The 72089-nt window shown below is 37.7% G+C and overlaps 5 protein-coding genes across 6 annotated transcripts; 4 read left to right on the forward strand and 1 right to left on the reverse strand.

The window, feature by feature from the left end:
* Positions 1 to 5893: 5893 nt before the first annotated feature.
* LOC145787299 (F-box only protein 15-like) lies at positions 5894 to 8206 on the forward strand. Its single transcript, XM_082599023.1, has one exon. The coding sequence runs from the start codon at positions 5930 to 5932 to the stop codon at positions 7304 to 7306; it is 1377 nt and encodes a 458-aa protein (XP_082455149.1). The 5' UTR covers positions 5894 to 5929; the 3' UTR covers positions 7307 to 8206.
* Positions 8207 to 8211: 5 nt separating this feature from the next.
* Positions 8212 to 12676, forward strand: LOC145787309 (proteasome subunit beta type-6-like). The gene is made up of 6 exons (XM_082599032.1): positions 8212 to 8340; positions 8547 to 8614; positions 8856 to 8987; positions 9717 to 9846; positions 10442 to 10586; positions 12166 to 12676. The coding sequence occupies exons 1-6, from the start codon at positions 8281 to 8283 to the stop codon at positions 12291 to 12293; spliced, it is 663 nt and encodes a 220-aa protein (XP_082455158.1). The 5' UTR covers positions 8212 to 8280; the 3' UTR covers positions 12294 to 12676.
* A 5512-nt stretch (positions 12677 to 18188) lies between these two features.
* Positions 18189 to 31721, forward strand: LOC145765383 (DNA-3-methyladenine glycosylase-like). Its single transcript, XM_082577200.1, has 3 exons — positions 18189 to 18695; positions 19064 to 19206; positions 29624 to 31721. Exons 1-3 carry the CDS (start codon positions 18314 to 18316, stop codon positions 29852 to 29854), a joined length of 756 nt encoding a protein of 251 aa, XP_082433326.1. The 5' UTR covers positions 18189 to 18313; the 3' UTR covers positions 29855 to 31721.
* Positions 31722 to 31727: 6 nt separating this feature from the next.
* LOC145765382 (hydroxyacid-oxoacid transhydrogenase, mitochondrial-like) lies at positions 31728 to 40719 on the forward strand. 2 transcript variants are annotated; one of them, XM_082577198.1, is made up of 12 exons: positions 31728 to 31832; positions 32270 to 32313; positions 32824 to 32852; positions 34156 to 34260; positions 34444 to 34547; positions 35528 to 35724; positions 36236 to 36419; positions 36687 to 36788; positions 37994 to 38143; positions 38662 to 38740; positions 39039 to 39218; positions 39736 to 40719. In XM_082577198.1, exons 1-12 carry the CDS (start codon positions 31780 to 31782, stop codon positions 39892 to 39894), a joined length of 1386 nt encoding a protein of 461 aa, XP_082433324.1. In that variant the 5' UTR covers positions 31728 to 31779; the 3' UTR covers positions 39895 to 40719. The 2 variants fall into 2 exon arrangements, with proteins under 2 accessions (XP_082433324.1, XP_082433325.1); XM_082577199.1 differs by lacking the exon at positions 34156 to 34260.
* A 6929-nt stretch (positions 40720 to 47648) lies between these two features.
* On the reverse strand, positions 47649 to 48431 carry LOC145765362 (protein CWC15 homolog B-like). Its single transcript, XM_082577171.1, has one exon. It carries the CDS (start codon positions 48429 to 48431, stop codon positions 47772 to 47774), a length of 660 nt encoding a protein of 219 aa, XP_082433297.1. The 3' UTR covers positions 47649 to 47771.
* Between the last annotated feature and the right edge of the window lie 23658 nt (positions 48432 to 72089).

Genomic DNA, 72089 nt, shown 5'->3' on the forward strand with positions numbered 1-72089 from the left:
GTCAATAGTAAACCAGTGCTTGTTTGTTAAATGACTTTCAAAATGTTTAAAAGCGCACAACTTTGATTAATTAATGCTATAATGTGTACAAACTTGAGATGTCCAAAGCGGTTAAGCTATAGCCTGAAAAACTGTAGCCTACATTAAAAACTATTAGATAGATTTTCCTATTAGTTTACATGTAATGTATTAGTTTACATGTAATAAAATTTTAACCACCCGCTTCAATATAGGCCACGGTATGATATTTTTTTTACTGATGTTTAGTGTAGTTATTATTTGACTCTTTCGCAACCACCGAGGTCAAGACGTTTAATCTAAATAGTACCAGACATTTTTCACACAAATCTATTGTATTTACTCCGTAAAAACATCTCATGTGATCGACATAGACGCACAATCTTGACATCAAATGAAAGCATACATCTTCAGCTATCCGAAGATGCAAAGCTTTGCAATAAAATTTAAAACATTCAATGTACAACTAGCAACTTTCCACACGGTATTTTTTCTAATTTCTAAAAAAATTAAAAATTGGCAGAAAAGTGTAGCCTACTTCATTAGAATCCTTACTACCCAAGCATGATACAATAATATGAAAATATATGTAGTTTAATCGAATGCCAAAACAATTCTGCACATGAGAAAAATTTCATTTGCCATCATTTACATTTTTTTTGCTTGAAATAGGCTACCTTTCAACCTTGGACGTAGGGATACTTGGGGATACTTCCTTGGTCATCATGGCAAAAAAATAGTTAACTAAAAATGAACTCAATAATGTTCGGAAGCTTGAATGATTTATTGATAAAGCTTTCACCAACGCAAACCTGGACTAACAACAAATAAAACAATAATAAATCAATAAAACAACAATACATATATTTTTCTGTTCAATATAACATTTTGTGTGAAAAGCATTGCCGGTTTAAGCAGCTTCACTCACGGAAGTCAGGATATAATTTTCTGACAAGCTGATACAATCTACAGACTTTACTAGGAATAGCACCTAAATGACCGGGCGCCACAGTGCTCCGCACCTAAATATCCAGACGCCACAGTGTGCGCGCCAATTAGACCAGCGCCTAAAAGACTTGCTCCCGATTTATTTGCAAGCAATCTGCTCCAGTATACTTCAGGGTCAGTTAATTCGGAATGGCCCGTTTCGGTGAGTCGGATTTGGTGAGTCCGATCCCTTAACGCCAACGAGGTATTTTTTCAATTTTTTTTTAAATTATTGGGTACCGTAGCCTAATTATCATTGCCGTTTTAGGGTTAGAGGTTTGGGGTTAGGGTTAGAGGTTAGGAACTCACCGAATCGGACTCATCGAATAGTAGCAGACCCAGTTAATTAAGCCATCAACCATTGCAGAGTCATTCTGTTGTAGAAAATCTTCTACAAACACGACTACACAATACTGTAGTGTGATTTTGTGCAAAATCTACATGCAAAAAATATGTCCAGTTGAGATATTAAATGTCCGCTGAAAGGGCCAGTCCGGTAGGACATGCTTGACCGCCGGAAAAAAGTACAAATTTTGAGGCCTGGTTTTGTGAAAAAGGTTTTTATAATGTAAAATATATTTGAATTATCATATAAAATCAACAGATAGCTTATTTAGAAAATGAATGACATGACGAATGACATAAACATGATCGCAAAGTAGGTGGATGACATAAGATATATATATACATATCAATTTTATGTGAGCAAACATTTTAATTTAATAGATCAAACATTTTTCTCCGAATTTCATTTTAATTTATTTTTCTTTCTCGAAATGCAAAAGAACGGATATTGTGGAATAAAATACAAAGTTCTCTAAATAAACAGAAAGCGTCGTTGGATTTTCAAAAAATTGCCGAATAGGGAACTCGCCGAAAAAGGCTGTCGCCGAATCAAACTCACCGAAATGGTCATTTTGTCAAAATCAAGCCACTCCAGCTGTGTGAAGATTGAATCTTCATGGCGTGATGTCTTGTGCTCTTTTGTCCGCTTGTGGCTGTCTTGTGACTTTATTTCTATATATTACTTCAATTTTCATGTTGCAGACAATTATGAAAAAAAAAACTGGTAAAAGTTTGTCACATAACTTGTTTAATGTATTTTTGTTGTCAAATCAACACTGACGCTTTCGGATCAGTGTTATTGCAGCAGATACTGCTAGTTAGCAATAATGACAGGTGGACACAGACGATTACTGATGTCAAAATTAATGTGCTTTATTATATATATGACATGTAATGGAGTTGTTCATACCAAGCATTTATTTCCTTTTTCTGATAAGCTATTTTATGACACAACAATAATAATGTAATAAAAACAACATCATGTTTTTTTGCATTCACTATGAAAAACATACAGTACACTGCGATCATATACAGGGTGATCAAGCCAAGTGTAGACAAATATTTCTTGAAATAACAGTACATCCAAACAGGAAAAAAATTACACATGTGAAGAAAAATGCAAAGAAAAGTATAAATAAACAAAATGTACTCTTATTTTTCATTCGTACTCCCTTTGCTTTCACCAAACGCCTTTGTCTGTTGTGCACTTGACTGCATGAGGCATGCAGCCACCAGTTCTTTGGACTGACGAAAAGTTATTCATCGTCCAGGCTGTGCATAATCACCAGAATGACCGTATTTATGCAAAAAATGAAGAAGATATCCCACTGAATAAAAGGCTGATGTTCCGGAGACAGAAACCAGCCCCTGGGATGGTTTGGGGTGGGGTAACTTCAATTGGTGAAGAAAATCCCCTCTTCTTCATTGAAGAGGGAGTAAAAATTAATCAACATGTTTATTTAAAAATGTTGAGGGAGAAATTGATTCTTTGGATCAATGCAACATTTGGAGAAGACGGAATAACTCTGCAACAAGATCTAGGTCCCACACAGCAAATCTTGTCCAGGACTGGTGTAAGGAGAATATGGAAGAGTTTTGGCCAAAGGAATTATGGCCTCCATCCTCTCCTGATTTAAACCCAATGGACTTCTCAATATGAAGTATCTTGGAGAGTGAAGCCTGTTTTTCAAATCATTCAAGTGTTACAGCTCTGAAGGCAAAATTGCGCACTTGTTGGGAAAAAATATCATCAGACACCACACGCGCCTTATGCAGTCAAGTGCACAACAGACTAAGGCGTTTGGTGAAGGCAAAGGGAGGATATATTGAAAAATATATAAGAGTACATTTTGTTTATTTATACTTTTCTTTATATGCAGTCTTCGAAATTAGCCTCGGCAATCGGCAATTGCCGAGGTGATTGCCGAGGCAGATGCATGAATGGCACATTAGCCTCGGCAATAAAAATGCCGAGGCCACACGAGCGCTTGTAAGGACCACAAGATTACAAAAATAACCCTAATTTTCTTAGACCACACCAGACTAGGAGGTTGATTCAATCTTACTATTGCTTGATGTTTTTATTTGGGTTACTTTCTACTTCGCCGGCGCTTAGACACGTGCCCAGCTGGGAGAATTGAATCTTTTATAGAAATATCACCTTATTTGCATTGATTCAACGCCAGTAGACGTCAAATTATTGTAAGCGTTTACTCCTTATCGCGCTTCGCCTTCCGTTATCTCGTCCAGCTGTATCAGAAACGATCGCGCCACTTTCACAACGAACCACACAACATCAACAGACGTCGAATACATGTAAGTAATAGGTTAACGCGTTAACCTTTAGAATGAGCTTTGTTAATTGCGGTTTGTGATAGATGTCTGGTTGCGTAACAACAACAGGTGTAATTTTATGCGCTGACAATGCTCATGTGAATTATAAAAAAAGTTTGCAACCTTATAAATACTGGCTTAATTGTTACGCAAAAGTTATTCTTTCATTGAATGCTTGTTCTTCACCAGTGTCATTGCCAATATAAATCATGGTAAAGATACAGTTAAAAAGTGGAATTTACCTGCTATAGGTTATGACATGGTTATGAAACAGAGGGGACAGAAGGAAAAGTTAGTGTAGTATTTCGCAAACTTTGTAAAGAATTTTATGACGGAAATCAATCGGAATTAGAAAAGCTACGGGGCCCAGTTAAAAAAGTAGTACAAAACTGGATAAATGGTACTTCGGCAGTAAAGAAAAGTAATGCTTCCGATCATATGACATCGCTCGTTCATGAACGGGCAGTGTTGCGTCTTCAAGCTTAAGCTTCATTGAGTAACTTTAAAGTAACAATTAAGCTTGAAGCTCAAGCTTAATTGTTACATCACAACAAATCAAACAATGCGGTCTTGATAGACTACTCTATTATATTTGTCGCTTCTCGTTTTACATGTTGTGGTAGCCTACAATTTTTTCGTAATAAACGTTCACAGCAATTGCCGAGGCAATTTCAACTTTTGCCGTTTGGCCTCGGCAACGTTTTTGCCGAAGTAAAGATATGCTAATTTCGAAGACTGTATATGTGTAAATTTTTTCCTGTTTGGATGTATTGTTATTTCAATAAATATTTGTCTACACTTGGCTTGATCACCCTGTATATGACACAACAAGCAGCTCGAAGCAACAAAGTGCCTTGTAATCATTGAGTCATCTGCTCCTATTATTTTGACAATTTTGACATGTCATTAATCTTCCTGAGACATAGCTGGGTAAAGTGGTGTCAAGTCGATATTCTTTCAAGCATCACACACACTGTCTCACCACTTGCTCATACATACAACAAATGTTTCTTACTGTCTTAAGTCACTGATTTTGCAGTGATTTAGTGCCTTGATTGATGTCAATGTATTTGATGAAATGCAAAAAATATGATGAAAACCCTTTGCTTGCTTGATAAGTTGATGATGTTGTCACTGTCAACTTGGTAACTCTGTATTTGCAAAGTTTTTGATATTACATTTCAAATTAAGCTTTCCTTTAAAAGCGTTCACTAAACCCTTCAGATGAAACAAGCAAGCTAGAATTTTTTGGAACCTAGTTTGTTATTGTCACGTACCGTATTGATGTAAAATTCTTGTTGCTGTGGATTATTTTTTGCTGCCACGTTGACTTGCTGCAGTAACGTTGTTAGCTCATTAGTTATAATAATACCAGTCTACAGAGGCAAAGAAATAGCAAGGTCAAGCGATATATATATGGTTTGGTATATTATACTATATTATATAGGATATATACATATTTTTGGGATATTCTGGTATTTTAAATCAATGGCATAAAAAGTATCTCAAATTTGGAAAAGTATTTTTTAATAAACTTCATTATATATCACTCAGTTTTATTAATTGCATATCTCTTTTCAAGTCCTCGTCTTTTGTTCTTATGCTATATAATAATATAAATTGTTTATTGATACATCATATGTGTAAATGGTACATTAGCCTATCTTTGTTTTAAGCAAATTGTTGAAAATAACTAGAGAAAACTGCTACTACTGGTTAACGAGTGTTGGGTTGTTTTGTCTAAACAAAATTATGTATTTTTTTTTCAACGTTGTTCAACATTCGAAATTGAGGTGGTATAATATAAGTTGTTATCAAGAAAAACTGAAAATGTTAAAATAAAAGAAAAAGGTTTAACAGCAGTAAACAAGAACTGGAGATGAAAACAAACCTTATGAGCAAAGCTGATTGCAAAGCCAACAGTTCCTTACTTATTAGAACTGCTGTCAAGCCATACCACAAAACATTGATTTGTGACTGACCCTTACGGTATCTTACAAAAAATAGCCCTAGTCAATTATGGTCACACATTGTATTTTCAACTTTTTTAATTTACTGTGTTATGTTTAGTTCGTTGCTGTTACAACAGCAATTATTTAGCGCATGTATTTCTAAGCTATTTGGAAGAAAATGCAATGAATTTACTTACCACTTTTACTGAATTTAATCCTGACCTTTTTTGGGATTTTTAGATGATGTTTGTTTAACATTCAGTTGTTAATCACAGATTTTTAGTTTAATCCAAATGAATAAAGGTAAAAGGTCTTTGAAATGTGCTAAGTTCTACAAAAAGTACAACACACAGAGTGGAACATCAAGCCATCGCTTCTTTAGTACAAAAAACAATATTAATGATTTACCAAATGAGATATTACTAAAAGTTGTTTCGTTCCTTGATGTAAACAGTCTGCTCTCTGCCACGTGTATTTGTAAAAGATGGAGGCGCCTATGTGAAGATAATGTGTTGTGGGAGTGTATTTTTCAACGATATTGGGACAGGGGTTCAAAGCTGTATACTGGTTTGCAGAATCTGTCAATCTCTGCTGATAAAAAACAAACAACAGTAAATTGGAAAAAAGAGTTTTTCGGTCAAAGCCATTCTAGAATTCAACAGATATTACTCAAGTTGAAAAGAAATACATACACTGGTGTTACTGACAATGTAAATGAACTGTTGTCAAAATATGACATTAAATTTCAGTTAGGTTTGATGAATATTCAAGGGGATTACACTTGCTTTGTTACTGGTCCAAGTCGCAGTAATAAAATTTCTACCATTCTCCAGTGGAATAGTTTAGGTGGCTTTCCCCATCTTCATACGATTCGAAAGATAAGTGTTTTTGCTTTGGCTCCTCTTGTTTTTGGAAAAGACAGGCTTCCAGTTTCCAATGGTCCAATACAGAAGAGTTTAATAAAAACTGAGGACTTTCTAAAAGATAATCGTGGTTCTTTGGTTGAAGTTGGAAAATATAAAAAGGTTAGTTTTAAAGTGTCTCAGTCAGGCTACATTATAGCAGTGTGGAATGACACCAGTGAAATTGCATTTGTTGCTACAACTCTTCATCACCATGAGCTTATATCGAAATGTTTTCTTTCAACTGCTCAAAAATCTTATTCTTCCCTTCATCAGCCAGTTTTTGATGACATTGATCCTTTTTATGGACTTCATGGTTATCAGTGTCATTTGAATGTTCACACTTTGACTAAGTCTTTATGGGAGCATAAATTTTCTTATTTGAATTCTTCAAAAGTTCCAGAAAATGGATTGATTTTGATGCGACCAGACACACTCGCATTAGGTCGATTTTCATACTCAGACACAAAATGGAAAACTGAATTATTTTCTGGTTCTATTGCTGACTTTGCTATAATAGACATTACATTGTGTGACAGCAATAATTCAGTGATGTGGGCTGGATCTTACCCAGTCAAAGCCCACACTGTGGCACCTAGTGATGTGTATTTCAAGGATCCAGGTCAATTGCATGTTTTTGAATGTCACTGTGAATCAGGATTACTAAGTATAACTTTTAGCAAAAACTCTTTTGAGGTCACACCACAAGTGCTTATAGGAGTTGCTATTTCAAAGATCAATAAATGGTTTGCAAAGACCTACAAATAATTTATAATTATTTTCTTATTGTCTGTTTACGTCCTGTAGTCTATTTGTTATGATATAAGGTTTTTTTGACTAAGGATATATTCCAAGTCCAACAAGGAAAATCTTATTTGGCTGATGTAATTACAAAGCAGCATAGAATTGCTTGTTTTTTTACTGACACAGTTTTGACATTTGTAAACCTTTACAATCTGTGAACATTTTGATGAGAAAAGTTTCTTTGCAGATCTTACGCAATTTTTTGATTCTTGGAGTATATATAATAGTAAAGTACCCTTATGTGCTGCCGCTTTTCCACATTTCTTTTTTTTTTTTGAAACTCTAAAAATTGTTCCAAAATGCTGACATATTTAGTTATTTACTTTGCATTCTAGAAACTGTTTATGAATAACAACGGTATCGCTGTTTCGACAAAAAGTGGTAACTCTGCCAACATACAATGCCTGCACAGTGCACAATGTAGTCAATGGTGCTTTTACAAGTTCACTTGTGTAAATGTTGCTGTTATTAAATGAAGCCTTTGCACTTCTTTGGTTGTGTTTGTCAAGTACCCCTACCGGTATATTTTTAGTATCAGAATGCTTTTAGTTTAAAAATTTACAGAGTACGGTATATTGCAGAAAGCTTAATGTGTTTCTATAATTCCCTGCTTTTGATGCTTAGCTTGTTGTGCTTTTGAGTTTAAATGGAAGAAGTTGCTTTTATTTCAAAAAAGCTATTTTTATTATATATATATATACTTTATTGTGCTTCTACAATTTTTTCCACAACTGTGTTATAATTATTTATATGCTTCGGTCAGTTGAAATCTGCAATGCACGTTTTTGTCATTGCATTTCGAACATTGCCCATAGAAACTTTTGAGTCGCACTTCAGCAAACCTTTTTTATGTTTGTTTTCGGATATTTAGGATTATTTGTAGCTTTTCAATAACACAACAAAAAGATTTACTGCCAGCGAAGCAGGCCATTTGACCAATGACGGATCTTGATTATCAAAGCAATTATGGGTTGGCAGATGGTGAAGTCAGTACTGGGGTAAGCGAATCTATCATCAAATACACAGTTACACAGGTCGTTCTTCGTATGTGTATTTTTCGTTATTGAATCGGTGATCTATCAAGTGCCAACTTTCGGAGTGTTCTTCGTGATGTTCCAATCTTGTCTAGTTGGCTCACCTAGTTTAAATGAAATCTAAAAATTTGTGGTTTTGTTTGGTATGTGATAGAAATAATGTTTGACAGACTTCCATCATGGCGGTGCAGTTCAACGGAGGAGTCGTGATTGGTGCCGACTCGAGAACTACATCCGGGTAACTTGAGATTTACTTACGATTCTATAATTCTCCGTTTCACTCGGTAGTATCTGAGCGTTGTGTAAAAGGAGGCATTGCTCGATATTTTTGTTCAGTTGTTTCAGTTCAGTTTATTTTAGGGAGAAAACGCGTTACAGATACCGTGCTGATCACTCTTTTTGTAAATCTTAAACTTATTCACCTGTAAGTAGCAACATAAAGTTGTTTTTTTTTGGCATGTTGTTTTGTTTTTTGTCAGATCTTACATTGCGAACCGAGTGACTGACAAACTGACTCCAATCCATGACCGGATCTTCTGCTGTCGATCTGGGTCTGCTGCTGATACACAAGCTATAGCCGATATAGTTGCTGCTAACATGGAATTGGATAGGTATCTTCAATGTTCATGCAAGGCTTTCTTGTACTTATTCAAATTCATTGTTAAATAACATTCCACATTGTACTATTTTGCGTTTTCAAAGAGTTCAGAATGCTGCCGCTCCGCTAATTACTTTAACACGTAAACGTGAGCATATCACTCCTATACTAAAATCCCTGCATTGACTTCCAGTATTGTATCGTATGCGCTTTAAAATATGTCTATTAATTTATAAAGTTTTCCATGGTTTTGCTCCGAACGATCTGGACACTTTGCTTGTTCATTATAAACCTGCCAGAACTTTGCGTTTTCAACATCAATTGCTCTTGTGCAACCCTTCATGTAAGACACAATATGGAAATCGCACCTTCCCAGTTGTTGCTGGAACTGTTTGCCTATTTGTGGAAAGGAAGCTGAAAATTTAAATGAATTCAAAGCTCGCTTGAAAACGTTCTATTTCAATGAACATTATGACTGAAAGTACCGTATCAATTATCACCATTGTCATGTACAGCGCCCAGGAGCATAGTTTGACTGTGGATGTGGCGCTATACAAATATTGTTATTATTATAATAATAATTATTATTATTACATTGTCGTGCTGCGGTACATAGCGTAGGCAAAATATTTAATTTCATGTTGTGTAGGTTTTTGATGGAAAATAATATAAGTTTAAACTTAGATTATCCAATTCTAACCTGTTGCAACACCAGTTATTTCGATTACATTTAACTTTTCAGCATTATGATGGGGGAATTACCTCCGGTCAAAAAGGCTGCTGCAGTCTTTCGACAGTATTGCTACGACTACAGGGATCAGCTTTCTGCCGGCATCATCGTTGCGGGGTGGGATGCCAAGGAAGGCGGCCAGGTATATTAGAAATCTTTTTCTCACTGAATTTTAGCTTATCTGGTTGCAAATTATTGTGTAAGGTAAAGGTGAGTCCCATAGTTGATCCAAGCATCCGGGATGAGAAGATAAGGTTCTCTTTATACTAAGCCTTCGGCACTAACGAGAGTAGGGTTGCCACCCATCCAATTTATTGCACCCTGGGTAGAGGTGAGTCGTGTTTTTCAGCAACCAGCTTAAGCCGGAGTCGAACCAGGATTGCATGATTGGAAAGCGAGCGTCTTATCCGCTGCTCCATCCCACCGCATTATTGTGTACTTGGCGTTATTGAGGTGGTGTTTACGAACACTACTCTTTCAGGAAATATAAGCATGGTTTTGAATACTTGTGGTTCAAAATAGAGGTCCAGTTATAAGTTGTTTTGCTATCAGTGGCAGAACGCTTGCACAGATGCAAAGTTTGTTTGGTATAACTATAAACTATATGGATGCCGCTGTTATTTCTGCATACGTCGATCGAATAGATGTTAGCTCAAAGGAAACCAATTATTGCACTGCCGATCCGTCGGCATATTGAATTTCAGTGTTCTTTTGTTTTAGTGAACATTATTTGTTAGGTGTTCTCGATTCCGCTGGGTGGCATGCTTGTCCGACAGCCTTTCTCCATAGGTGGTTCCGGTAGTACTTATATTTACGGCCATGTTGATGCGACCTACAAGGAAAATATGACCAAGGAAGAATGCTTGCAATTTTGTGCTGACGGTAAGCAACGTAGTGTATTCATTTCCAATATTATTTTGTATTTTTACACACGTTTTATTAGCACTACAAACTTGGTTACCAAGTATGTTAAATTTTGTAGGTCACTTTACGTGACGATGAAGTTGCGTGACGATGAAGTTGCGTGATTGCCTTTCTATATTGAAAGGGAATTATGTCAAGAATCTTAATATTTCCTGGAAATATAGAAACTGCACAGTGAGCTAGAGGAAGACCAACTTCATATCAAATAACCTTTTTGTAATTTAGAAAGTCTTCCAAAATTTTATTTATAACCTTCAAGCCTTAAAGCAGCCGGCGGCCATCGCGGCCATGCGGAATGGCCCGTTTCGGTGAGTCCGATTCGGTGAGTCCGATTCGGTGAGTCCGATTCGGTGAGTCCGATTTGGTGAGTCCGATTCGGTGAGTCTGATTCGGTGAGTCCGATCCCTTAACGGGGGATTTTTTCAATTTTTTTTTTAAATTATCGGGTACCGTAGCCTAATTATCATTGCCGTTTTAGGGTTAGGGGTTTGGAGTTAAGGTTAGGGGTTAGAGGTTAGGAACTCACCGAATCGGACTCACCGAATAGTAGCAGACCCGCGGCCATGGCCGCTAAGTAGTGCTTGAATGACCGCCTGTGCTACCTCCTCCGTCGGCCAAGTTTGGCCGCCGGTTTCTTCTAGCCAATTATTTAATTTCACAATAGAATGATCGTGGATTAACTGTCAAAAATATGTAGTATCAAAGAGTGACGCAGAATTAGGTCAGCGCATCATAGTCACTACTGTTGTATTGAATGTATCCAGCTGCGCTCACCAGCGCTGTAAGTCTTGTTTGCAATTCCCGATGTTTATTTTAACAAAGTGTTAATCCGAAGTGCTAATTTACATCGGCTGGCAATATTGTCGTTTTTATATCGATTCAATGTTGTCGGACATTGAATCGTTGTTAAAAAGGAGAACTAGGTTAGTTGACATCCGTGGGTAAAACACGTGTCTTCATAGTTGAGAACGCTGTGGGTTAGTGATTTCACACCCTCAATGGTGACATCATAACGAAATAACTGGTCAAGTTTTATGAAAGGCGGTATGCAGTTGAAGCAATTTACCGAGCTGCGAGCAGTGAAAACAATTTAGGGTCGTTAGATGGTCCCGCAATACCGGATTACAATCCCGATAAAGCATTTAATGCGTGGTACAACGATTCTATTGCAGGACGTCGTCCAGACTTCAACAACGCTAAGTGATCATTTTAACATTGTTGCAAGTTTAATGCTATTTACATTACTTGTGCTATCGTTATTGTATTTTGGCCTCCAAGCACGCAGATTTGGCCGCCGAGAAGGAGCTCTCGGTAGGCCACGATGGTCGATGGCTGCCGGAAAAAAACACGAGTTTTAAGGCCTGACTTTGTATCGTATATACAGTTATACACTGTGTAATGTGTATGTATAGACTATAGTGTATAATTTATATACGATACAAGGTTAGATAAAATTTGTATATTATACAGTATAAGAAGGTTACCGTACCTTTATATAATTGTTTGAAGGAAAGTTTTTGTTAACGTTCTTTTTCAGCCCTCGCTCTTGCAATTAACCGTGACGGATCGAGTGGTGGTGTGATCCGATTGGCTGCTATCGATGAGAGCGGGATAGAAAGAAGAGTCATATTAGGAAATGAGCTACCGAGGTTTTATGAAGGTTGAGTCCCTGTGCAGAAAGATGTTACATGGATTTATCTTCGCTCGGCCAGAGACAATAGAAAATGCGTTTTAGTGTTGCGTTCGGACTTTTCTGTCCATTGAGTAGGTCAATAAGACTCTCAGACCTCTGTTTTGATTGGCCAAAGCCAAGTATAAAAACAATCTAAGAATATTAATTTTTTTTCAAGTTTTAACATATTTGGTATACAAATATCTACACAGGCAATTTAACCATAGTTTTCCCTAAAAACATGCTTTAATTCTTTGAGGTCTCTTCGCTAAAATGGAAAATTTTGCTTGTGGAATGAACTCGCTCCCCAGTCCCCATTGGTCGTTCTTTAATTGCTTTGGTTTCATTTAATCAATAAAATGTTGGAATGCTTAAATCTTGTTTAGAAACTGAGTGACTTGAAAGATTAATTCAGTTGTAACACAGTTGATAATAACTTGATGCAAGTTCAGTTTACTGTAAAGCTGAGTATATAGGCTTTTTCTCTTTGCTAGGGTATGATTGTGTACGATTTAACGAGTCCGGTGTATTGAACTTAAAATGTATTTTACAATAATCAAGGTTACAAGCTCCTACAATAGAAATTAAGAAATGCTCATCCTGTCTACTCACTTTACTTCATTGTGACGTGTGCCAGAAAAGCGATATTTTCCCGTCGTGAGGTTTACCTTCAATTTGAGCACTCAACTCCCGCCTGTTCGAGAGTCGCTTCTTTTCTTTTTGAAAATCCTTTCGGCTAATATACGTTACGAGTAGGGCTACTTTTCAATTTCCGGTCTTATTGTCTTATTTTATAATGTAGTGCTTTTTTAACAGTAACATCACGGTGGGATTTATGAAAACGGAAACGTTACACAGTCAAGTCGCTTCTAAAATACAGATGTGGTGGGCTAAATTCCGTGAGAGCAGAATTTAGGTTTTGAATTTGTACAGTTGCAATGCATTTCACGTGAGTGGCAGTTGTGAACAGGAAGCGTGACCTAAGAGAATGTTTTGAATTTGCATAGTTGCAATGCATTTGCAATTCTCATAGGGTTTGGCCAAATGTTCTAATAGCCTAAGTGGAATTTGTCAGTGAGACACATTTATTGATTGAATCTTTATTCTCCGACTGAGAAAGCTTAATCCCAGTAGTTTTGCATAGCCTACTGGTAGAGGCTTATTTGGACCACTGACGCATGCCCGGTCACCGAGATTAACAAATTGAAGTTTCCCATTGTTGAAGTGTCGTTGCCTGAGAATTATTCATAATAATAATAATCGTGTTTTTATTTGCGCCCATTGCGATAACATACAGTACACTGCGATCACAGATGCGATACAACAGACAACAGGAAGTAGCGAAGTGACATATAGTCTTCGAGTTAGCTGCTCCCCTTATATTGGTTTGCCATTAAGTGTCTTTGCCGAGACACAGCCGCGTGCTCTGGAGCGGTGTCGAACCCACGTCCCTTCAAACGTCGCGCAGACGTTCTTACCATTCGGCTACGCAGCCGAAATTTCCGTCGATTAGATGCCGCTGAGTCACACCCCTAGAGTCGAACCAGCCCCACTTCATCTTGAAGTTTCTTCGTTCACAAAGTCACGCGCTAATGGTACATGTTACAAGTGGGCTATTTGAGATTAACACATCAGCATGGCTGAAAGGCAGGTGTAAAATGATTAGCTTAAATAAGGTTGTAAAGAGCAGAAAAAGCTAATGAGTAGGCTACCAGTGCGGAGGTTCCTTTCGATAAGGTCCGCTAAAAAGTGAAGAGTAGGCCTACCGGTAGCCTACGTATTTTTTACATTGCACTTCACAATGCTGTTGCTGACTAACACGCAATCCCGAACTTACGCGAGCAACAAGTCCTGTGTAAGGCTTTTTAAACACTGACGCAGATCCGGCGACTCACTAAATTTCTGCTTGCCCGAACCGCATTCCAATTTTCATTGAAAAATTCAATTGTGTAGGTAGAAGGTAGGCCTACTTATAACCAAAGGTGGGCAAAGTTACTTTCAAAAGTAACTGAGTTACAGTTACTTGACCAAAATAGTAACTGAGTTACCGATTTTAAAAAGTAACTAGTTACAGTTAGCCTACAAGTTACTTTCAGTTACTCACAAATCTGAACATAAAATTCTGCACCTGGGCAGCTCTGCATGCAAGTCCAGTTTAACCGCAATGTTTGATATACAGTAGCCTATAGCCTAGTGGTAGAGCCATCTATGCTAACATAACAGCACAAGTACAGAACCAACAATGTTTCATTCAAAAAAACTTACTCAGTAGCCTATAGGCCTATGTTTATTTCCTTAATACCAGCATTTCAAAGTGCTCGTCAGTCGTCACTTAGGCCTGCCCTTTTGGGCTTTAAAATGTCCTTGCCCAATCGTCGTCGTCGTGTGAGCTTCTGGAGCCGATAGTCTATCCTTTTACCACCCCAGATTTACGATGTTCCCGGACTGCACTGGAAGGCTATTGGAGAGCAGCCAGTCTTTGGTTTCATCACCAATGACACGCAGACCTTCCACTCCGTTAGGTGGCTTGAAGATGGTACAGTCATTGCTGATGTGGTCTGCAGTCTGTTCCTCGGCACCACATTCACAGGAGGAGGAAGAGGCCATTCCCCATTGGTGCATGGTTGAGCGGAAAAGCCCGACGTCAGCAGGCTACGGAGACGGTTGAGGCGCACCCATGCCTGTCTTGGTGATGTCAGACTGATGGGGCGTGTGTCGGCGTCGATTTTGAACGAGTAAAGTCTGGTGATGAACAAGTGCTGCAATGTACAGGGGCTCCGGACACTTTCTGAGAGTGGGGGGGTAATTAAAGCAGGGGCGGGAACGATTTTGTGACATCGACAGGGGCTTATAGATTAACGCATCACATATAGCCTACTTCTGGAAGGTCGCTTCCCAGACCCTGTTCACATTATTGAAAGCTTCAGTTTCTTATACAGCGTCTTAGGCTGGATGTTTCGCGCCGAAGGCGCAAAGTTTTTGCCTTTCAGGACAATTTAAAATCGAAAAATTCTTTCAACGAATCTGAAATCACGAGCAAAAGTTTTTAACACTTGCCACATTTTTTTGAGATTTTGAGACAATTTTGACTGGAAGAGGGGACGAACGGTAAATCCCTCTCTGTATTCTTCCTTGGCTCAAGTCTTCCAAATTTTGCACTTCAGACGTTAAAAGGTTAGATTTAAAAGGCCAAAAGCGTTAAGGTCAAAGCTATAATCTATAAAACTAAATTTACAATTACATGAATACAGCACGACAACCTGTGCCATAAAATCCACAGTGAAATGAAACGTTTCAGCATCTAGGGTTAGGCCTACATTCAACTATACATAGGCCTACAACAGAAAAAAGAAGAAGCTAAAATGCATTAACTTTTGCAAGAACTGAAAATAAGGAGACATCTTGATCGATACTACAGGAAGGCCTACCATCTGCGCCGTATAAAAAATAACGCTAAACAAAAATGCCATAGCACCCAGGTAATGCCTTGTGCCGAAATCTCACAAAAACTACAAAGAAATAACATTATAAACGAACACCTTAACTCAAACAAAACACTGTGTGCACTCTGCCTCTATCTATGCAGAACAGTCAGAAGTCGTCAAAGACTTTAAATCTTTGTGCATTGTTAAAAAAAATTTCTTTGCAGATTTCATCTACACTTAATGGGCATGGTACATGGCAATGAAATTGAGTCTTGAAGCAGTCATTGTGCTTAGGAGCAATGTTTTTAAGTGGCGTAGCGATCTAAGCGATCTTTCAGCTTCTGCAGAAGAAGGGCCATTGACCAATAGCAATTTTACAAGTTTTTCCACACTGGCATAAAACCTATTGTTTCGAACATCGCACACATACTTGATCGGCCCAAATTTCTGATGGAAGTGGCTTAAATCTTGGCCCAAAATTTTCACGTCGAAGCCATATCGTTCCAACGCTGTAACAGCACTGTCGTTGACTGTGCCAGATACTAAAACTTCAAGCATTTGGTGAGTTTTAATTTCTTGTCCATTGAAGCGGTGGGTGAGGACATGCACTATGCTGTCAATAGATGCATAGAACTGCCTTCTGCAATGAGAAGCGAGGCCATGGGAAGCACTTTGCTCACAACACTTTCTTGAAATTTGGACTTTACCTAAGCCTAAGCTATCTACTTGCTGCTGAAATTCCTTGTATAACTGCATAAATTGTTCTTCATTTCTAAGACTCTGGTAATTAACTTTTGAGTTTTCAACCTGCACCATCATGCCCCTGATGGTATAGGCCAGGCTAAAACTTGATCTGCAACAGGCCAGTTTTTTTTCAAGTGGTTTGAATAAAACTTGGCAAAACTGCAATGCAAAGTATGTGTTGCCTTGCAATAATTGGGAATAAAGGCCTAATGATTTCGCATTGTTGAAATTTTGAAGTGTGTTTAGCAAGGCTTCGTAGTTTGACAACACTGAAGAAATGGCCGGTACACGTGTCAGCTATCTTGTTTGGCACAAAGTGTGCAAGTGCAAGCTATGGTGGGATTCTTCCTGCAGGGCGATTTTGAACTTGCCAGACTGATTTTGCAAACTACTTAGCTCCTGAACAATTCCCATAGCATTATGCAGGTCTCTATTGCATATTTGCGTTGTCTTGCGAGTCGGAGTTTCCAAGCAAACAACTAAAAAGTTGTGCAACAAAGTAAAAAAATGAAAATAAAACACAAAAGTAGAAAAAATATAAAAATTAAATTTTTATCTCTACATTAGTGGGGAGGGTAATTTTGCATTAGTTACCCCCCCCACTCCAATTGGTGGGGGGTAATCACCCCCGCGGCCCCCCTCTAACGGAGCCCATGTGCAATGAAAACAATATTTTCACTGCAGCACGTGACGGAATGGGAGTGTTATGTTTTAAAAACAGTGTTTTCATTGGTCCCCTTGTGAATCTGGATCCGCTTAACTTGGGCTCAAGGTCGGCTTCCAAATACTCCTGTACCGTAACAGATTCAACGCGCATTGCTTTTTTTTCTTGGATTTTGCGTAAAGTACCTAGTGCAAATAAGTCCTCTGTGGCTCTACCACCATCCACTTCAGAGTCGCTGCTACTCCCCTCTTCAGCAGAGTAGTTTACTTGTTCAGTTGCTTGAAGCATGCTCTCTTTTATTTTGGTCTTCAATTCAGCAGTGTCGCTTAATTGGAGATTTCGCTTTTTAAGTGCTTTTAAAAAGACGCTAAACAATTACTTGCGGTTTAGAAAGATTTTGAAGGAACTGTCCCTCTAATTCTATTCAAGATTCCCGAATTTTTTCGGATATTCTCTTTGCATCATTATCCAGTTCTCTATCTGATGTGGTAGCCACTTTAACAAGGAAAAATTCTGCCACTGCAATTGACTAGAATGCACCGCCAACCAATCATAAGCTATGTTTTCTATGACGTGAAAAAGAGCGAAAAGAAGATGATACAAAGCAAATCAAGTGATGGATTTTCTGTCAGCTGGTTGGCTTAGAGGTTAGGGTTAGGGCTAGAAAGTAGTTATTTCATTGACGCGGGTTCGATTCCCACCACTGCTATTGCTCTTTTTTCTTCTGTAATTACCAAATAAAGTTCAAAACAAGCATTAACTCTCTGGCTGAGTGCTAGAAAGGTCACAATCGGACGGTAGCCTCTTATAACATGTTCTGATTGGTTGGCGGTTTCATTCTAATCAATTTCAGTGGCAGAATTTTTACTTGTTAAAGTGGCTACCATCTGATCATAGACCTGATGTAGCCTGTGTTTCATTGAATGTTTTTCATGGTTGACTTAACTGGATTTCTATAGCCGACTCATGTTCTGCTTGAATGAGTGTAGCCTACATTGCACTTGCAGTTTGCAGCATTGCACCGATTGCACTTTGCAAGATTGAAGAGGGAGAGAATGGAAGATGCAGCACTGCACAGCTTTCTAGCTTAGTCTGCGAACTGCTGCTTCAGCATTGCTGTGAGTGCATTAGTGAATTAAATTTACTTAAAACTTGCAAATCAACTTCATGTGATTTCAATATGGCATCGCGGCTTCTGCAAAAAAAGCGAACTTTTCCTAAGTTTCAAGAAAACGAGTGTTTCACAAAGAGAGCAAAAACTTGTACCCTCAAAGCTGAAAGTAAAAAGTCATCTCAAAGACTTACAGATGATTTTTTTAATAAAAATTGTACTGAACTGGCCAAAGCTTTGCTTGGTCAAATACTTGTAAGAAAAAGCAAGGAAGGAAGAATTGCTTGCAAAATAGTGGAGGTTGAGTCATACATGGCTAAAGATGATAAAGCTTCACATTCCTACAACCACAAGCAAACCGAACGTAATAAGGCTATGTTCATGAAGCCTGGTACGGTGTATGTGTATATGACATACGGAATGTACTACTGCATGAATATATCCAGCCAAGGTACTGTACCATGTCATATAATTATATATTCTGTGTGTTGTCTATTAGTATTATATATCAGTAGAGTCCATACACGAATTTGCAATCATGCATAAGTGCGTCCATTTCACAAACATATTGCCACTAAAAATACTTTGACAGAAAAAAATTTAACAGGTTATTAATAATATTATCACAACTCATCTTTATAATCGCTTTATCATGAGTACGGTAATTATTGTCAACCACTAATTGTGATTTACCATATTAAAATATACTTGAGTTTCAAATGAAAAGCTATTGTGTGTTGTTCATAGATTCGTAGGCTAGCATTTGTATATCAATGAAGTTACTTTGTTTAAAGCACTAAATGTTTTGTTTGATTGTAGGATTAGGTGATGCAGTGCTTTTAAGAGCTGTTGAGCCTGCTGAAGGAGTCGAAGTAATGAAGAAGCGTAGAAAAGAAAATCAAAAGTCTGCAAAAAATTTGTTGGAAAAAAACATTTGTAATGGTCCATCAAAATTATGCCAGGTGTGTTTAGGGTTATTTAAATGGAAGTGGCTGCATTTACGGCGCCGTAAATACAGCCTTTCCATGCCTTTTTTTTAATTTTTACGTCGCTTTTACTGCGCATGCACGCTGTTGCTGGAAAAAAAGTGCATATATAACTTCTAAATTCAACTGTTTTTGCCAAGTGAATCAGTGGCGCGTGCGATCTTTGTCTGGCTCATACTTGCAAGGATATGAGTTCGATTCCACCGAAAGGTAATTTTTTTTTTGAACTCAATTCTAACCCGAAGTGACTCAATCGTTAGGCTATGTATTTTTGTGGCCGTTCAGTTTAGTGTGTTTTTAGTTCTGACCATCACAACAAAAAAACAGTATAATTATGACAAACATAACAGAGGTATAGAAAAAGGTAGAAGCGACAAAACGCGGACGTTATAGCGTGTATAGTAGGGTGGCTCTTATTTGGCAAAAAATGAAAATATTTTGAATTTTGCTTGGGACACCCTTTTAGATGGTGAGGTTGTCAGAAAAAATCTCCTACAAAAAATTTTAAATTGATTTAGGGGTGGCCCTCCCCCCTTAAAGTTTTTCGCCCTCCTCCAAAATACCAAATCTGCATATCTTAAAAACTGCTTGAGCTAGAGATACGGTTTTTGTGTCAAAAGATGCAGAAAGCATGATTTCCTATCTGCTTTCTGAACAGTGATTGCGTCTATATTGAGTAGAAAAGCAGTTATTTAGAAAAACCTGTTTTAGGTATTCTAGCACAAAACAGCGCTGAACAAGTATTGTGGCCCAAGCTATTCAAGAAACAAAGTTCATTAACTAACCTGTAAAACCGGTAAAGCAATAAACGAAATAAGTGTTCCTAAACTTTTATGTATTCATACATAGCTAAAATGCCCGTTTTTTGTCATATTCCTCGAGCGTGGAATCTGCTTTCAAGCTTCAGGTGCCATGCATCGCGCTCGTTGGATGGCGAAGGCAATTTTGCAAAAAGCTTGGTCTGCATTTATGGTATCTGTCTGAAGAAATGGTTGGACTAGCCTTGTTTGACTCTCTATTGTCTGTGGAAAGTAAAAAGCTAATGGTGGCAACCATGTTAGATGAAACAGCAGAACGTCCACCAAGGAGACCAAGCGTCAAAGTAGAGGCGTTTCTTGGTAATAAGGGTCTAGAACAGTATTGCACCTCTAATTCAAAATGGCTTCTTCAGCTGTTGGATGAAGATGAAGCAATACTTATACTTTCAAAGCATCTTGCTCATTGGACTGAAGATGGTGCATTTATTCAAGCTTTACACATGGCGAAGGGACTTTCAGCAGTCAATGACAGAGCAGAGAGAGGAGTTGCTCTAATCCAGGATTTTAACAAACTCTTAACTGAAGATGAGGACCAACTTCAGTTTCTTTTGCAAGTTGTTACTGAACACAGGAAACTGTTTCCAAATTGCAACAAGAACAATATTGTTGATTTTTCTTCTTCGTTTAAACCTTCTTCGTTGCTCCAGGGGTCGAGGGGCTCTGCCTTGTACCACCCTTGGGCAGCGGTGGCTATGTGGTTTAGATGCTTGCAGGTGTCGAGCAGCCATTGAATTGATTCATCATCCAGTTTAAGCAGAACCACGCACACCATTTGGCGCAGTTACAGATGGTGTGGTCTGTGGTTTGTTCCTCTTTGCCACGCACTCACAGATTGCGGATGGAGCCATCCCCCATTTGTGCATGTTGGAGCAGAATAGTCCAACGCCAGTAGCCCAGTACGCATGCGATTGAGCCGCACCCAGGCCTTCTTTGGCAAATGCATTCCGGTTGGATGGAGGCCGGTGTCGGAGATAAAACTTTTGAGTCTTGAGGAGTTCTTCTTCCACTCTGAGCTCCATTCGTGGTCTTCCCAGGTAGCCGCACTGATGGATGGGTTGGTCTTCAGCGGTTTTCATCAGGAGTTGTGCGGTTCGTACAAATGGGTGTCTCAATTTCAGTTGCCGAGGATGCTCGATTGCTTGCTCACAGACTCGTAGAGATTTGAGTGGATCAAGTGGTTGGGGTTCGTAGTGCGGCGAGAAAGAGACAGGTTGGCTTCTTCGCGACGAAACTCAGTTGGTTGGTTGCCTGCAAGGACAGGAAGATTGTCCGATGGTGTAGGTCGCAGACATCCTGTCACGATACGCAAGGCAATATGTAAAATATTGTCGATAATATCGCTTCTCGCAGTACTGACCAGAATTACATTTTGAAATGAATATCGTCACCAGTGTTCCCTCTAAGGTGCAAAAATTAAGAAAAAAAAACGAAATTCTGTAGACGTGGTCACAAAAAAGGTTGTGAAATCAAGATTTGGACAGATTTCACGAGTCCTAATTTCTTAGAGGGAACACTGATCGTCACATATTTTTTATAGAGCTAGTATCGTATCTTTTGTGTTAAAATGTGTTTTTTTTTGTAAATATTATATCATAACTGCTTTTCTCCTCAAGATAGATACATTTAATGTTCAGAATGCATATAGAAAACCATGTTTTCTGCATCTTTTAACACAAAAACCGTATCTCTAGCTCAAGTGGTTTTCGAGATACGCAGATTTGGTATTTTGAGGGAGGGCACAGAACTTTAGGGGGAAAGGGCCACCCCTAAATCAACTTCAAATTAAAAAAAATTTGCAGGAGTTATTTTTTCTGACAACCTCATCATTTGAAAGGGTGTCCCAAGCAAAATTCAAAAACTCAATTTTAAGAGCCACCCTAGTGTATAGTCAATCTGGGTAATGCGCAGCGCAGGAGAAACAGCGATAATAATGCGCAGCGGTGCGCTTTATAAGAAACAAACAAAGAAATTTGATATTTAAAAGTTGGTTATTTACAGCTAAACTACCCAGCTGTTCAGTGGAAACCAAGTCAAAAGAAGGATTGAACGGCATCCATCCTAAAATCTTTCTTTTCATACGTCACCTATTTTCTCTTCGTTTTAACTTTGGAAACCGGATTTCTAATTTTGCTGCTGCAAAGAAGAGAGCGCTTGTATCAAAACGGCTCCAACGTGTAGCGATCATGCACACACAAACCTTTATTTAAACTAAAAGATAATAGAGAAGTAACTTTGTTTCTTTAAAAAAATGGAAAAATACGCATTTGGCCACAGCAACAAGTCACGCGTTAAATGTGTGGTAACCACATGCTGCTATGAAATTAGGAGCCAGACAGTGATACAAAATGGCCGCTCGGTCTGTTGTGTTTGTACATCCCAGACAGCACATGAGCCATCACGTTGCTTCAACGTTTGCTGACGTTGAATCAATGTAAAAATCGAGTGATTTGCTGTCTGGTGCAGCAAAAGCACGCTTAACTAAGAATCTCGGCTTGGACAGTTACAGCACAGAATTAAAAGTTTACTGGTGTTATTAAAATGTTAAAGTTTTAGACAACAACAATTGCAGCAAAAATTAGTCGTAAATCAACCTGAAACAGTGATGCCGGCGACTCCACGGTGAGTGCAGCTTAATGTGAAGTATAGCGATACAATTCGCTTTCCCACTCCAAAAGATAAAAATGTGAAAGAAAACAAAAAAAAAGTTTAGTTAGATAAACTACGGATTACGGAAGGTGTAACTTCATATTTTCCAGACTATATATCTATTTCTTCCTACAATATCACATTGTTTGTGTTACGTTCACTGTTCTAGCATTAGCAAGCATAGGCGCCAACTCCGGGGGGGCGGCGCCCCTCCGTAAATTTAGCTCGGGGGGGCTGCCCCCTCGCAAATTATTAAAAAAAAATCCTAAATTAAATGTTTCTAAGTTCAGATTTGCGTTAGTTTGACCTTCATTGCGGATCGATCTCAATTAAAAAATGTACTTGTTGCAACAAGAGCGCTGCTCCTAAGATAACAAAAGAAACAGAAGTACGGTAGCTGATAAACGCCTGCATGGTGCCGTTGAAGCATAGTAACAATGAATGAAAAACGTTTTTCTTGATTTCTTATGCTTTGTTTTTTCTTGGGAGTGTCAATAACGAGGTGCGGTTTGCTGTTTGCTCAGTTTAGTATCGTGTATTCAGAGCTAAAGTTCAAAGTGACCAGCATATACTTTGAAGTAGCCCACAGGTCTCGAAATTCGTTTTTGTTGACGGCGGACAAACGTGTCCGGTCTGAGCAGCTATCTCGGCGGACAAATTAAGTCTCACGGGCACGGCTGACACACCAGTTTTAGCCGTCGATCGTCATGCTTAATCAATTTATCTTGATAATAATTCTTCGCCATTTCAGAATTCCTATAACTACGGTTTTAGAAGGCTTTTAAAAAAATCAGTAAAGTCACTCTGAAAGGCTTGATCATCAGACCAACGACTTGCGCTTGAAGAGTCAAAGCGCCGTGTAGCTGGTCAATACGTCACATAACTGATTAACTTCCACCGAACGAGGTCGTGTGGCTTATTGCGTCACAATGCTCTGGGCAGGAGTCAGAAAATTTCTACACTAACGCTACTATTTTCTGCTGTGCAAAGTTTCACAGGCTTTTTTCTTTAAGTTTATTTTTGCGTGTCACGTGAGTGAAAGTGAATTTTCCTTGGGTCTTTTCTTTCTTACTGTGATACCCAAACTTAACAAATTTTGTTGCATCTTGCTGTAATAGCCTACTTGTATAATTTAATTTAGTAACCAACCTTGCCGTATCATTATCACACGGAGATCAAAACCAGACATTGTGACGTAAAACTTGAACTAAATTGCGCGTGGTTAGTGTAGACTGTAGAAGTACCTGTACTCCTATCTATTCTTAGCGAAGAATTCACCTTTGTTACGCTGATTCAATGTCATCAATTGTTGAAGCAATGTAAAAATCGAAACTTTTCCTCCTTGAATGGAAGCTAAGGGATACAGTAGTCACATTTTCTAGATGTGCCCTAGAATGCACTGGAAATTATATTATCGCAACAATTGTTTGTGCTATGCAGTGACGATTTGTATCGCTAGCTCCTGTGTTATTTCTCGGCGGACAAATATGACCGATTTAGATGGTACTTCCCGCGGACATCACATGCTGTGACGGCGGACATGTCCGATGTCTGCCGTAAATTTCAAGGACATCAATGACGTGACGCAAACAGACATCAATGCTGACAAACAAACATCAGCATTTTGAATGCAAGCAATCAGTCGGCTAGAAAGTTTGCCCCCCCCGGCGATTTTCAAAACCCGGCACCTATGTTAGCAAGGAAAACAAATTATGTTTCGAGCATTTAAAGAGAATGTCCCCACTGATTGATAACCCCTGTTGATAATTTGTGCCATAAACAGCCATAATCTTTATCTGCTATTTTAATAATAATGATATGATAATTTGTGCGATAAACAGTTTTTTAGGCAACTGACTGATTTGTTTTGATGCTGAAGCAGCTACATATTACGTAATGCCCATTGTGTTATAATTTGTGAACGCTGCTTCATTTAGTCGTTTATTTGTGCGTCAGCAAAATCTTACATTTTGTCGACTCTGTGTTTCTTGACGTTGAATCAATGTAGTTAGAAGTTTGCACCGACAAACGCAGCTTGTACCTTTTTGTGTATGTGGAATTATTTCTCTTTTCGTACTATAAATGACGTCTGTGCTTGTCACGTAAAGCTTGAACTGTAGTGCTGGTTTTTTTTTTCGGTTATTGACCGATTTTTTAGCAAAATGTCCGAAAAAAATAAAGTCAATTCTGTCAAAATGTCCGAAAAAATATATAGTCAATTCGGTCAAAATGTCCGAAAAAAACAACGTTTCTCAGCGAAACTTAATGTTGTAGCTAGTCAGGAAGTGCAAATTTTGGTTTGTATCAGCTACTTGAAAGGAAATATTTTCATCTGAAAAAATGACCGAAATAAATAAAAAATGACCGAATTTTTTCAAGTCATTTCGGACAAATGACCAATAAGTCTCAGCAAAAAATAAACCCAGCTGTAGTGTACTCAACATTGATAAATTTTCCTTTCCCGATTTTGCCTGGTGGTACACTGCAAGGGCACAAAGCTGTTATAATGCAGCCTAACTACGCATTCGATTGCGCGGTGCGCTTTAGCTCAACGAGCACTGCGCATTCGTAATTAAGCGATTATTGCGCAAGCGATGCTGAAAATTTGCTCGAGAACAAACAAAAGGCGCACTTGACCTACTTCTTAGTACAATTGATCTACAAGTAGCAAGGCACTTAAAAAGTTAAAACTGGCTTGTCTAAGGTGTAATTTGACCAAATGAGAGCAAAGTTCGTTAAAAATGGCTGCGCATTACCCCAATTGACTATATGATAGCAAAGCAGGACAATCAGTTTAAAATATGGCACGGTCGTAACACCTAAAAATTTTATATTCCATGCCTTTTTAGAAAAAGGTAGAAGCGACAAAACGTGGTGGTTATAGCGTGCATGATACCAAAGCAGGACAATTGAAATATGGCAATGGCCTGCTTTGCTATCATACACACTATAACGTCCGCGTTTTGATGCTTCTACCCTTTTCTATACCTCTGTTATGTCTGTCATTATTATACTATTTTTTCGTTGTGATGGTCAGAACTAAAAACAAACTAAACTGAACGGCCACAAAAATACGTAGCCTAATGACTGAGTCACTTCGGGTTAGAATTGAGTTAAAAAAAAAAACCTTTCGGTGGAATCGAACTCATATCCTTGCGAGTATGAGCCAGACAAAGATCGTGCGCGCCACTGATTCACTTGGCAAAAACAGTTGAATTTAGAAGTTATATACGCACTTTTTTTCCAGCAACAGCGTGCATGCGCAGTAAAAGCGACGTAAAGACTAAAAAAAAGGCATGGAACGGCTGTATTTACGGCGCCGTAAATGCAGCCACTTCCTATTTTAATTTCTTGATTTAACTTTGAAGTAAAATATCCTTGTTGAATAGACACTACATCACTACAACGTTAAGCTTTATATATTGGCAGCTGGCTATTTGACCAGCTCCGGTCTCTTAATCTGAAACACTATTTGACCGGTCATGACGTCACTATATATATACTTTTTCTTCTCTTTCAAAGCAACAGATGAGAAGAGAAGAAAAAAGTGCCTATATAAGTTCTAAATTCGACAATAATATACAACTGAACCAGAGGCGCATACTATCCTTCTCAGGCTGGTGCTCCAGAGGTAATGAGTTCGATACTACCCGGAAGCTATCTTTTCTTTTAACTAAACTTTGAGAATTTCTCTGGGTAATTTTTCGTTTGTCATAAGAGGATGTAACCGCGTTTGCCGAATGACTCATTACATTTTTGCTCTTAACAAGTTAGTTTGGTGGCTGTAAAAAGTTATATACAATACTTCTTTAAAAAAATGGTTTCATCAATGTCAAGTTTACTTTTAGGCAGTGTTTTTTAGCAGGCAATTTAGTTTGAAGTAAAATGCTTTTGGGTAGTATCTAACTCATACTCTTGGCCTTGGGAATACCAGCCCGAAAAACATTGTACGTGCCGCTGATTCAATTGAATGAAACTATTGAATTACTAACTTGTTGAGAGCAGAAATGTAATGCGTTGTTCGGCAAACACGGTCACATCCTCTTATGACGAGCGGAAAATTACTAAGGGAAATTTTAAAATTCCAGCAAATTAAAAAAACTCAAAAACATTTGAAAAGACATAAAAATTGGGCTGTAAGCTACTCAAATTAAAAATTGACCACAAAAATGCAGCAGCCTAACGATTGAGTCACTTCGGGTCAAAGTTTAGTTAAAAAATAACGCTTCCGTGTAGCATCGAACTCATTCCCTCTGGAACACCAGCCCCGAGAAGGATCGTATGCGCCACTGATTCAGTTGAATATTATTGTCAAATTTAGAACTTTTGTAAGCATTTTTTTCTTTTCTTTGTCTGTTGCTTTGAAAGAGAAAAAAGTATCTACATAGTGACGTAATGACCGGTCAAATAGTGTTTCAGATTAAAAGACCGGAGCCGGTCAAATAGCCACTGCTTTATATATTTGAAACATTTGTCTTCAACAAGTTGTCTTGCTATTCAAAGTGAATATTTTTATAAGTATGTTTTGTGTGGTTTTCAGCCTGGCTCTTAAGACCGACTGCCTAGTAGCTAGTATGCCAGTATATTGCAAAAAAGTGCTGCCTACCAGTGCTCCATTTCCAGGGTAGACTAGGTTTAATGATATGTGATTAGAGATGTAAAAAAACGGTTTTTTTTGTTTTAAAAAAAAACGAGCTCGTTTTTTTTGTTTTTTATCGTTTTTTTTGTTTTTTATTCGTTTTTTTTGTTTTTTTTACCTATTTTTTTATTAAATGTCACAATATGCAGCAATTAGGGTAAACTCATTGCAATAGCGTCTCTTTCAACAAAAAAATAGTCTCATAACTCGTATAACATCTTTCAAATGAGACAATATGTCTCTCAAGTCTCAACACACGAGCCATAAAGGTTTCTCATCGACTCAAATAGTAACACAGTGTCCTATGGTTGGCACATCTCAAGTATTGTCTGTAATTTGGTTCAGCCAGTTGTTAAATGCAGTACCACACTCGTGTACAGTTTCGAAGCCACCTGGGATTTTGGTTAATGGGCATGTTACGTTAGGACTAGGTGGTCAGGGTCCTGTTTCTCTACTTCACAAAGGCACTTTTTCCCAGCACACCACACCATTACCAGTACAACGTCAAGAGATTGTTCCAGTTGATGTGCATTTGGTGCAAACGTGATGAAAATCACACAAGCGGTTCTCGAGTTATAAGTGAAATAACCTTAGCCACTAAGTGGCTTTATAGATAAGGAGCAATAGAAAAACGGCCATATCTCAAGAACCGCTCAACATATTTACATAAGTTTTAGCTCTACCCCCATGTTTTATGGGGTGGGCTATCTGTTTATGAATATTAAAACAAGTTTTGGCTACTACTTTCTGAGCTAAAAAGAAATTAACCTCTTGTCGTTACGCACCAATAAAACCATGGTGCGTAAATTAAAAAAAATAATAATTGGGTAGAAGAAAGATTGATGACAAGTTTGGCAAAAGCAGTGTAGTGCTAAAGTCCCAACTTTTAGCCCAAATCACATTTAAATGTAGTGAAAGATGGAAACGTTTTGATGTTTTTTTTATTTTCCCTGAAGAGGTTCAACACTCCTTTATGATGTCATAGTCATCTTTTTTTCCCTTAATCACACCATTGTGCTGTCATAGACATGTTTAAAAGAAGTATGGTTGCACTTAATCCATCCAATTTAAACTACTTTGCAGAACTTTGAGACTTTAGCACTTTTTTTGTTTTTGCCTAACTTTTCGTCAATCTTTCCTCTGCCCAATAAAAAAAATTAAAGTTTGCATCATGGTTTTATTGGTGCGTAACGACAAGAGGTCAATTTCTTTTTATCTCAAAAAGCAGTAGGCCTAGTTCTCAAATAAAATAAGTTTTCATCTTTGATGTTTGTTTTGTATCTTTATCCTGCATTGTGGGAATATGGGTAAAACTTTATTCTTGTCAGGAAAAGCATTATAAAGCATTTATTCACTATGTGAACACTGAGCACTGAGCAGTGCTGAAAAACTCCACTTTAAAGGAAAAATTTCTTCATTCAAGGTTGGTAGAATGGTAGTTACTAGCAATAGTCAACATGGGTGGTGGGCATTTGAAAGGAACATTAACCTAAACCTTTTCTGACAAATGCACTAACTTTTGACAGCTAAAAATATCAGTGATAAGGTCTCTTGCATTATATGTCCCAAATAATCTGCAAGAAGCATCAATGACGAAGTGTCCAATCCAAGATCTTACAACACACGAAAAGAATACTTCTGTTTCAACATTTATAAAGCATATACATCGTTGGCAAGCTATCAGTTACAAAACATGTTTAAACAAGCTATTGGCAATAGCTTGCATTAGTAAATTACCACGTCCACAAACAAGGTAAATGTGTGTACTGAATACTGCCACCTTGTTTTGTCAAAATTTCGTCAACCCATTGAGTGTGTACAAGAATAACCAGTACCACAGTATACTAACATCATAGGCTAACTTCCATAAAAGGAAAAAGAAATTAACTCATCTACATTATGTCATGCATCAAATTTCATTAATTCAATGTTTGTCAGGTCTACTGCCACAAACATGCCAGAGAATGAAGAAAAAGGCGAAACAACATAGGTCCTCATAGGACTATGCAAGAACATATGCTGCCAAACACAAACACTTAGGAATTTCAGCACACCAATAAAACTATTTTTAGTAATTTAATGTTTTTCAAGAGCACTATAATGAAACTAAGCTGTAAATTGCAAAAAAATTGCAACTTTTCCAGAAAAATATGAAAAAAAACAAAAAAAAACAAAAAACGAGTGTTTTTTTTGGCTCAAGTTTTTTTTGAAAAAAAACACGTTTTTTTTTAAAAAAAAACGGTTCGTTTTTTTTGCATTTACATCTCTATATGTGATGTTATATTTTCAGGCACTTGGAATATGTAAAAAGATGAATCAAGTAGATCTGGTAAAAAGTGATAAAATTTGGTTGGAGAAGGGAGAGACAATTTCAGAATCTGCAATTGTGCAATGTAAAAGAATTGGACTAAGCAAAAAGTCTGGAATTTGGGCCGACAAACCGTTACGTTTTTATATTTTAGGAAATTGTTATGTGAGTGTAAAAAACAAAGCTGTTGAAGCTGAATATCGAAACAAGTGAAAGTAGAGCAGGTTGACATGTTTATTCTGATAATGATTCTATTATATTAAATGGGATAAACAGTTGCTGAAAAGGTGGTGAAATGATGTAATTAGGTTTTGAAAAAACATGAAAATGGATTAATACTGTATATTGTTAGGGTAAAACTAATTGTTGTGATGTCCTAAATAAGCAAACTGAGATTATAAACGCAAAAATAGATTTATTTTTTTGATATCTTAAATAGATCAAACACCAGTGCCACGATAGTTACAACCATACCATGCTCTCCTTGTTTTGCACACAACTAGATGTTTTTCAAAGTTGTGTGCCACCCTCCATTTTTTAATGCTCCTTTTTTGGACATAGCCCAATGAGGTTCTTAAAGTTGCAACTGGTTGTAAAGCGCAAACTGGACAATTAGACAATTAGACATAGCCCATTATATTGCCAGCACTGGTTTTGATGTGGTGCTTTTGAAAGAGCGTGGCTTTGTTTGTATTATAATCATGTAGTCATCTGCAAATTGAGTTTTGTAGCCTATTTCAACAATTTGTGCATGCGGTGAAGAGCTGGTACCTTCAAACAGAAATGTATTGTATTGCTGCAGCAACTAGAATTGTCTTGCTTCAGTTATTGATTTACTGAAGTTGATGATGCTCAATATCAAGATCGTTTTAAATATACTGAATGTATAGGCCTATATACGGTATTAAACATTCTGACATGAATATGATGACATCATTTAAGTTGTAATATTTGATATATATAACACTGTTGTTACAAGCAAGCAGTTATGTATTTCAGTATGATCTGTTATGGCACTGTATGTATTATGTTTTGATATCTGTTTAAGTTTACTTATTATTATGTTCCTTTGTTCTTATAACCAGGTCTCTAGCGTACTAGCCTATTAATGTATGCCAGTGGTTTTCAACCTTTTTGGTGGAACGGAACCCAATGAAAGATTCCACAAGCTCGAGGAACCCCTGTTCCATAATTTAATTGCCCTATGCAAAAAACATTGTTTAATTAATAAAATAAAATTAAAATACTCATGTTCAGATTTATTTATGTACAATAAAAATACAAATTGTAAAAAATTACATTTATTCTCATAAAAAAATTCAATGAGAAACTTGAGCCTGGTGTTTCTTGCACAAGTCTTTAATATTGGGTCGTGTGTTTAACAGACACACACGAAGTTCATCTTCTACAGACAGCAATTGTGCTCGCCTCTTGTGCTTGATGGTTGTCAGAGCTGAAAATCCAAACTCACTCAAGTAGGAGGTTGAAAACAGCATAAGTCGCAGCGCTTTCTGAGCAATTGTAAGATATTCTTTTTTAACCAACAAGCAAAATGTATCCATATGATATAATAATAAAATAGACTCTCGGATTTGAATGTAAACTTGCGGAACCCTTAGACTTACTGGCGGAACCTTAGGGTTCTGCGGAACCCTGTTTGAAAACCACTGATGTATGCTATTCTCAATAGTTTATTTCAGTTACATTTTTTGTAGTTATGTCTTTATTTATTGCAATAGTAGATAAGTATCTGTGCCTTGCGGCAGTATGTGTTGCGGCATTCACAGGTCTTGCAACCTGGAAATCACGTCATTTGGACCATGGTATTAAGTAAAGTACCTACATACCATTTATTCAGTTATTAAGATAAATCAACAGTTTTTAGCTGGAGGTAATTGCATGTGTCATTTTCAACTTTCATTGAAAGCTGGGATTTTGGTTCATAAAGTTCACATCATTTTATTTTAGAATAGAAGCCAATTTGCTTTAGCTGATAGTTGTAGTAGGCCTGTATGTCTTGGAGTGAGTATAGTTATAACATTGCAAGTCAAGTTTATACCGTATGTATGATATTTTTCAGATAAAATTTAAGGTTAGAGTTTGAATTTTTGACATTTAACTTAACAGCAACAATCAACATGGCTACTATCCAAAAAGGAATAAAGGTTTTAGGTGCCAGTCAACGGTGTAGGTAAGTTTAAGTAGCCATATTTTTATGGGCTTGTTTACCATATTGAACGCAGAAGTCTAAAGGTACATAAGTAACATGATTTGCATATCAGGATTAAGTCACAGTTCTTTTTGCAATGTTAAACAATCCGCATCAGTAAACTGCCATGCTTGTATAAAGCAAAACAGGGAATTTAATGCACTACACAGCATACTATGTGATTCAACACCGAATGTAGTGTCTTTTTCTATACTGACTAGCTCTAACCTGCAGTTAATTACGTTTTTTGTATATATAATTTTTACGCAACGCCATTTTATTTGTGACAATGAGGTAACTTAGTCTACTTTTTCCTGGAGCTTTGGTTATGTCAAACCTTCATTTGAATTGTTAATTTTTCAACAGATATTACAATATGTTATCAGCCATAATTTTTATGCTTACGCTTTTACACCCAGGTTGTCAACCTTTGTAAGAAACCATACAGCATTTTCTTCTGCTGGTAAGTTATTCTACTTACAATTTTGGCTTTTGAGTAATATGCGACATATTTATCAAGTTGCAAAACCATAATGTTTGGAGGAACTAAGTATCATGACGAACTTCAATGAAGCTTTGGCTGCTTTCAGACTGCATGATCAACCAGGGCATAGTTTGTTGTGACGCTTGTTGGTTTTAATTGTATACAAGCCTGGTCTGTAGTTGTAATTGCAAGTCATTGTGCTATTTTACAATACACCGATTTGACTTTTATCATATGTTTTTAATCTGTTTCATTACCCCCCACAAATATGCATGTTTTTGTTGACTATTGTCATGCATACGTTTATACTGTAGTACCAAACTTCTTTCCAGTGTTCAGTGACTGTATTTTTGCTTAACGCATATAAAGACTTTTATTCTTTTAATATGTATTGATTCTATTTGTTTTATTAAAAAATATTTCCAATAAGCTAATTTTGGTTTGGTTGGTGTGTTTATTTAATTAATTTTTTTTTAATTTTTTTTTTAGATACTTCAAATACTGATTATGCTGTGGAAGTGAGTTTGTTCAATCTTTCTTAAAAAATGTTTCATTACTTTCAGCTCCTGTTCGTTTCTGCTCTAACGTTATAGTCACACTACTGTATAAGCAAAAAATCAGTTCCAAACATAAATTAACTTTGAACATGCAGCATCATAGTTAAGTGTGTAATCTAACCACTAGACCTGGCTGTCATGTTTTAAATGCAACGATTGAAATGTAATCTGCTTAAATGTAATGTAATCCGCCCCGCGCTGGTTCGACTCTCGGGGTGTGCACTTGAGCAAAGCACGTTAAGGATTGTTCTCCATTCAGCGGCATCTAACGGATGGAATAATTCCTTGGCAAGAACACTTCTACAGTGGGAAAATTCACTCTGTCAATCTCGGTAGCCGGGCCGCGAATTTTTTTTCCTACGAGATTTCTGTCTCATTTACATATTTTGGTAAAAGTTTGTATTAAAACCGTGTGAATGCAACATTTTCTCGTTGGCACGGTTGGTTCAGTGGTTTCATCCTCTGCCTAGTGATTGTGAGAACAAGGGTTCGACGCCCGTCGCAGTCACACTTTTTTTTTTCTTTAAATTAATTTTTGCGGTGCACAAGAGCTATTCAAAAAAAGTAGGATTAGGGAAAGCTTATATTTTATTATCATTGCAGAATTTCATTGGCAAATAGTTACTTCGCAATCTCAATCAACCAATCTCTCAAAACACTTTCGGAAAATCTTACTTTTAGAGTGACTAGAATTAATTAGACAGAAATCTCGTGGGAAAAAAATTCGCGGCCGGGCCTGCGTCAGTGATTCAAAGCCTCTACAAGTATGCGAGACTGCCAGGATTAAGCTCTGCAAGAAGCTTTCCCAGTCCGAAGATAAAGATTCAATCAATCAATCATAATTTCATGAAAGATTTTTAATTTTGTTCTGCCACTTACTAGTATACAACGTTTTTTTTCAAGTTTTTGTTTTCAAACCAAGCTCCTTCAGTGTGTATTATTTGCATCGGCTGGACGTTTACGCTCGCTGGATGTTTACACTCAACTGAGTGGTGAGAACCATAGCTCGACGTTTGTAAGGCCGCCTAAACTGTTCGACACCGCTTAAAATCATGTTGCTGTGGCTTGACACGTTGACCTGTTGTCTTGACTTGACAAGACATTTATGGGCACACCGTCGATAGCGGAGTGGTGCCCCTTCGACTATAACCCTTGATTTCTCTCATGTAAGAACAGTACGCTGCTCTAGAGAGAAATGCCTACGGCCCTTTTTAGGGCTATGGTCTGCTGAACTGTTTACATCACTGGCAAATGTGGTTTGTAGATGGCTTGTTCTAATATACGCTATGGGCTTGGAGTAACCAAAGAAGTTGGAAAAGATTTGAAGAATATGAAAGCAAACAAAGTCTTGGTGATGACTGACAAAAATGTATGTAGCCTATTATATTTTCACGTCCCTGATTCAGACCTCGGTCACTAGATATTCTACTAAAACTGTTCTGATTCATTTTACTAGATTTTAGATTTTATGATCTTTTTTATGTTTTTGCAATCTGTTTTTTTTTTTTTTTTTTATTGTACTATTGTATTTTGAAAATACCCTTTTTCACAGCTTCAAAAGTTACCGTTTTTCCGAACAGTTCGTGAGTCGCTGGAGTTGAGCAAAATCAACTACGAAATATTCTCCAATACTCGAGTAGAGCCCACGAACGAAAGGTTGAAACAACTTTTTGGAAACTAGTTACAATTAGAATTTAGACACTTGAATGGTCGTTAGTTTACTTTGATTCAACTTAATCAGCTCAAGCAACAGATTCTGACCATAATGCGTGTTATTCCTGGCATCAGTGCCGGTCTTTGGGGTGAGCAAACCGTGCGATCGCACAGGGCCCGCAAATTAGGGGGCCCGCAATTTACTCAGAAAATGCAGTAATTTTGTCATTTCCAATGGAAAAATTCAACAAGTGAATTCAACAAAGGAATTAGCAACAAGAAAGACTCAATGAGTGCAACCTATTTCGTTCCCTGAAAAGATCGAGAAAAAAAAACAACATGGCCGAAGTTGCTGATCGGAGTTGCCGCAAACATTTCAAATTTCTCTCGATCTTTTCAGGGGACGAAATTTGATTTTGTTAACTCCGATTTCAGGGTACGAAATCGGGGTTGGAAATAAAGCTATTTCCAAAAAACGCCCAAGAATGCATGATCTTATTCTTTTGCTATGCCACCGGACAGCACCATTTTACAGTAGGATAATATTCATACCCAAATTTTGAACATGCTCTCAGAATGCCCCAAATTCAAAGTAATATTTCAAAATTTTCTGGGGGAGGCCCCCCAGACCCCTCGCCGCTGGGTGTCAGGCTTCGCCGCCGACCGTCAAACCACCCCCTCCCCTTTTAAAATAGGCCTCCCCAGCTACGCTACTGAGTTGGATCATTGTCATTGGGGCCCTCAAATCATATTCCGCACAGGGCCCGAAATACCCTAAGACCGGCACTGCCTGGCATCTCCTGTATTTTTAATGTTCTTTGCAGATATAGTCTTGGGCATGCGTACCTTCGCATCAATGAACACCTGCCGGTGACGCACACTCAATTGGTTCAACCCTGAGTTGCATTTTTTTCTGACTTAAACATTTTGTTTTTTCGAACCTGTTAAATGTTGCTCAAATCATGTTTTTTTTCTTGCATTAGCTTTCAGGAGGCGATCGCCTTTGCAAAGCAAGGCCAATTTGACGCGTTCCTTGCTGTTGGCGGTGGAAGCGTAATTGACACCTGCAAAGCAGCCAACCTCTACGCTTGCAACCCTGAAGCCGACTTTCTCGACTTTGTCAATGCTCCTATCGGGAAAGCGAAACCAGTGACAGGAAACTTGAAGCCGTTGATAGCAGGTGAACGGGCGCTTCGTGTACAGGCAAAGCAACGAAATACAGCAAAGCAAATGTGCCAAACATTTAAAAAGCGTCCACACGTAAGGTTATCAACTATTTTCGTGGCCTATCTGCACTATTACAAAATTTGGATACAGTCTACCGAGGTCACCAACCTAGGGAATATATTAATTATCATGGATCAGTACATGAAACGGAAAGTTGCTATTTTACATAGATTTGTGAACATGGTTATTATAGGAGAAACTTTAAAGGTATTTTCCTCTTGCTGAAACACTCTCCAGATGCGAGGGAGCGTTTTCATACACTGTGCATTTTCGGTAATAACATAAATCCAGGTAGATGTCATTCACAATTTATAAAACTATTTCCGGTTCCTTTTTTTCAAAATCGTTTTTTATTTCCAAGGTGAACTTTTTCATCATATTACCGATAGAAAGTTTTTAAATTGACAAAAATTCATGCGGGGTGCCACCTTATTGGACGTACCTACATACCAAACCATTTGCAGTTCCCACCACTGCTGGCACCGGGAGCGAGACAACCGGAGCGACAATCTTCGATTATCTTCCTTTGAAAGCAAAGACTGGAATAGCTAGTCGCGCCTTGAAGCCGACCCTCGGTATCGTCGATCCTTCAACCCTCACTACACTACCCAACAGAGTGACATGTTATAGTGGATTTGATGTGCTGTGGTAAGTGTTAAGATAACGACATGCCACTTTTTACTGAAACTTAATATCGAGCCAACTGCACTTCATCGAAGTTGAGATGAAACTTACGAAACCGTTATCTATGTAGCTTTAAGATAGTTAGATAGTGGTTAATTTGATTAATTCATTTCAAGATTTAACATACAAATCAACTGTAAGCAATTAATTGTTTTTGCATGGATACTGTAAAGCGACTTCTAGCTGTTTTTTATCCAATGCTATATGAACATCAACGTCAATGTTGCACAGCCACGCGTTGGAATCTTTCACTGCTATCCCATACAACCAGAGACAACCTTGTCCTTCGGATCCAGCATTGAGACCTGCATATCAAGGAAGCAATCCAATAAGGTTGGTGTGCTATTTCATGTTGTATAATTAATTAATTATATAAAGTTAATGTGCACCGTATGCAGGGGCGGCTGGTGAGTTGTGAAAGTGATGGTGCTGCGGGGGGTCTCCCCCAGCAAAAATTGAAATATCACATTAAGTTTGGTGCATTCTGAGCGCATTTTTGGCTATAAATTGTGATAAAAACAAAGTAAATGACTAGTTAAGGATCGTAACCTTAGTCTCAGCTGGCTGACAGACACCCTTCAACTGAGTTAGTGAGGTTGCCTGCTCTCCTGGTATTTCATAAAAAAGTGCTGAGCAAGACTAATCTGCCAAACTTACTGTGTCACTGCATCCCTACTCAGGAATCTGTGTGTTAATTTGTTTTTGTGATAGTTGTTTGGTGCCATCGTCCTGCTTTGTTTCAACAATTGGTGCATTTCAGTTATTTTAGGAACGAGGAATCGACTGATTTTTTCAACTTTATTCATCCACGTATTTGTTAAATCATTAGGTTTGGTGGCCGTGCTTAATTATATTTATCGATACATACCCAGTGAGAAAACTAACTCTTTTTTCATTAATTCAACGTCTACAGACGTTGTATCAACGAAAAAGGGAGTTGATTTGCTGTCTGGGTACTGTATACGTGAGATTTGGATCTTTGCATGCACGTTAGAAAACATTACGGTTTGACTACCTTTTTCTTTTGTTGCTGCATTTTATTTCCACATCATCCTTTCTTCTGTACTATGACAGAGAAAAATAAATTGGATTGGTGAATTAGCTACAGCCTTTATTGTGACAGAAAGCGTTGCTAAACACTTTTGCAAAGTATTGTTCTGCAAGTAATATAGGTTGGGGAATCGCCAAACACAGTTAATTAATCCAAATCGGTTCTAAAAAAATAGTTAACAAAGAGCCAATAAGCCAAACACTGTTGAAAGTTAGCAACCCTACATGCGCTGTTTCAGACCACAGTACCATTACACGAGCCGCCACTGACTGCATATGCCGTACCTATTTTAGAGACAAGTTCCCTTTTCCACAGTTTTTCGATACCAAGTTTTCTTAACCGTCCAAAACGGTGCTATCCAAATCCGCCCATGGCGTGTGGCATGACTACAGTTATCATATTTAGGCCACACTATATACTTAAAGATTGTTTGTAACGGTATTATCAAACAAGTTGTGACAATATCACTTTCACATCTTTTTCACAGTGACGTATGGTCGAAGCATGCCCTGTCCATCACAAGCAAGTACATCGAGCGAGCGACTAATAACCCGGATGACATGGAGGCGAGGTCGCAGATGCATTTGGCGAGCGCCTTCGCTGGGATTGGCTTCGGGAATGCAGGGGTCCATCTCTGGTTGGTGATGAAACATAGTTTGTGCGGCATTGAAGGATGAATATTGAATAGCCTCTGTAGATGTAGTCTATTGCGTCACACTTATTTGTAAAGATTAAAATTGATTTATAAAAATCATGGATTTATCATTGTGGTACTATTATTTATTTTTTTCACTGGGGTTAGGGAACGTTCAAATATTACGTAACGCCTTCGAGGGGGAGGGGGGGGTTTATGCAAAGCGTTACGTTAGCGTCACATCGGGGGGGGGGGGGGGTTCAAGCAAAACGTTACGTAACGCTTTCGAGTACGGAATGGTAGTTTTTTGTGCTGAATTCGTAGTGAAAAAGCGTTACATGGGGGAGGGGGGGGTCAAAAATTCGGAAAAAAAGCGTTACGTAATATTTGAACGTTCCCTTAGTACGTTGTCCAAACTTCCGTATTGATTGATTTTTTTTGAATCAGTATGTTAAACTAATTAATGAATGTTAACTCGATGTTAATTAAACTAGTTTGAATTTTGTTCTTTAAATTTTCAGCCATGGTATGTCCTATCCAATCTCTGGGCTGGTCAAGGATTATGTTTCTCCAGATTACGATCCCAGCCAACCATTGATAGTACGTGCGCTATTGTTCTTTGTAGAAATTTTTTTATTTTCAATGTGAAACCTGGGATACAAAATGTCTGGTAGGCTATCCAAGAATAAATTTTTCAAGAGAGTTTAAGCTTTGCCAGTCAGGCTATGGCCTAGTTAAGCGCTCTATCACGAAAAAGTAGTTGAAAAACGTTTTTTTTTTGTTCTGCGGTACTTTCAGCTATCAATTTTAAAGTTTTATGAATGAAGCATCTCGAAAATAGTTAACACTTGGCCAAGAGTAAGTTGCACGGGCATAAAGTCAACTTTTGTTTCTTCAGCCTCACGGCCTATCTGTGATTGTCACTGCCCCAGCCGTGTTTCGTTTCACTGCTCAAGCGTGTCCAGAACGTCACATCGAAGCAGCGTCATTGCTCGGCGCAGATGTATCGAAGGCGAAGTTAGAGGACGCTGGCGCTATTCTATCAGACATTGTGTTGAAGTTTATGGATAAACTTAAAGTGCGGCAGGCTATATTACTGGTTGATTATTTTCTGTTGTCTGTGCATATCATATGTTTCTGGCAGTGAGGATTCGGTTCATAACTAGCCTAATAAAACCAAGACAAGGAATCCCTTTTTGTGCTGTGGCTTACCAACCTAAGATACCACCGCTCACTCTCGATGAAGCTTTATCATAAAACAATAATGTGACCTGGATGCACTCCTGCTGGTTTGCAAACGCATCAAAAGGCCTGATGAAAGCGACTTATAAATTTCTTTTAGTTCTCGCTTGATCAACTTTGGTTACCACATTATAAAGCCTTGTATAGTCTGTAACTCTGTATGATGTTATAATTCTTGACTTTGACGGAAAAAAATGAGGTAATAATGAACATATTAAAACTGTTTTCGTAATGCAATGTCGAGAATAGAGTTAGACACTGTGCTGAGAGAATAGTCTTTTTTGTTTTCCTTTTAAAGTGCAAGCCGATAGTAGATTCTCTTAATTGGATGCGTACATCAATATCCTGTTTAGATACCTAATGGAATATCTGCTCTCGGATTCACTCAAAATGATGTTCCTGCTCTCGTGGAAGGGACTTTACCACAAGAGAGGGTCACTAAATTGTCCCCGCGGAAAGTGGAAAAGGACCATCTCATACAGTTGTTCGAAGAAACTCTTCAAATTTATTAGTTTCATGCAATCAATAACATACATATTGCAAACATCGTCATTAGTTTGCCTGCTGTAGCCATTGAATTAATTTGCAGATCGACTTAGTCGGTGTCGAACACAATGCAATCAACAATGCTGTGTTGGTTGCATTGTGTACAAATCGCTAAAAATGAATTTTTTTTCTTTATTTACAATAGAATATGCAATTAAACGAAACCTAATCAGTAATCATCTGCAGTGAGCTTTTATAGGAACGAAAAGGAGTACATGGGCCACTTTGGGCCAGTCGAGTTCATACAAAATGTGCCAACTTTGCGTTCTGGCTCAACCTTACGAGAATGCAGCTGTAACCTGTAGCACACCATTAGTATTCTATTGTATATTTATATCTCATCATCATAATGACCAACTAAAAAGCTTGTACCTCATTTCAAAAAGCATTTATAAAAATGGTGCTTTTTGTTATGATGTTTTTCAAGAAATAGTGCCCTTTTTAAAATTTACGAAGCTCATGCTTTTTAAGTGTCATTTGTTGTCCACTTTACCCGTTCTAATTAAGTCACATAGTGCAACTAGTCAATAGTATTTTATAGCAATTCCGCTTATGAGTGAGCTGTACCTCTTGTGAACTTGTAGAAGCTGAAGATTAATTCCAGTGCAATTGTTATTTATTTTTTGTGCTTTGTAATCACATTAAATCACTAAATTGTATAAGATGTGTTCAACAACACTCTTCTTCAGACATTAGATTTGAAAGGCTTAACTAAGGTGGTGAGCCAATGCATAAACAATTGCATATGCGACGATTTTTATTGACGTTAGTTAATTTCAAGGGGACGAGAATTTCCAGCCAAGTCTGAAAGCGATTTTTAGCCTTAACGATTATAATCCACATGTCAGTGGGTAGCAATTGTCGTGCAACATCGTGCACACCGTTTAGTTTGTCTCAAATGACCTGGAAGATACATTTGCAACGCAGTGAATGTCGTTTGTTAAATGTAACGCAGTGAATGTCGTTTGTTCAGGGTTAAATTTGTTGGTCAATCACGCAAATTTAGTTTCACACACACACACACTCCTGATATAGAACAGTTTACATTTGCTTGCGGCTTTCTAGTGAGTTTTCCCATCCCTGTTCTAGTTACATCTTCATGGGATTTGGAACGTAGGTCCTGATGGTGTATTTCAACAACCTGTACAATGAGCACGAGACCATAACGATTTCGGCCACAAGAAAGTGGCATATAGAAAATGTTCTCAGTTGGACGATACACACTACTACAGTATTGTTTATTTAATGACGACGGGCATTTGTTTCAACTGAAATTTTAACATATAAACAATGTGGGCAGCAGTAAAATTTTATGTGCAATGAAGGTTGCGGTATCGATCGGTAAGTTCCAAATCATATTATAATAATACAGTAGAATTCGCCTATAATGGCTTCGTTTATAACGTCAATTCGCCTATTACGTCACATTTCGCTCGGTCCCGGCAGAATTCCTATCTTTTGCGTACATTGTAGTTCGGCTACAACAGCATCGCCTATAACGTCAACTCGCATGTAACAGCACCCTTTATTGGTCCCCAGACGTATTTTGTTCGTTTATATCGTCACTTAAAGCCATCACCTTCACCACGAACGGTCAGTCTTTTAATTCAGTTAGCGCTGCTGCTTGCAAAATGTCTTCCCTTTATTTTGCTACGTCGTTCGCAGCAGGAACTTTAAATAACTTTTTTCCCGCGTGAAAAACTATCACGTGTAAAAAGCAGCTCTACAGCTGACCTTTAAACAACTCAAAGCAACAGTTGTACGTGCAACAGTATTTTTTTTAAACAATTTCTTTGTTTACTGTTTTCTGCGTGACTTTTGTCAGTTTAGTGGTACACAGTAAACCTGAGTGGATTATACACCTCTTTCTATCAAAAGACAGTTTTGGAATAGTTTGCGGTAGTTTGTCTATAACGTCAGTTTTTGCAATCCCCTAGAGGTGCCGTTATAGGCGAATTCTACTGTAATAATTAAACATGGTTCAGTCAAACCAAAAGCACATGTTTGAAAAGCAACAAGTTGAGTAAAGCAACAAGTTGAGTAAAGCAACAAGAACGTGGCAATCACATCACGTGTCCGATGTAATGGCTTGTACAGGAATGCGATACAACGATCAGACTAACTTATTGACCCTCCATTATATCGAGACCATCACACTTTCAGAAATGCAAGTGTTAAACGCGTGATTAAATCTTCTACAAATGCAAATATTCAAACTTGGAGTATGTCATTTAAGTCTTTCCCATGTGTTCGTGCCAGGTAAAACTTAAAAAGTACGATAGCAGTCAAAGTAACCAAAAGAAGGGCGAGAGAGGTGTGGCGGTAGCCACTTTAACAAGTCGAAATTCTGTCACTGCGAATGACTACAATGCAACCGCCAACCAATCAGAACATGTTATAAGAGGCTACCGTCCAATTGTGATCCTTCTCGCACTCATCCAGATAGTGTAGTCGTGGGAGGTTTTTTGTGGGAAAATTTTTTTATCCAGCTGATACTTTGTTCAGACCTTCTCTATACTATGCAGATGGCTCAAAAAACATTTCCCATCAATCGGATGATGGGAAACCCTTTTTTGGGCCCTTTTTCCAAATGACGTCACAATCCCTTTGGGTCCAAAATATGAAAATTTCAAGTTTTTCAAAATAGGACATATTATACATCATTTTTTAGCATTTTTCAAGAACAACTTTTTCTATTAACCAAAACCCTGAAAATGTACAGAAAAATAGCTAAAGGGGGTTAAAACTTGCAAATTTCTGTTAAACTTCGAGAAAATTTGATGAAATTTAGTGTGTATAACATCAAACATGAAAGAACCCATTTCATTGCAAAAAAAAATTAGTGAAGAAACATGTAAATTGTATTTTTTGTTTTGTTTTTATAGATATTACTAAACAATATAACGAAATATAGGCTGTAGCCTGTAAATACAAAATAGCTCATACAGTGTTGTAAAGAAGAAGAAGCTTTGTCAATGAACATCTGTGATTGCGATTGTAAATCTGGTGGCAATATAGTAAGTGCTCTAAGACATTTTTTTAAGAAAGTGTTCGTCATATATTTCGTAATAGATCACCTCTATTTTAGGAGCCCACACGATGGAGTCTCTAATTGATATCTGCGTCTTGTGTGGAAAAGATGAAGATTCGCCTAAGAATGTAGTTGGGTCTAAGGGCTTAAAAAGCATGAAGAAAACATGTAAGATGAAAGGAGAAGAAGACCTGCACAAGAAATTGGCACAGCTTGAAGCTTCTGAATCGAACATTGTGGTGCACAATAACTGCAGAAGACGATTTACAGACCCGAGATCGATCGAACGACCAGTACCTGTCAAAAGGCTTCGATCATCCATTGACCATGTGTTTAATTGGAAAGAAGATTGCTTTTTGTGTGAAAAGAGTTGCAACACACGTCGTGCGAAAAACACCTTTAGAGAAGCAATGACACTTTCACTGCGCACGAATGTGCTCAAACGTGCTCAGGAAAGAGGAGATGCATGGGGACAGAAAATCTTCGCAAGAATGGAGAGCTGTACGGACTTGGTTGCTGAGGAAGCTGTTTATCATTCACCATGCATGGCAAACTTTCGCATCAACAAGGAGAATCGAAGATCTTCTGCAGGTAGACCGGCCGACATAGAAATGACTGAGGCATTTGAGAAGTTATGCGACCACTTTGAAAACTCAATGGATTGTGACATATATTCTGTTATAGAGCTTTACGAAAAGATGTTAGAGTTTAACAAAAACGGGTATTCATTGAAAGCCTTTCGAGATAAATTGATGGGTCGCTATAAAGAACATGTCTATTTTGCGAAAAGTGAAGGTTGCCATTCTGAGTTGGTTTGTTTCAAGAATATGACAGACTATATCCTTAGAGAGATGAAAAACAAATTTTCAACGAAAGAAAGTGTTCTGTCAGCTGCAGCTAAAATCATAAAAGCGGATATACGAGAATTGAAAATTTCAAAATCACAATATCCCAACGAACAAGATATTGCTGACATTAACAACGGAAGAAATTGGGTTCCTGAATCGTTGGATCGCTTTATGACGCATTTGGTTGGATCCGAAGTAAAGAAATTGAGCATATGTCAATCCATTGTACAGGCTGCAAGACCGAGGACAGTGATCGCACCAATTTTATTTGGACTTGGTGTTCAGTTAGAGAAGACGTTTGGATCTAAATGGCTGGTCAACCACATTTCCAAACTTGGATTTTCAATTACAGCTGATGAAGTGCTACGATTTAAGCAATGTGCGATTCAGAACGTTGACAGTAGTTTTGAAGAGCAGGCACACGCTACACAAGATCACGTATTTGCACAATGGGTCGCAGATAATGTAGACCACAATACTGCTACGTTATCTGGTAAAGGTACATTTCATGGTATGGGGATTATCTGCTCAAGCAATAAACCTTTGCAAGGCCAATTTGGAAATGTACCACGCCTAAGAGAACGCAAGAAAGCAGGGGCATTCGTCGAAAAGAGAGGCGTTGAAATAATCCCGTATTACAAATCATCTGATTTTGGCCTACAAAAGCTCAAACTTTCACCTTTTCAACAACTACTTTCGGTATCAACAATTCCACCTGAAGTAAACTATGACTTTATTTGGCATTGTGGATGGTTTTATCATTCTGAAAGTCGAGCAAGGCCAAATTGGTCTGGCTTTATGCAGTGTGCAACCAGTGTTTCGACACAAACCAAAAGCCAATCAACTGTTCAATTTCTACCAATCATTGACCTTAGCCCATCAAATGAAACTTGCATTTATTCGACACTTTCATTCGTTATCGACCAGGCAAAAAAGATTGCCATTAAAACACCCTGTGTTACTTTCGATCAGCCTTTGTGGCTTAAAGCAATGGGAATTATTGAAGAAGAGCAGCTTCCGATTGTGTGCAGATTGGGGGGACTTCATACTCTTATGAGTTTTTTAGGCAGCGTTGGAATGCTAATGAAAGGATCTGGCTTGAAGGATTTGTTTGCTGAAGTCTACGCGGAAAATAGCATCCCTCATATCTTGTCAGGCAAAGCAATTGCAAGATTGTTGAGAGCACACCTATCTGTACAGTCTGCTTTAATGACACTTTTAATCCAAAACACTATAGATGACGGGGACGATGCTTCCGGATTTGAAGAAATCCAAAACTTCCATCACTCAATCTTGGAGCGTAGTCATGATGATGAATCATTTGAGAAGTTAACAACATCAGAGGTCTTCCGTAAAGCGGCAAAAAAGATCGAAGAGTTGAGACACAAGCTTTTCCATCAATCAAGGACTTCACAACTATGGCTCCTCTACATGGACTACATTGATGTTTTAAAGTTGTTCATCTTCGCAGAACGAACATCGAATTGGGAATTACATCTCTTTGCAATCACAAAGATGTTGAATTTGTTTGCATCAACGGGTCATATACATTACGCCAAAAGTGCTCGTCTGTACGTGCAACAAATGAAGAAGCTGCCACAAACACATCCATGGTTGTACGATCAATTCATAAACGAGCAGCACACAGTAAAGAGGACAGCAAAAAGCTTCACCGGAATTTGGACAGATCTTGCGATTGAGCAAACTCTTATGCGTTCAATTAAGTCGCGTGGAGGATTGACGGAAGGAAGAGGTATGACAGAAAGTGTTCGACATCTTTGGGTTTTGAGTCTGAGTCACTCGGCAAGTATTCATGAAGCAATGATGCAACTAAGTAAGGCTCAGTTTCTATCTAGTAACCAGCATGAAGAGTTGGGTGCTTCCAGAAAAAAGAGGGATTACGAAGATTGTGAAAAGTTTCTGGCCTGGTTAACAACGAAAAACCCATTCTTGGTACCAGATGCAAACCTAATTTCTCTTTCAAACGGTCTAGTGTCCATTGCTGAAAAAGATGACGTCAATTGTGAACAAGCGGAGCAAATTGGTCAAAATATTCAGAAAGGTTTAGATGGGGTAGAAATTAATCACGCATCAATCAAACGCAAAGATTTGATCAAACCATTAGAATCCTTAATGGAAGTAAACAAAACGAAAAGTAGTGCAAGTGGTATTGATTCGAAAGTCATGTTCAATAGGATGATTGCTGTTGCTGAAAGAGAGGAAAGCCTTGAGAAATTTTTCGAATTCGAGTTGACTTCAGAGCCAATGTCGATATTCAAGGATGGCATGATGAGAAAACCTGACAAACCCTCCCTTCGAAAAGTTCTTCTGACTGATTCTTTGTCGCATACCTTGGAGGAAATTAACAAGCAAGTGACTTCTATTATCGACGGTGGTGCATTACTACATAAAGTTCGCTGGAAAAAAGGAGTGAAGTTTTTGGAACTTGGAAATAAGAGGAATATAACGAAGAAGAAGAGTGCTCGTACAATGAAGATGAAACGGGACAAGACGAAGAAGACGAGGAGGAAGGCAACATCTTTGACGTTTTTGATGATGATTATTGATAGCTTCGTTTCGCTTACTTTGTTTAATTCTTGTTAAAGAATATAGAAGAATAATCCCAACAGTGACGAATAATTTCAAATTTGCCTGAAATTCATAGATTTATCCTTTTGCTTTTGCTGTACATTTTCAGGGTTTTGGTTAATAGAAAAAGTTGTTCTCCTTGAAAAATGCTAAAAAATGATGTATAATATGTCCTATTTTGAAAAACTTGAAATTTTCATATTTTGGACCCAAAGGGATTGTGACGTCATTTGGAAAAAGGACCTAAAAAGGGGTTTCCCATCATCCGATTGATGGGGAATTTTTTTTGAGCCATCTGCATAGTATAGAGAAGGTCTGAACAAAGTATCAGCTTGATAAAAAAATGTTCCCACAAACACCACTTTTTAAGGTCCCACGACTGCACTAAGAGAGTTAATGCTTGTTTTGAACTTTATGATTTGGTAATTACAAAAGAAAAAGAGCAATAGCAGTAGTGGGAATCAAACCCGCGTCAATGAAATGACTACTTTCTAGCTCTAACCCCTAAGCCAACCAGCTGACAAAAAATCCATCACTTAATTTGCTTTCTATCATCTTCTTTTCGCCATTTTTTACGTCACTTAAACCGTAGCTTGTGATTGGTTGGCGGTTTCATTCTAATCAATTTCAGTGGCAGAATTTCGACTTGTTAAAGTGGCTACCAGGTGTGGCATCACAAAATTATGTACGTAATAACGTACGGGCATTCTTGACATTAAAGAGAGGCGTCCCAACTTCCAAACGTGCCACTGCCACAAGAAGACTGAAATGTCAAGTTATTTTAATTTTTTTCCATTGTTTTAAACAACTAACCAGTTCAAAGCCACAAGAATTAGTGGCTTTCTGCCATTTCAAATTTCTCAGCTTAGAATTTTCCATGCACCGTTTCCAGAGCAGTAATATAAAAAGATTTATACCCTGCTCAAGTGGTTGACTAAACAAAGTACACATTCATGAGGGAACAATAGTGACAGCAGCGTGAGTTTAAACTTTGAGATAGGGGAACATTGAAATATTACGTAACGCTTTTTTTCCGAATTTTTGACCCCCCCTCCCCCATGTAACGCCAACGTAACGCTTTTTTCAATCCCCCCTCCCCCATGTAACGCTTTTTCACTACGAATTCAGCACAAAAACTACCATTCCGCACTCGAAAGCGTTACGTAACGTTTTGCTTAAACCCCCTCCCCCCCGATGTGACGCTAACGTAACGCTTTGCATAAACCCCCCCCCTCCCCCTCGAAGGCGTTACGTAATATTTGAACGTTCCCTAAGGGCACTTTAAATGTCTGCAAAAGTGGATTACAGACTAATGAATTTGACAATGGTTGTTCAACTCCATGCCAACGAACTCACCAACCTCAAAAAAATCATGTTATTTCACATATTTTTCCATAAACTTTTTATGAAATTCAGATCTTAGTGTGTCATTAATAAAGTGCTGCTGCTTCTTGTCAGATTCTCCTCTAGCACAATTTTTAAACACAACATCATCATCCCATCTTCGCTTCACAGTAAAATTAGAATTCTTTTCTCCACTGTTTAGAAGAGGGTTTCCACTCAAAATATTGTCCGTTCGTATCTTTTCTTGCTCTTCCTTTTTCTCAATTTCGCGTTTAATTGCTTCCTCTGCTCTTTCTTTTTTTATTCTATTTAGCTCTGCCATTAACTCTGCAGTATCATCTTCAGAGTCAGAGTCTTCATCACTGTCGCTATCCAAGGGATCATCAGCATCAAGATTGGATGCAGGTACATGATCTAATCTTTGACGCTTTTGTGCATCACGTGAAGATCTTGAAGAATCTGAAGATCTTTTATCCGATCTGGATGTGCGCTCTCTTTCATCCAAGTCATGACGCATGTCACGGCTTCTTACATCATCAGGAGCATTTTGTCCAGGTTGTCTATATTTAAGTTTAGTATGACTTGGCAAGTCACGACTTGAGTACTGTTTGGATAATTTACCCAAGTCACTTTCGCCTCGAGATGAACCGCCTTTAGCTGGAGCAAATGTAGCTCTGTGAGCAGTAGACATAATTTGTAGTTTTAATTATCAAAAACAAGTAACAACAATCTTCTGTAAAAAAACATAGTTAACTTTAATGGTGAAGTGGCAGTAAGATGTCTATCACCTCAACGGCTTAATTATATTAAAGCCCGGTGTTGCAAACAAAGAATTGGCAAGGTACGGAGCAACAGTGATTCACCTCTCATAGTATGCTTGAGCAAGCATTTCAACAGGGTTGATCTCCAAGTGGTCAAAACTGGTTTTGACCACTAAGCGGTTTAAACCTGGTCTTAACCAGTGAAAACTAGGTTTAAACCGGTCAAAACCCAGAAAAATATTTTTATGTGGTGAATGGTCGGCTACCTGGGCTATTTAGGAAATATAATATAAAAGCAGTTGTGAGTTGTGACCATTTTGATATGCAGGCCTCGATCTAGCTGGCGGCCATGGCCGCCTGAACTTTCGTTAATGGCCGCCAATACCGACCTGTCAGACAGCCACAGATGGCTGCCTGTAAAATTCGTCCGAAAGATTATATTTATCTTGGAATTTTCTCTTGTTTCACCACTTATATTCTTTCCTAAATGCAAGTATACTAGTAACAAATAATACAACAAAAGGCAGCACTAAAAATGTTTTTCTTGCATTTATTGACAAATCAATGCAATGGTTGACCTTGTAGGTCTGCAGCTAACCATGAAATTCGAGGTTGCGTGCTATAGCAGAACCAGTCTCATGTCGTCTTCCACATCCATTCTATTTCTTTCTTTCGTTTTCATATGCAAAAGAGCTGAAAAACCACTCTTACTTATATACGTCGTAGCGAAGGACAGTAATACTTGAAAAGCCAGCTTAGAAATCTGTGGGTATGAATCATACATTTCACACCAAAATTGAGAGAGTGACTTTGTATTGATGGTTCGCAATAGCTAATTGCTCACTTGAATTAAACAACCAGCATTCCAGTCCCAGTTGAAAATATCTATCCTTATGATTTCAAAAACACAAAGCTATTGCACTGATGTAATGTTCAAGTTCTCTTTTCCTCCTACACTAATAAATACCAGACCACAAACTACTAGCACTAGGGCTATGCTAATCTCGTTGCTAGGATCTCATTGCGGTGTGCTTACATCACCCGCAACCGCTTCATTTCGGTTTCATTTCTGTTGAAACTACCGACATGAAATCCAGACCGGCACGAATCTCATTTCGGTCATTGCGTGCAGACAGACTACGAGTCTGGCAGACCAACCGAAACGGAAAATGTTTAGTTCGGGCTCAATGAAACGTCATGTAAACGTAGTCTAGCGCATACTACTAGCGGACCGGTACCTCGTCCTACTTACATTCACTTTTGTTGTTGCATGAGCAACAGCTTCGCGACCCCCTATAAAATGCTCTGCGACCTCCTTTGGGGTCGCGACCCCCAGGTTGGGAACCACTGGGCTAGGCTACCCGGTATCTCTTTTTTCTCCTTGTCAGTAATGTCTTCACAATCACCTGAGACTGATGAAAAACTTCAGGATACTATAGGCCAGGGTTACTCAACTAATGTTAATAAAGGTCCAGTGTGACAAATTGAATGCTTTTAGCGGTCCAGTAAATAAATTATTTCATACGCAACCACGAAAGTTAAAGTATCAATGATAGTAACAAACCATTTTTTTAGGTAAAATGTAACTCTTCTAGAATTTTGAAATGTGTTGGGGTCCCACCCCAGCTACTAGGATAATCACAGAAGCAAATGCTTTCTCCCGGTAGAAATCTGTTTAAAGAGGCAGCCCAGAAATGAGGTTATTCTTCCGAAAGCCCGAGGTCCACCATCAACACTCAAAAAGTCCGAATTCGGACCGCGGTCCGCCAGTTGAGTAGCCCTGCTATAGGCCTATTCATGATACTGACTCAGTCTGGTTGTGTACACTATATGTTGTATACACACAACATAACTTAGCTAGCTCTATTATTATGACACCATGATAAGTTAGCATAGGCAAAAACTAACTTTTCTAAACCGGAAGGATACCACTAGCCTAAGCTTACCATACCTCACTGTACGTCGAAGCTCAGTGAACTTTGTCATTGCTACTCAAGTTCATTTGTAAATCAACGGATTACCTAATTTTAACTAAAAGAATTGAGAACTAACTCATTCACTGCATTTTGCACTCACGTCCAAATTCCCAAAATGGCGAGAAAAGAAATCAAGCGACAGAAAGGCGAGAATGGGAAAGAAAGAGGGGGTTCCGAATAGCGAGCGACGACGGAAACCAGCTGGTCATCGTTATTCCAGTCGTTGTCAGAACTTTTGAAAGGGGATATAAATAAAATTGTCTTTAAAATTGCTAAAAACAACAATTCCCATATTAAAACAAAATTTCCTTGTAAAATTGTTAAAAATCCTTAAAAAACCCTTCCTATCTTTATTTCCTTTTTTTATTCTTCGAAGCGTTGAAAAATCCTTTAAAGTGGAAGCACTGCTGAAAAGATCGAGAGAAAAAATAGAACCGTTTTTCCGCAGTTTTTGCAAACATTTTTTAAAAGGGTTAGGGTTGATTGGAGTTTCCGCAAACAATTTAAAATTTCCGGTAATGATCCTAAGAGTTTTTGTTTGTTTGCAGAAACTGCGACCAGCGACTTCGGCTTTTTTTAATTTTTGCTCTTTATCTTTTCAGGGTACGAACTGAGGGTACGAACTGTTCAGGGTACGAACTAGGTTGCATCCGATTAAAAATGGGTGCAACCTAGTTCGTACCCTGAACAGTTTGAAGAATTCTTCTATAAACATAAACAACTGCTATAAACAACTGCTATAAACAACTGCCATAAACAACTGCTAGTAGCCGTACCACACATCATACCGATAAGTGAGGTTGTTTGTATTTGATCCAACACAAAACAACCATAAGGAAAAATTGACTGACAATAGAGCTAAATTTATTTTCTAATAATTAATTGACAATAACCACTAAGCTACAGTAAAAGACGCATGGGCCTGGATGAAATGAAATGTGATGGTCAGATGGTGTTACGACCGTGCCATATTTTAAACTGATTGTCTTGCTTTGGTATCATTCACGTTATAACGTCCGCGTTTTGTCTCTTCTACCTTTTTCTAGACCTATGTTTGTCAGTATGTTTATTTATATTAGTGTATGTTTCTCTAGAGTAGACCTATCTGCAATGTTTGTCACATAGGCGCCGACTTTTCAAAAAACCTTGGGGGGCGAGAAAGGTGATGACGTCATAACCATAACGCTATTTTACTCAATTAAAATAGTCTTCGATTAAGCTTACTGTCTTGTTTATATTGACACCTAGGTCGCAAACCGAATTTATTAGAACCGCTGCTTGAAACGATTAGTTTTATCCATGCAGTACGCCTAGTCAAAATTTTGATATTATTAGCTCATAATTCAAGCCGATTAATTTCCTTTTCGTGCGAGTGAATAACAACGATCAAAACAGTGAAGTTATCGAAATAAAACGCAAAAAATCATGATCTCAAGCAGAGTGGACACTCGCTATCAGTTTTATTAACCTCGTTTCGCTCGTTTTGCTAATTACTTACTTTCAAAGCGTTGACAACGGCGAAGTGTTTTAGTCTTTTATCGAATACCGTATATACTCGAGTATAGGTCGAGATGTTCGCGTAATGGTTTTCACTTCAATAAGTCAGGTTCAACTTTATACACGGGACATTCGTCATTCGTGACAAGCTGTTGTCTCCAGCTCGGCAGTTTTCAAAATGAACGCATTTGTGCTGCGTCAAAATCATTGCCGACGTAGATTACAGAGTGTGAAATGGCGTCGGCCGAAGTAGAAGGTTTGAATACGTTTATTTGCAAAGATTCAAACTTAATGATTTCTTGTCAATTCTAAGCTTTATGCACTTGTTGAGCAATATGCAAAGCTCACGAGACAAAACAGCAAAAAGAGATGTTTTAAATTTAAGAGATCAATTTTATATTTTTGCGTGTAGGATATAATCATTTATATTACGTAACATTTCATGATCTTTGAAGTCATGTCAAACCTTAGCGGCCCCATAAAACAATGATGTCAGGTTGGCTAGGTGATAATAGCGGTAAGAGACGTCGTTAATGCAGGCAATATCTTCGACCAAGACCATTAAACAATATTTCTTTTATCGGTTTTCGATTTAATTCTCACGCATTGGGAACAAAACAATGCGTTCTGTTGAATCATAATTGATCTCACAGCGGGAAGACCTCGTTGAAAATAGCGTCTAATTTAGTTGGTTTACTTAATATCTTTTACTTAATATTGCAGTGAATAGTTACGTGACTATTCCAGCAGCGTAAGTTACTCCACCATCTACTTTGAAATGTCCATACCGTATGATTTCCAAGCTGTATTCACGTAATTGTTCGTTGTCTTTGTGTCGTAGTTTCAACTCGATAAAGTTTGCTAAAATCAATTTTATGTTTGAAGTCACAAAAAAATCTAACGGACGTTTGGATAACTCGTGAAATGAGAATAAACATTCAACCTCGCATTCGCTTTTTCGCTTCCACGCGTTTTGACTTTGAAGTTGCTCCGCACGCGCGGGAAGATAAGCAGTGCGTGCCTGCAGATCTCAGTGCTGTAGTATGATTGACTGATTGATTGAATTTTTATCCTCGGACTGGGAAAGCTTCTTGCAGAGCTTAATCCTGGCAGTTTCGCATACTTGTAGAGACTTTGAATCACTGACGCAGGCCCGGTCACAGAGATTGGCAGAGTGAAGTTTCCGATTGTTGAAGTCTTGTTGCCGGGGAACTATTCCATCCACTAGGTGCCGCTGAATGGAGAGCAGTCCTTAATGTGCGTTGCTCAAGCGCACATCCCGAGAGTCGAACCAGTGCCGCTTGATCTTGAAGCTTCTTCGTTCCAGAAGTCACGCGCTAACCAATTGAGCTATCGGGGCGGACTCACGTTCCAGAAAAAGCCATGCGATCAGCTGCTATTTTTCGCTTTCGGCATTCTTAAAGTCCGTTTAAATGATCTAAATCTCTAGCGAAGTATTTTATCTTTGAAACACCATTTGTAGTTGCAATTTTTGTTGCCCTTCAACCATAATTCTAACGGGGGGCGCCGCCCCCAGGCCTCCCCAGAAGTCGGCGCGTATGCTGGTTTGTCATATATATAATATTGTTTTGTTTTTTTCGTTGTGATGGTCAGAAATAAAAACAAACTGAACTGAATTATTGAACCACTCAAAGACGCCTGGGCCTGGATGAAATGAAATCAGGTCTTCACCAAAAAAAGCCAACCTGTCTTCACCAAAAAAAGCCAGACCTAGTTACAAAAAAAGCCAGTAGGCCTAAAAAATAGCTGAAAAAGCCAAGAAAAAGCCAATTAGTATTCACTAAACATACACATATAAAAAGTGCACAACCAAATAGTGTCCCACCGAACTTTGACTTCAGCGACAACGCAGAAACATAGTCAATGAAAAGACAAGCAACTAAAAAATTTTTAGTTTCGGCTTCAAAACGACATTCGGTCGGACACTACAACCAAATATAAGGTAGAAATTACTGCTCCGATTGACGCAGACTGAATTTTTTTTCTAAAAAAAATCGGGAAAGATAAAATTAAGCCAAAAAAGCCAAAATTATTTTGGCTTTTTATTAATTTGACAACAAATCGATGAAACATGAAAAAAAGCCAGAAAATACCAAATTTTTCTGGCTTTTTTTATTTAAAAAAAAAAAGCCAAGAGAGTTGAAAAACAGCCAGATTTTCAAAATCTGGCTTCAAAAAAGCCAAGTTGGCAACCTTGAATGAAATGGCTTTTGTTCGGAAAAACCTAGAACATCACACGACTCAGGCGAAAGAGAAAATTGAAAAAAGATAATCTCTTCATGAGAAAATTGTAACATAAGATTCCCGGACCCGTTTGTCTGTATGTAATGACCGAAAGAAACACTTTTTTGAAAACGTCTGTTCAAAATTGTATTTCTGTAAAATTAGCCACCTGGCTGTCGAAATTGGAGTGCAACACCGTACACCACTAAAAACTTGTCACTTCAACAAACTACTTAGATAAAGACGGAATTTTCGTCCAGCTGGCAAGCACTAAGCAAACAGTTAAATATGCGACCAACTTTCAAGCAACCATTTTACGAATGACTAGAATAAATTACGATATCTCAAACTCACGTACGCAGTTACTGTGACGTCATAGTGAAACATTGAGAAGCAATTCTGAACAGGTGTGATACAAGTCTTACGAACGATGGTGCAATCTTGGCTCATTTTTTAGGAAAAATTCCATGACGTAATACGCTAAGATTCAATAGACCTGAACGGTTTTATATGACGTTTGATTTGGTGAACCATTGTCGGGGAACAAAGGGATCCTAAAGGAAAAACCTGACTTGGCGATTTTCCACGTTCTTTGTGTTTATCTTGCTACCATAAAACAATTTTCAATAAAATTTTTCCCCATTGCGGTCTGACCATCATTGCGCGCATGCTTTTATCAGAGCTTTCAAAACCAGAATGAGCCTGAGCAGCGAAACGTCTACGTACAGTCTACGTACAATCTACGTACAGTCTACTGTACAGTCTACTGTACAGTCTACTGTACAGTCTACGTAACAAAAGACGAGCAATCAGCTGATCACGCAACAGTTGTTACTGCCGGCGATTTAACTGTAGGCTATGTAGGCCATGTATGTAGGCTACATCAAAACCTCAAATTTCAACGTCAAAACATCAGACAGTTTGCTCAAAACCTCAGATCTGATGTTAAAACATCAGATGTTGTAACGTGGCTTTTGTTATTGCTGTCTTTTGTGACGTATTCTCGAGCTGTGTTTGCACTTTTTGGTCATTTTGAAAAAAAAAAGAAAATAAATGAAACATTGGACTTTGGGCCTTGCCAGCGCCATTAAAAACAAATTTTTTTCGGTAATTTTTTTTGAAATGTTTTCTTGAATGTTCAGTTTACGCATTTTAATGCTTAATTCCCGTTTGAAAATTTCATTTAGTATGCCTTTTGCCAAAAAACTTTTATTCGCAAACCATCATTTTTTCCCGATTAGTTTTCTTTTTTTCAATTTTCTCTTTCGCCTCAGTTGTATAATGTTCTAGTCGTTACCCTTTTGATCAACTCCAAGTGCGATCCGAGATGCCAGATAAAGTTAAACAATTTTCCTATTTCGAGAGATGTTAGAAGTCAGGTTTTCTTTGACGCCTGCTCGAGTCCGCAGTCAGTGACTCCAAACTTCTGGTCCAAATATTTTGGGATGTTCGCCAAAGTCCATTCTGAATCAGAACGCAAAACTACAATCCTATTTTTTTTCATACCGGTACTGTAAAATTTATACATTCCCTATCCCATGTCATGAAAACAAAAGCGAAATTTAAAATGAAAAAATTAGGATAGGCCTACCGCTAGAAAAATAAAATAATTGAAGTAACATAGGTTAGTATAATGATTTTGGCACTTGTTTTTTTATTGATCATGCCCGTACGGTAGATAACAGTTTAAGCTACTGTTCTAACAACAGACAAAATAAGAGCTATTCTCCATTTCGCTACAAAAGTCGATGACAAATTAAAACCAAGCGAATCATCTTGCCACATCCGCACCTGCTTAAATTTTCATGCAATTTAAAAACGAACATAACCACCCAGATCCAGATGCCTAATGTAGCGGACGTCGAGTACGGTAGTCCAACAAAGCATTCGCTCATACCTAGCTGGAAATTATTGCAGCAACATCCCGAGCACACCGATGGTGGGGAAGATCCGAGAATGATGTCTGGATGTCCACATGTATAAGTTTATAGCAAAAAAACAAATCTTCAAACCATCAAGACGCTTTAACTCGAAAGGTTGTCATCCGAAAATGCCTAACTAAGAGAACGTGGTGAACCGAATCAAATCATGACTGTAACATAAATTAAACTGACACCACAACTGAACTGGTACCAGAGCCACTATATACAGTGTATATAGTGGCCCTGCTGGTACCATAACTACAAACTAACCGTGGTGACCTGACTGAAAGATGCCACAACTCAATGACTGAAAAAAATCAATATACGTACGGTAGCCTACCAGTACCGTATCGAATTTCAACACAGGGATATCTAAAGAAGGGGATACGATGGCTTTTAATTCGTCTGACAGTAAAAAGGCTTCTGTTTATTGTAAATAATCTCTGTTTACCGTGAAATGACAATTGACACCGATTATAGTGGCCTACCGTAGTTTAATGAATCTTGCAATGATAACCGGCATTGCGCTATTAGCATCAGGCCTGGATACTCACTGCATGCTCATGGTTACTTGTTAATTCAAAATAAATTTGGGCCATAGGCTAATCTAACCAACAGTTGTACAATGCATTGTTTTGACAATTACATTTACTCTGCTTGTTTGTTAATCAGGGATATTGTTAATACATGGCGCTGCTGAAACAAAATAAATTGACTTGACTTAATTCAACTACCTGTAGCCTATCCTTGCTTTACATCTAACCTACCGTAGGCCTACCGGTACTGCAAAGGTTTTGTTAAGAAAAACAGCTTGCTGGTAACTTTTCAATTGTCTTTCCAAACAAGTAAACTATTCTTTAAATATTCTAACTGTCTTGTGTAGTTGACTGTAGGCTACCAGCGGCACTACAAAACTTTCTGTAATTTTGAAAAGTACCGTACCGCATGTTTTAAGGGCTGCAAACTACTGCCCTGGTGATGTCATAAGAATAAGGCAATCGATGTGAGCCTTTGCATCTCCTTCTTTAGATATCCCTGATTCAACACCAGACGCGTTGGTTGAGGAGAAAACTCAGTGTGCTTGAAATGCTCCAAGCGATGCACTTAATCATGACACACAAACGCACTGTGGCATACAGCAGATGCACAACGCTGGGCTTGGATGAAAGTATTACCTGGCATCACTGCAACTTTTATTTTATCAGAAATTTCCAGTGCTTCTCAGTTCTCAGAACTTCTTCATGATTTTATCTATGATTTTACAAGCTGCTATGCTCAATATGTCAGCTCAAATTAATTATCGTAGGCCCAATTAATTATCCTGCTAAATGAGAATAACTAAGGTTTTCTTGTTGAACCGTTTTTTCAAAATTCAGAAAAGACGGTAAAAATCCATGTCAAAGTACCTTAACTTTTTTAAGGGCCGTCTTTAAATGTAACAAATGTAGCAGACCTCCCAAAGCTTTTGGTAATGTTAGGTAACAAAGCTATAGTTTTGAGGAAGGTTTAAGCATTTTCAGTTGATAGCTATGCCAGAAAATCAGTCGTTTTTTGCAGCAGACTTTGAATCAATGTAAAAAGCGACTGATTTTCTGTTTGGGATAAGGCTGTCATGGTCTGCATAATACAGAGGGGCTAGACTGTATTGGTGATTATAAAAGGCTCCGATTGTGGCAGATAGTGCAATTCGTAACTAGGTTTTGACTTTGAGAAAGGCTTGTGCAATTGATAGCTTTGAGATTTTCTTAGCCTGTTTGCATTTGCAACGCTTCACCACGCAAATTAAATCAGAAGAAGCGTGACCAGCAGAAAGGAAAGATCTTGCTAGGACATGGATTTGAGACACCCACTGTATGGTCAAAATCCAGCACACAGGCGTCTGAAGTCAAGAAAATGTTTCCTTGCCTCAGTTTTCCCATTAGGTCAAGACAAGGTTCAACTATGGCAGGAGGGACTGGCAGCCGGACGGACATTGGCCAATATGGAGATCACATCCATGAAGGGCCTTCCTCCCGGAAAGCGTGAACCATGGAAGTATTGTCGATGCCTCAACCGCTTAAGAACTGGTATTGGCAGGTGTAAAAGTTTGATGAGACACTGGGGGTATTCCATGGGGAGCACAAGTTGCAAATGCGAACAGGAGCAAACAATGCAACATCTACTCAATCTCAATTTCAACGTCTGGAGAAATCTGCTCTTTGTACACATTCCATAACGTTAGACCCTAAACTATTTGAACCAATGCTACAATTCTTAAAACAGAAAATGACTATACAAGAACATTGCTTTCAGAAAGTTTTTCATAAACCATAAAGGCTTCCTATCCAGAAATATGATCAGAGCTTTCCCTTTGTTTACAAAAAAATATTTCATGTCAAAGCTATCAATTGCACAAGCCTTTCTCAAAGTCAAAGCCTAGTTACCAACTCTGCACAAGCTCTATCTGCTACACTCGGAGCTTTTTACAATCACCAATACAGTTTAGCCTTTCTTTTTTATGCAGACTATGAATGTAAAAAAACGACTGATTTTCTGGCTGGCATAGCCATCAACTGACAATGTCTAAACCTTCCTCAAAACTACTTTGTTAACATTACCATTTACCAATATTGTACAAGCTTTGCCAGGTTTGCTAAATTTAAAGACGGCCCTGTGTAAGTGTGTTAAGTTAGTTTAATTAGTTTTTTAAGTGGGTTATTACAGTAGCTTAATCATCACCAGCATGTACAGAAAATGACTTAGTCATAAGTAGGGCCATTTTTATATGACCTTAAAAAATCAATAATATGACTTTATTTTTTGGAAAATATGACTTTATATGACTTTATGTGAAAATCGTTTATTTTTACATACGAACAACGTCACTCACGGAACTAAAGAGTAAAACAAATGCAACACAACAGTAATACACATCCATTTTTATTTTAAATCACTGTTGTAGTACAGTTTCATGTAGTGTGGAATGTTAGAGTCTTTGAAGTTACGATTTGGACGTAAAAATGACTTTAGTAAGGAAAATGAGCGCTCCACAGACGCTGATGTGGGTTGACACTTCTGCAGTTTTGCGTAAAGCGCTGGTGAAATGTCTTGTCTTTGTAGCTCCATAATTTGTTTCACATTGTTTTTGTCCAATCGCTTCTTAATGTAATTTTTGAGCTCAAGCGGATCTTTTCCGAAATCAAGGGCATTTAGATCAGCATGGGCTTCTTTGATGGTGTACGTACAACTTTTCATTTTGAGTATTAAGTTGACCTCAATGTGTGACCTCATAAAATATAGGTCTGTGACTGTAAGTGTTATGTAGGCTAATCCTACAGTTTACCTTCGTTCAATCAGAAATTGCCTTACTTTCTTAGTGCTTTGCTTCATCGCTTAAATTGATATTTTTTTTTTAAAGTATACAACGGTATGACTTTATAACTTAAAAAGCTGATTTATGACCTAACCAGGAAAATATGACTTTATATGACTTCATAACTTTCTTAATATACCTCATAGGGATGCAGTTTTTGCGTTAAAATTGATTTCACGACTTACTGATGCATGGAAAAAAATATGACTTTAATGACTTTAAATGGCCCTAGTCATAAGAGAGGCTTTGCTGCTGGCCTCTTCTGTTCAGTTTGTTTTTATTTCTTGTTAAGGTTTTATCATGTTATCTTTTTTGTTTTGTCCAAACTCATGAAAAAGCTTGTCAAATTCACAATTTTGCGTTGTACCGGTAGCTATAACTTACGATAAATCATAGATTTGCAAAGTTTTCTATGTTTACATTGTTTAGGATGTCTTTAGATAGTAGGCCTACTGCTACTGTGCTAGTCTATGTTGGACCAGGCTATAAGTAAATTTGTCAATGTTTTGGTTTCTAGATAGACAAGTGATTTCCAACATTTTTTGTTTATTTATTCCTGTATAGTTACTTTTGATAATTTTATTCCTCCTTCATTGCATAAAGTAGGATGCACATAGGAAATTACCATGATCTGATAAAACTCAGTGGTTGTGGTTACCATACACCAGAGCTTCCCAAACTTTTTTGCTCGCGATCCCTTTTAATCTCCAAAAAATTTTGGCGACCCCTTACGATTGAAATGATAAACAATGCAAAATATACATTTGTAATATTTATTGAAAAGCTTAGATCAAATGAAAACCAAAAACAATTTACCGGCACTCAGTTCAGTTTGTTTTTATTTTTTTATTTATTTCTGACCATCACAATGAAGCCCATGGGTATTGGATAGCCTACTGGAAACAAAACAAAAAAGCAAACACGTTTATTCCGGAATGGCCCGTTTCGGCTAGTCCGATTCGGCTAGTCCAATTCGGCTAGTTCCCTATTCGGCTAGTCTGATTCGGCCAGTCCGGTTCGGCTAGTTCCTTATTCGGCTACAGTTTTGAATTGTATTTTGTATTTTATTCCACAATATCGTTTCTTTTGCATTCCGTCATAGAAAAATAAATTGAAATGAAATTTAGCGCAAAATGTTTGAACTATTAAATTGAAATGTTTGCTCACATAAAATCGACATGTATCCTACGTCACCGTCTGTATGCAAACCAAAACTAAAATCGGAAATTTCAACAGCACAGTTTGAATTTTTACATTAAAAATGATAACAGAGAGATGTATGTCCGATTCTTCTGTTTATAGAAAATTTTGTATTTTTTTCTACAATATCGTTTCTTTTGCCTTCTTGCATTTTATCCAGTGTTTACCTTTAAATGCCTTCCCAGACGGCAAAATCAGTCATTTTGTTGTCTGGGTTCGTTCAAAATAAGTGTTTTACATCAAAATAACATTTTTCATGATTAACAATAGGGGTTAATGAGATAAAGTCTCAGCGAAAACGTATCAACGAAAAAAAGACAGTTGCCAAATAGCGTTTGACATAAAAGATGAAGTTAAAACCTTTTAGTTTTGGTCTCAATCACATCATCATGATTCAGAGTACGATCTTAGTTAGATGATTCACAAGGCTAATTGTTCTGTGGAGTGAACATTCTGTTGCTACGGATTTATTTGGTAAAGTTATGAATATGGAACGTACCATATCACTAGGGATGTTTTCGGTGTCATAAATATGATTTAAGATTTCAGTGGTTAGGTCTAAACCCCACTCATCTAAAGCTTCGATAATTTCACCTATAAAAGAAACGATATTGTGGAATAAAATACAATTCAAAACTGTAGCCGAAGGGGGTACTAGCCGAATCGGACTGGCCGAATCGGACTAGCCGAATCGAACTGTAGCCAAATAGGGAACTAGCCGAATTGGACTAGCCGAATCGGACTAGCCGAATAGTAGCAGACCCCGTCTATTCAGTGTGATGGGTGTGACTGCTTTCTGCTACAAAGCAAGTCCACCCGTGGCTGAATGTTAGTTAAAGCTGGTCTCAAGATGGTTTCAATGTTGCTTAGGTTGGAACGATAGGCGCAGTGAGAACATTTCAGATAAAAAATTTTGAGATTTTGGTTTCCAAATGTTCAATTTTTTGATGAACCTGGGCCACATTGAAACAGGCTTTTGCCTGAGGATGGGTTTCTTTTATGTCCTGTTTTCTTTCTCCATCCTATTATTATTATTATGACTGCTCAATGCTCATCCACATCAATATTGGAACTGGCAAATTCAATCCACAACACTTTTCATTAGGCTGTCATTCAATACTACATGTGTGCTTCTCTGTTTTTGTTTTATTTTTTGCTATTTGTTTTTTTGGGTTTTGTGGCCGTGCTAACTACTGATATATAGCCTACTAAATAATTTTTCATTTAGGCACGTTTTAAACCTTTCAAGGTTTTGCCATCTTTTCCTGTTCGTTAACGTGCTGGTAGGTTTATATCGATTTTTGTAGTTAGTATCTTTTTCGTCCCGGACGCGTTAATGACAAAAAATAAAATGATTGATTGATTGATTGAATTTTAGATTTCAATGCAAAATATTGATGTTTTCTCCTAGGAGGGACAAATTAAATTCTTTTAGTTTTTCAAGCAAATCTGGCATTTGACATAATTTCAAAAACTAGATGTTATTGAGAAAATGGTAGACCAAGACTGAATTTTATTCTGTTGGAAAAATCACGATTTCGGTTTTCAACGTTAATTGGCTAGCTATGTTAAAGCTTTGACTTTTGAAAGCCACCTCACTTCACCATGCAGTAAAAGAGTTTCAAACTTCTATTCCATTTCACCTCATAAATGTTCAAAAATACGAGCAGCCCATTGAGTGCGCGACTCTTAATACAGTTAATAACTGTCACAGCATCTCGCACAGAAGTGTTAACTGTTAATATGCAGCACCTTTTGCAAATTGGTATACTTTCTGCGACCCCTGAAGTTCGTTACGCGACCCCTTGGGGGGTAGCAACCCCTAATTTAAGAAGCTCTGCCATACACGATAGGTTCACACTTCAGAGGCTAGGATACAGTTATAGTCAATCAGGGTAATGCGCAGCCATTTTTAACAAACTTTGCTCTCATTTGGTCAAATTACACCTTAGACAAGCCAGTTTTAACTTTTTAAGTGCCTTGCTACTTGTAGATCAATTGTACTAAGAAGTAGGTCAAGTGCGCCTTTTGTTTGTTCTCGAGCGAATTTTCGGCATTGCTTGCGCAATAATCGCTTAATTACGAATGCGCAGTGCGTGTTGAGCTAAAGCGCACCGCGCAATCGAATGCGCAGTTAGGCTGCATTATAACAGCTTTGTGCCCTTGCAGTGTACCACCAGGCAAAATCGGGAAAGGAAAATTTATCAATGTTAAGTACACTACAGTTCAAGCTTTACATGACAAGCATAGACGTCATTTATAGTACGAAAAGAGAAGAGAAATAATTCCTCATACACAAAAAGGCACAGGCTGCCTTTGCCGGCGCAAACTTCTAACTACGTTGAATGTTGATTCAACGTCAAGAAACACAGAGTTGACAAAATGTAAGATTTTGCTGACGCACAAATAAACCGCTACACGAAGCGGCGTTCACAAATTATAACACAATGGGCATTACGTAGCTGTTTTAGCATCAAAACAAATCAGTCAGTTGCCTAAAAAACTCTGTTTATCGCACAAATTATCATATCATTATCAAAATAGCAGATAAAAATTATGGCTGTTTATGGCCCAAATTATCAACAGGGGTTATCAATCAGTGGGGACATTTTCTTTAAATGCTCGAAACAAAGGAAATAATTTGTTTTCCTTGCTAATGCTTGAGCAGTGAACGTGGCACAAACAATGTGATATTGTAGGAAGATTTAGATAGTCTGGAAAATATGAAGTTATACCTTCCGTAATCCGTAGTTTATCTTAACGCTGAATACCATACTAAACTGTTTTTGTTTTCTATCACATTTTTGTCCTCCGGAGTGGGAAAGCGAGTTGTATCGCTATACTTCGCATTAAGCTGCACCCACCGTGGAGCCGCCGGCATCACTGTTTCCGGTTGATTTACAACTAATTTTTGCTATAATTATTGTTGTCTAAAACTTTAACATCTTAATAACACCAGTAAACTTTTAATTCTGAGCTGTAACTGTCCAAGTCGAAATTCTCAGTTAAGCGCGCTTTTGCTGCACCGGACAGTAAATCACTCGTTTTTTACATTGATTTAATGTCAGCAAACGTTGAAGCAACGTAAAAAATGACTATACACAAACACAGCAGACCGAGCGGCCATTTTCTATCACTGTCTGGCTCCTAATTTCAAAGCAGCACGTGGTTACCACGCATTTAACGCGTGACTTGTTGTTGCGGCAAATGCATAGTTTTCCATTTTCTTAAAGAAACAAAATTACTTCTCTATCATCTTTTAGTTTGAATAAAGGCTTGTATGTGCATGATCGCTACACGTTGGAGCCGTTTTGATACAAGCGCTCTCTTTGCAGCAACGAAATTAGAAATCCGACCTCCAAAGTGAAAACTAAGAGAAAATAGGGGATGTATGAAAAGAAAGATTTTAGGCTGGATATCGTCCAATCCTTCTTTTGACTTGGTTTCCACTGAACAGCTGGGTAGTTTAGCTGTAAATAACCAACTTTTAAACATCAAATTTCTTTGTTTGTTTCTTATAAAGCGGACTGCTGCGCATTATCGCTTTTTCTTCTGCGCTGCCCATTACCCAGATTGACTATATGTTCTGCATTTTATGTCCCATATTCTTTGTCAAGAGATCAATTGCAAGTGTAATCTCTAGTACAAGTATAAACAGTTTTAGGCCAATATATGCAGTCCATGTGCGTATTTGCGATCATTTTTTTCAATGACTTCTGAAAACCGTATTTGTTATCATAACTTAAACAGTTGTTCTTTTTTTATTAGAAAGATATTTTCATACCAGTACTCTTGAGCGTGTAATAATTTAGTAGGCTAGGATTGTTGTGTGTATTAATATAGCATATTTTGTGATTGCTGTTTTAATTCGAAAATGTGTCCAAACACCGCTGTCATTCTGGCAGAATAATTCCACTTGATCCGCCTAATAATAATCCATAAAAAAATGCATAGTGAATAATACGATCTCCCCCCCGCCTTCGTATGTCTAAATTCTATGAAATCTGAGACAAGACTTCTAACACCAAATCCGCTTTTAATTCCATTCTATACGCAATATGAATTGCTGTATATCTAGATTTCGAGTATTAAACTCTCTTCAGTACAGCTTGAATAGCGAATGAATAAACACTACAATGAACCAGTACCGGTATATGTAATGCGAAAACAACACATAGGCAACAATGACGAAACAAATGCTTCATCATCATTGTCTACCTGGCAGGAGATTTGACAGTAGCGAAACAGTTTAAGCGAACAACAGATAAAGGCCAACGGATAAAGCTACACGTTGAGAAAACTGCGTGAACAATAATATGACAGCAACCAACACACGCACCCTGATAAAAGCTCTTCTTGTTGATATATATATTTGTTGATATATGCCGCTTAAAAGTCTGGATGCTTTTTTTTCTGAAAAAATAATTTGAAAACCAAAATACAAGTCACAAAGTTAGCACAAAAAGACAAAACTTATACAAGTTGTGATACTATTACACTAGCCGACAAAAAAAAAAATTTTTTTTTGGTGCCGAAGAGATTTCAAATGTATTTAACTAATTTGGGGTTGCTGATTTCGAAAATGCAGTCAGTTTTTGTCTATCAGGTCTAGTTTTCTAGTTATGGTGATTCCACTACATGAGTGCTCTTATTGCTCATGTGAAATCTATTCACGAGTCAAATATATTGTCAAAAGACACAAATCAATTTCAGCAAGCCAACAAAGAACTCAAAAACGTACACACAAACATAGGATTAATAGGTATAGTAGCTTTTTATTCTTCACCTTGCTTAAGTGTCTGCCATAAACTTGCGCCTAATAGATCTACGAGAGTGAACTGCAAAAGTATCATCGCGTTTAATAGACCAGCAATAGTCAGCTAGCATGGTAGCATCCCATCTCCCTTGATATTTGACTTCCATCTCATTAATGTCTTGATGAAATCGCTCCCCTTGCTCGTCACTCAAATCACCAAGATTATGAGGAAAGTAGTCTGGATGATTGTGTAGAAAATAAAGTTTGATGCTCATGTTAACATCAATATCCTGGAGTGTTCTGAGAAAGTTAGACACGAGCTCTTTGTAATTGCATTCCTTTTTATTTCCCAAAAAATTCTTAACAACTTTCACAAAAGCATCCCAGGCACTCAGTTCTTTTTCATTCATAGAAGATGGGAAGTTTGGATAATTGATTAATTTTCTAATTTGAGGCCCATCAAATATGTCGGCTTTTAACATTTCAATTGTTAATCCTGGAAATTTTGTGCAAATATATTTGAAACAATTTCCATGTTTATCGAGTGCTTTTACAAATTGCTTCATTATACTCAACTTTGCTACGTAAGTTATCATGAAAGTGAAAAAGCATTACTGTGCTTGCAACACCATCATTATTATTATATTAATGTGAAGAGGAGGTAACAAAATTTTTGATTGTTCCACCAGAGAATGAGCTTAAAGGGCCATGCAAGTCCAAATTGTACTTTGCGATTTTTTTGTTTGTATGTGCTCTAGGTGTTTATAATAAAGGGTTGTCGTTGAAATTTTCCCAAAATTTGATTGCGTTTCCTTTGTAGGGCCGTTTTTGTTTGCTCTATATTTGTTGAAGGCGCGCGCGCACTGAACCGTGCGATAATCACGTGTGACGTCATGAGAGTACTAGCCGATCTTATGTTCGCGCAAGATGCATTGTAAGCAAGTGTTGTTCGTAGTGTCGTTTCCAACAAATACAATAAACTACATGTATTTATGTCGATTGTAAGCAGAGGTGGGCAAGATCACCAGTATTGGTGATCTTGAAGATCAAGATCACCAGGAATAGGTGATCTTGAAGATCAAGATCACCAAACTATGTGATCTTGAAGATCAAGATCGTGATCTTGAAGATCAAGATCACTTTCAAGATCACTTTTTTTGTACTTGAAAAAAATGAAGTTTTTGATCAATGATGTTGCAAAAAATAGTTACTATGAGCAACCTGGGTAAAGGTATATATATAGTTGGTATTGCTTCGATCGCTGGCCTAAGAATTGTGATAAGTTAGTGACTGTTGCTATTAGGCCTATCAACTGTTGACGTAGTTTGCGTAGAATCGCAACGTCACACCCAAGGCCAAGGTTAATTACAGTAGTTCTGAAAAAGTCGCAAAATTTGCCATTAGTTTTATACTTTTTATTTATGATAAATAAATAAAAATAAACTTTGAACTGCATCATTTTTTACCAAATTTTTGTCTGGTTCATGTGAGAGTTTTTATTCGTGTTACTATGTAGTTTTAACTTTCACTGTAATATGTAAATGTTTATTGCACCATTTACCCATCTGGCAACCTTGATACTGTTGTCTGCTATCAAAAAAGTTCAGAGGTTTACGCTCGGAAAAACCGTTCCATACTCAGACCCTAAACAAGTCTTGTTGATTTGCTGCAATAATCCACTTTACAAGACCAAAGTCGGCTAGAGTCCAGATTTTTTAATACCGCTATTCTAGACTTTTGAAACATCTAAAATTGGGTCAAAGAAAGCAAATGTTTCTTTAATCAGGGTTCCCACGCAGTCGGGAAAGTAGGGAAAAAGTAGGGAATTTGAAAACCCGTTTTCCAGACCGGGAAAAGGTTGGGAATTTTGTGAAACCTCCCTCGTGGTATTGAAAAAGTATGGAAAACCTTGATGACTAAATTGTAGATAAAAAATCCGATGTATTGGTATCGGTGATATCGGCCATTGTTTAAGTATCGGTATCGGCAAAATTTGGCCGATACTAAACATTAAGGCGATGTGAAAATCAAAAAATTTTAAAAAATCAAAAATCGAATTATCACACAGGGTGACTATTGCTATGTAGAGTATTTCTGTAAAATTTCACGCAAAAATATTCAGTAACCTTAAACATGTAGTCGATTTTGTCTTTGGCGTTTGTTGCCAGCACAGAGTTGCCAGGTACAAATTTTTTGAAGAAAAAACTTTGTTTATCTTTTTTAAATTGTAAAAATTTCCAACTTTAACAACCACAACAACAATTAGATATGATGCGACTGCAAGTTTCCCTTTTATGTAAAGGCTGGCGGTGTACGGTAAGATATTAAACAATCACCTGGCAACCCTATTTTTGCTTGGTCAGCAAAAACTGATGATATTAAAGCCTTTTTCACTTCCATGGCAAGAGTTGGAATGCACTGTGCATAAGATGACACTTTGGTTTTGTTGTAGTAATATGTATTACATAATCACACAACGCACTGCATTAATACTCGATTGTTTTCGCCGATTTACATTTGTTTTTTGACAGACATAGTAACTGCAACTCTCCAATGGTAGCTTACACATCAACCAACCAACTTTATATGTGCTTGTAAAACGTGCACAAACGAATGAAGAATAAAGACAATGAACAAGAAACAATGGTGAATATCAAAACATTGTACTAGAGCCAATGAAAGAAAGTCAGATTTCGTGTCTGCTTTCGGCAACACCCTACGCGAAGCAATTCTCGCACGAATGAAACCATACCGTCGTTGATCGCCAGCAACACTTCCACAGTCGTTAGTGACTTCCCAAATGATGCGCTGCACAGCCTGAGTATGGGCAGGAAAATGAGGGCATTCAAACTTTGTGTTTATCAAACCCTTTAGTTCATCTTTTTCAAGTGTGAAGTAACGATAGACTCAGTAAGCGCGGCATGGTCCCAATCAAAGAGAACAGTGAGTTGGCATCCAAATTTAATTTTGGTTGGGTAAAAGTGCAGACAGAAACATCACAAGAGTTACTGCTTTGCGAATATTTTCTAACATGTTCACAGAAAAAGATCGCAGAGCAGGATCATCACTGGATACCGGGGCATTGTCACATTCAGATGTACCAGGTGCAGCTGGTTCGAAAGGAGAGTCAATTTCTTCATCAATTGCTGCAGAACACTGCTCTTTTTTTCCAGTTCTCTTCCTCTATCACTTGTGACTTCTTTGCTGCAGCGAAATCATCTCCTCGCTGCTGTTTGAGGTTCTTGAAAAACAAGTTTTTTGTGTGAATGATAAATATACAGAACACAAAATAATCCATGTAAATCAGTTCAGTTTGTTTTTATTTCTGACTATCACAACGAAAAACAATATATGCCAAACATAACAAATAATACTCTTTCGGACAAATGGCAGTAAAAATCAGTGATAGTCAAGAAAAATCTTCTCGCCACAGCACGACTAGCTTTAGTGAAAGCACAAGCTGCCTGCCTTTACAGACATAGAAATCAGAACATCTGAATCACTTTCCCACGAGGAAATGCTTTAGGAAAGCGAAAAATCCTTAAACCACCTACTATCTAGAGTTGGTTACACTACATCTGCAATGGTGAAGTGGGGTTGTAGAATTGGCAGTAACCCATTCTCCTTCACATATGGCTCCATTCAACAAATGTTGTTAGAAGAGCCATGTCAATGACAACAACTGACCAACCCTAGTACACAACATGGGATATGTCTATGCATGACCCATTGACCCTGTTATCAAAGAATATACGGTACTTATAAAAGCCTTACATTTCATAGAAAATTACTAGACAAAAAAGTTTGAAAAGATACCGTATGTAAGAACTCACCTTTGTTAACTCTCTTTTGAAGCGTTTTCGTTGTCCTTTTGTCAAGAGGCCCAATTTGGTATAACGGTGCTTCTACCCCACGATAACGTTGGGAGAGGAGAAACCTCAATTGTTTTAGGAATGCGATCTTCATTTGCAAAGAAAATAGTTAGCTTTTTTCCAGATTTCTGAAAAATTAATTCCTTATGAGTGCTCTGTCTCTGCAAACATGCAATTAATAATTTCAACACATTAAGGTTTTGAAAAGTGTCTGCTAGTTGGTTATTGTAGCCTAGACGTGTAGGCTACTGTTCATTCATGCGAGCTATATGTTAGTATTTTTAAAAACTACCCTTCATCCATACGAAGATATACGAGTTGGTCTATGTTTTATGTCACTACCAAGCTTAATTAAAACCAGTCAGAGAAAAAGTTGCAGTAATAAAGTACTTGAGTATCACCTTTAACAAAGTACAGAATGCAAGAACATATTGTAGTGTTGGTAAATCAGCAGTGGGAAGCTCCTTGGAGGTCCAATGACAGAAGAGCTTTCCATGCTTCTTACTCTCTTTTTAGAACTTTTAGGCATGATTTAACAGTTAACAATGCTACCCACAACAAGGTCAGCTTTATGAACTAAAGATAATATCATATGTGAAGAAATTAATGTATTTTATGAAAAATAAACATAGCCCACTTACAGTTACACAGAACTAAGAATTTAAGTGCTGAAAACTTAGTTGTCTGAGCCTTCCGTAATACTATGAACTTTATTAGTGTCATTCTCAAAGCTACATATAAAAAATGCAGAACCACAAACAGCAACTTCACCTGAATAAGCAGTTCTTATTCCAGAAGACCTGATAATTACATTCAATTCAATTATTTTTCTTTGTCGGAAAATTTTATTACATATACATATGTCGGAAAATTTATTACATATACTGCCTCTTAGGCCTACTTTACACAATTTGGAAAACCTAGCCTAAACTAACTTTGAACCGAAGCCTGAATGATTATTTAACAACCAAGCATAAAATCATAGCAAACATTTCGGCTGAACACAACTTCTTATCTGAATTTTGCAGCCTTATCTTCATAATCAGCATCTCAAGCTAAATCTCTCAGCAGTCAGCAGCAGATAGCAATCGCTCGCGCGCGCGTGTGTGCGGCACACAACGCGTTTTCCCTAACTAGCCATTCAGAGCGCGCTATATGGATCACGTGGATTGATGCGTTGTGATAGCATTTTTTGTGGAATCACCTTGCAAGAATTAGAAAATACTAACCTTAAAACGCTTACATGTTTACGGATACTGGATTTTATTGCATAAAACTTCACAAAAATACTCTACACAACAGTAGTCACCCTGTGTGATAATTCGATTTTGTCCATTCAAATTTCACATCGCCTTACTAAACATGTAAAAAAGGCGCTTGCTGCGGATTTTCTACAGAAGCAAAGATATAGATTTTTAAAGTAGTAACTAACGTCAGATTGATATAGAAAAATAACAACCTGTTAAATTTTTGATATCTCACACTCCCGTGACTTCTTGCGCGCGCATTTTGGCATTGGTTGCTTGCAGTGATTCTTTCACTTAAACAAAACGTTTTGTTTCAGCAGTTTTGAGTTGTTCGGTTCTTAAGTTGTAAAGGAGACTCAATTTCTCCAATATTTATCATTTGTGTTTCTTTTTTACTCTCAGCAGAGTATAAAACTTATAAAAGTTTTTCATCCATACAACGTCATGAATGAAATATCTCAAATCGGCATAATGACGTGACATCATCTAAACATTTTATCGAATAAGGAATTAACAAATTCGATTGTCACAAGTGGTTTGGTTGTGGTAAACAAATACGTTTTGACTTTGAAGTTCAGTGAAACAAAATATCCATTAATCAATATGTAATTATGTAATATATGTAGTTAAATTCCATATCAAGAATAAGTCCATATTTTTTCAGGTTTATGTATGCTCCAGAGATCAGTAGGCACAACAAGACCTTTTACTGATTGGTTCAGTGAGGATTTGTGGTCCCGTTGCTTTCATATTTAGTGAATAGACTCGTTTTCGATTCATTCTTATAAGACATTACGTAATGAAAAAATATGTGATAAGGATGGAAGACATTACGTCGTGTATTTTCAATACAAATTGAAGTTTAAAATTTATTCTTTTGTTCATAGTCGTAATCCTCCTTCAAAGCGGTATTACAAAGAACAATTTTCGATAAGGGGGCATCAAGAATAAGTCGACATGACTTACATGACTTTTAAGGTTTACGTCAGCTCCGGAGATCAGTAACATATAGTATAAGGTTGTCCTCTTAGATACAACAAGACCATTGATTGATTGGTTTAGTGAGGATTCGTAGTTCCATTACTTTCATTTTGAGTGATCATACTGATTTTCAATTTATTCCTACAAGACATTACGACTACGTACGTAATGAAAAAATATATGATAACTAAGGATGGAAGACATTACGTCATTTCTTTTCAATTCTAAATGAAGTTTAAAATTTATTCTTTTGTTCATACTCGTAATCCTCTTTCAAAGCGGTATTACAAAGAACAATGTTGTGGCGCAACATGCAGCTTTTCAGTAAAGTTCAGGAACTGTTTTTTTCTTGTTTATCTGCACTTTAAATACCGGTCATTCTACTGTACAGACAGTGGTGTAGCGTAACCATGGCGTGACTTATTTAATTGTGGGGCACTCCAGAAGCAGAAATATTTAACTTGGCATAAAAATTTAGCCTCGGGCGATTTTTGTTCTGTAGCCTAACATTCAAAATTTTACTTATTACCGTATATACTCG

Source organism: Aplidium turbinatum, chromosome 2, assembly GCF_918807975.1.
Source record: "Aplidium turbinatum chromosome 2, kaAplTurb1.1, whole genome shotgun sequence".
NCBI classification, from domain to species: Eukaryota; Metazoa; Chordata; class Ascidiacea; order Aplousobranchia; family Polyclinidae; genus Aplidium; species Aplidium turbinatum.

Coding starts and splice junctions, on each gene's coding strand:
- LOC145765382 (XM_082577198.1), top strand. CDS start 31,780: ATGGCTACTATCCAAAAAGGAATAAAGGTTTTAGGTGCCAGTCAACGG. Junction 31,833..32,269: donor GGTGCCAGTCAACGGTGTAG/GTAAGTTTAAGT, acceptor TTTTACACCCAG/GTTGTCAACCTTTGTAAGAA. Junction 36,420..36,686: donor AGTGGATTTGATGTGCTGTG/GTAAGTGTTAAG, acceptor AATGTTGCACAG/CCACGCGTTGGAATCTTTCA.
- LOC145765362 (XM_082577171.1), bottom strand. CDS start 48,431: ATGTCTACTGCTCACAGAGCTACATTTGCTCCAGCTAAAGGCGGTTCA.
- LOC145787299 (XM_082599023.1), top strand. CDS start 5,930: ATGAATAAAGGTAAAAGGTCTTTGAAATGTGCTAAGTTCTACAAAAAG.
- LOC145787309 (XM_082599032.1), top strand. CDS start 8,281: ATGACGGATCTTGATTATCAAAGCAATTATGGGTTGGCAGATGGTGAA. Junction 8,341..8,546: donor ATGGTGAAGTCAGTACTGGG/GTAAGCGAATCT, acceptor AATGTTTGACAG/ACTTCCATCATGGCGGTGCA. Junction 8,988..9,716: donor GCTAACATGGAATTGGATAG/GTATCTTCAATG, acceptor TTAACTTTTCAG/CATTATGATGGGGGAATTAC.
- LOC145765383 (XM_082577200.1), top strand. CDS start 18,314: ATGGCATCGCGGCTTCTGCAAAAAAAGCGAACTTTTCCTAAGTTTCAA. Junction 18,696..19,063: donor CATGAATATATCCAGCCAAG/GTACTGTACCAT, acceptor GTTTGATTGTAG/GATTAGGTGATGCAGTGCTT. Junction 19,207..29,623: donor GTCCATCAAAATTATGCCAG/GTGTGTTTAGGG, acceptor TTATATTTTCAG/GCACTTGGAATATGTAAAAA.